The 71,062-nt window shown below is 37.2% G+C and overlaps 5 protein-coding genes across 7 annotated transcripts in view; 3 read left to right on the top strand and 2 right to left on the bottom strand.

Annotated features, from left to right (window-relative positions):
• Positions 1-205: 205 nt before the first annotated feature.
• LOC102233911 (gamma-crystallin M2-like) lies at positions 206-3,249 on the bottom strand. The gene is made up of 3 exons (XM_005800994.3): positions 3,136-3,249; positions 1,378-1,620; positions 206-537 (listed from the first exon to the last, which is right to left on the bottom strand). The coding sequence occupies exons 1-3, from the start codon at positions 3,166-3,168 to the stop codon at positions 259-261; spliced, it is 555 nt and encodes a 184-aa protein (XP_005801051.1). The 5' UTR covers positions 3,169-3,249; the 3' UTR covers positions 206-258.
• Positions 3,250-5,690: 2,441 nt separating this feature from the next.
• inpp5e (inositol polyphosphate-5-phosphatase E) lies at positions 5,691-16,306 on the top strand. Of its 3 annotated transcripts, XM_023344207.1 has the most exons (12): positions 5,713-5,774; positions 7,020-7,048; positions 7,241-8,061; positions 9,427-9,550; positions 9,625-9,722; positions 9,797-9,921; positions 11,906-12,025; positions 12,146-12,253; positions 12,764-12,925; positions 13,653-13,768; positions 13,845-13,981; positions 15,372-16,306. In XM_023344207.1, the coding sequence occupies exons 3-12, from the start codon at positions 7,307-7,309 to the stop codon at positions 15,502-15,504; spliced, it is 1,878 nt and encodes a 625-aa protein (XP_023199975.1). In that variant the 5' UTR covers positions 5,713-5,774; positions 7,020-7,048; positions 7,241-7,306; the 3' UTR covers positions 15,505-16,306. The 3 variants fall into 3 exon arrangements, with proteins under 3 accessions (XP_023199974.1, XP_023199975.1, XP_005801087.1); XM_023344206.1 differs by lacking the exon at positions 7,020-7,048 and having other exon boundaries at positions 5,691-5,774; XM_005801030.3 differs by lacking the exon at positions 5,713-5,774 and having other exon boundaries at positions 6,738-7,048.
• Positions 16,307-20,877: 4,571 nt separating this feature from the next.
• On the top strand, positions 20,878-30,270 carry pmpca (peptidase, mitochondrial processing alpha subunit). Its single transcript, XM_023344242.1, has 13 exons — positions 20,878-20,944; positions 22,001-22,203; positions 22,883-22,962; positions 23,035-23,117; positions 23,771-23,865; positions 23,939-24,039; positions 24,779-25,042; positions 27,128-27,220; positions 27,292-27,410; positions 27,482-27,572; positions 28,792-28,854; positions 28,924-29,068; positions 29,390-30,270. The coding sequence occupies exons 1-13, from the start codon at positions 20,898-20,900 to the stop codon at positions 29,557-29,559; spliced, it is 1,554 nt and encodes a 517-aa protein (XP_023200010.1). The 5' UTR covers positions 20,878-20,897; the 3' UTR covers positions 29,560-30,270.
• Positions 30,271-35,684: 5,414 nt separating this feature from the next.
• LOC102221909 (roundabout homolog 2-like) lies at positions 35,685-51,841 on the top strand. Its single transcript, XM_023343327.1, has 18 exons — positions 35,685-36,004; positions 37,336-37,487; positions 38,192-38,345; positions 38,439-38,631; positions 40,220-40,314; positions 40,390-40,576; positions 40,669-40,766; positions 41,117-41,270; positions 42,107-42,225; positions 42,973-43,134; positions 43,220-43,333; positions 44,261-44,313; positions 44,557-44,653; positions 46,086-46,977; positions 47,791-47,945; positions 49,268-49,352; positions 49,453-49,654; positions 50,819-51,841. The coding sequence occupies exons 1-18, from the start codon at positions 35,860-35,862 to the stop codon at positions 51,305-51,307; spliced, it is 3,546 nt and encodes a 1,181-aa protein (XP_023199095.1). The 5' UTR covers positions 35,685-35,859; the 3' UTR covers positions 51,308-51,841.
• A 4,846-nt stretch (positions 51,842-56,687) lies between these two features.
• LOC102233495 (prostaglandin G/H synthase 1-like) overlaps positions 56,688-71,062 on the bottom strand; it is a 21,661-nt gene continuing 7,286 nt past the window's right edge. The window contains exons 8-11 of the mRNA XM_005800992.2: positions 64,016-64,262; positions 61,239-61,525; positions 58,968-59,115; positions 56,688-57,282 (exon numbers count right to left, since the gene is read on the bottom strand). Of these exons, the coding sequence (XP_005801049.1) occupies positions 56,933-57,282; positions 58,968-59,115; positions 61,239-61,525; positions 64,016-64,262 (1,032 nt within the window). The 3' untranslated portion in view covers positions 56,688-56,932. The remainder of the gene's footprint in view (positions 57,283-58,967; positions 59,116-61,238; positions 61,526-64,015; positions 64,263-71,062) is intronic.

A 71,062-nucleotide genomic window follows, 5' to 3' on the forward strand; every position in this document is an offset into this window, starting at 1 on the left:
TTTTGGGTACTTTAGACATTTAAATTTAATTTATATTTTGAAAGCAGGTGTAATTTTCTTTCCACTTCACTTTTTTTCTAATTTGTGTCACCTAAGTCGATTCTTTTTTAAAAAAATTTGATATTTTAAATGTCTCAAACTTTTCAAGCTTATGCTTTCATCAATAAGTTTGAAAAAAAAAAGGTGTTTGGAAATAAACAGTGGCTTCAACCCAGCAGGAGTTTATTTTTTGACAGCTTTATTGAGTGCAAAGAGAGTTTAGTAGTAGGAGTCGGTGATGCGCCTCATGCTCATCCACCTCATCCCGCTCCCGCCCATGTTGCTGAAGCTCCGGTACTCGCCAGGCCTCATGTACATCATCCTGCCTCTGAAATGGGGCTGCTCGTACATCAGCCAGTGGCCGTCCATCACGTTGCAGGACATGCAGTTGGACATGCGGTAGCGGTCCATGATGCTGTCGCAGTCGTCCATCATCTCGTACATCTGACCCCCGAAGTTCTCCCTCTCGTAGATCCTCATCCTGTAGGATCCTCTGTACTGTGACGCGAGACAAAAACATTTGAGCCGCAGTTAGTTGTGTCTGCTATCTTCTAGTCTTTAAGTCAAATAAACTGAGCCAGTTTTAGATTTTGAACCTAAATGTGAGTTTGTGTAAGATAAACTTATAGCAGTAAGTTGTGTTAACTTTTTATTCATTTGGTAAAACCTCCAAAAGTGGAATAAACCCCAGTTTTTAAAAAACTGAGACAATAAAAAGACAGGTGTGGGAACTGTTTCCCAGAATGCTTAGCGGCTTGTTTCTGTATCCTGAGGACTCTTGTGTTTTATTAAGGCAAATGTGTATATTAATGCAACTGGAGAATAACATCATCTTCACACTAAATGTTTTAGGTCAGAATTCATTGTGACATTTAATAAAATTCATTATCAGAACAGAAATTTTGTTCATGCAATTTGAAACAAGAATTTAAGTTATTCTAAAAATGAACAATACATTTTCATCAATAATAAGGAAATATTTACTTAAAACAAGCCTCTATAGCTTACTGAAAAGTTACTTTTAAGTTAGTTTGTTTTATTTCAAGTGTACTAAGATATTCGCTCTACAAATAATACCAAAAAATACTTAAGATTTTGTCCTTTTGCAGTGTATGAATTATTACTATTTAGAGAATAATGTCGTAAGAGAATAAAATCATAAAATTACAAGAATAAAGTCATAATATTTACAGATTAAAGTAAAACTATAATTTTATTTATCTTTTTACTAGCATTGTCCTAATAGTTTGTGCCACCCTTTCACAGTTTGTGCCCCTGCTTGGGCCCTTTAAAAAAAAAAGTCTAGTCACGCCCCTGGCTGAGTGTGGGATTGGTTACCATGGGGATCATGCGGCAGGACCGGATGCCGTCGCTCATGCCCATCATGCTCATGTAGTCGGCGTACTCGCCCCTCCTCATGAAGTACTGGTTGCCCATGTAGTTGGTGCGGTCGTAGACCATGAAGCAGCCTCTCTCCACCCGGCAGGAGTGACACCTGCTCAGGTAGGACGACATGTCTGGGCAGTCGCTCATGCACTCATAGGAGCGACCCTGGAAGTTCCGGTCCTCGTAGAAGACGACCTGAGACGGGAAGACTTTGGTTAGCTCCGGGGTTGCGTAGGAATTAGCTACATTTACTCAATTACATTTAGTATTTTTACTACGCTGAACTTTTTATTTTTACTTGAGTAATCTTATTTTATAAATATTATAAGTTTGATAATTACTACATTTAATAAATGATATAAATGTGTTAATTTACCAAATTTATTTAATTGTTAAATTTTATAAATTATTTACACACACTCTTTTTTAATATGCATATCTATATGTTACAAAAATTATTCTATTATTATTAGTTTTTATTTGAGTATTAAATCAGGGGCTTAATCTGGGACCTGAGTTTGAATTTCATACCACAATCAAGTAAAAGTGGTATGACATTAAAAAAGTCTGTGAATCCTTATTATGAAGTATTGCTACTTTTATATGAGTAAAATTTCTGGATTCTCTACTTCACTAAATAAAAGACCAACAAGTTTTAACCAAAAATTCACCATAAACAGACACAAACACCTGCAGTGTTTTGTTGAAGTTTCATAAGTTTTTAATTTTTAATTGAAAGATTTTTTTATGCCTGATTTTGTTATTTTTTGTTACTTATGTAAATTATTGTCATTTTCATCCTTAAAATTCCCATTTAACTTTATATTTAGTTTTGTTTTTAAATATAAAATGATTAATACTTTGATTAGTTACTCAAAACTTGAGTGGACCTTTTACCAAATACGTTTTTGCTCTTATTTGAGTTGGATGGCTACTTCTTACTTTTACTTGAAAACAATTTTTGGGTTCTCTGCCCACATCTGGGTAACTCGAGTTGTTTCTTTAAGCCAGAAATCAACATTTGTTGCAGCTCTTTTTGGGCTTCCTCTACGTTTCGGCTGTTGAAATTCATTTTTAATTACTACTGTCATAATTGCATTTTATATGTAAGAATTTCTTGTTCATTGTAGATTGTAAATTTGACATAATTGACGTAATTAAGATATTTCACATAGGCATTTGGTCTAGTCAAAAACATAATGAGAGATATCTTCACTTACTAATACTTATAGTAATAAACCAATATCAGATATCTGGAATGTAAGTGCGGTGAAACTGATTTTATGTTAAATTGGCTTGCCATAGGATACCTAGCTAACAGCAGCGCGTTACATGGTCTTGTACTGCGGTCAACAATGCAGCGTTTTCACTGCAAACGCCAGTGAAAAGATGAGCCAGCAGAGTCAAAGTGGTGCGATCTGTGCTCAGATGGAGGTTTGGATAAAACTAAATATTGCAACGATGAGTTATCTTTCCTCTGAAGCACAAGCAGTTTATAGTTAACGTCTCTACATTAAATTTTGGAACAATATGTAAACCTGGAAAACAGACAAAAAACCCCCGTATTTTTAAAATAGATATATTTTGAAAACATGCATATTTGCAACTCAAGCTTATACAAAGTTGAGCATAGTGATTAATCGCGCTGTTTTTAATTCATTTTTTTATAAGTTTTCCTCAAAACACATAATTAAAGAATGCCAGACTCACCCTGCTCATCATGTTCATTCCAGGAGAGGTCATTTTGGTTGTCAGTCGGCTTTTGCTGCTGCGGGAACTGCTGTTGTTCTTTCTCTTGCACTAAACTGTGCCTTATTTGGCTTAACCCTTTCCTTTTATACTTGACCCAAAGACTGCCCCTTTTTGTTCAAACGCCCTGAGCCAGCAACAATGCCATAGAAAAACACAGAATATGGAAAGAGTCGTCAACATTCCCGGGGGGCCAGCCAGCTCAGAAATCCATTCAGCGGCTGTTTCTCATGAAAAGTGTCGGCGGGTCACAGAAAGGATGGCGGGGTTAACAATCGGCGCTCTCACCTTGACGTTGTCCATTCACCATGACCTACCTCAGCATCAACAGCGTTCTCTTTTTTGTTTCCCCCTGACATAATGAGCTTTGTGCAGTCAGTACTTTTGGCATGTTGCTAAGCGTGTGGAAAGTTATTGTGTTTCCATTAAAAGGTAAAACAATTTGAAAGAAAAGATTGAAAAGTGCTAACACAATACTATTTTTTTTAATTTATTTGCTTCATACTGACAAAAAGTAAAAACTAGAGAAAATATAAGTTAAAACAAATTATCATGCCCAATTGACATGCAATTTTACATTATCTGTTCAAAAAGAGCAGAAGATACAAGATCATCAATTTACAAACATTTAAATATCCAAACATTAGACAAACTTCAATTATTTCCACATTATATGACACTAAAATCTCACATTCTCATCCTTAAATGTGCAATTATTTATACATTTTTAATATCATCAATAACATTTTCGATGACACCCATACCATGTTTTCCAATAAGCTCCTTTTTAAGCAGTTTTTTAAGCTGGTTTATATTTAGTCCATTACACACTGATAAATGTTCTAATTCATTGGTTTTTAAATTATAACTCCCTTCCTTGTCACAAAACATTTATTGTATCATGTTTTTTTTTTTTACTTTAAACGTGAATTGTACAGTTTTAAATGTTACAAGATCTAAGAATTTCAGTCCATTTGATTTAAAAAAATAACAGGTTTGTTCTCAATATCCCATTTTATGTTGTATTCAAATTTATTTATTTTTTTCGTATTACGTACAACGGTTGTAAATTTGTTTTGTATGTATTGCCCCAAACTTCCACACAATATGTCAAATGTGGTACAATGTGTATTATACAAAATAAATAAAAAATTTTTGTAAATTCTATAATGATAGAAAAAAACTAAAATACTAAGCAGCAGACTTTTTATTTGGTTTTAATCTGTTTTAATTTACTCTAAATAATTAATGGAGAATTCTGTACTGTTGATAACTGATAACTGGGATCAATTGAAATATTGGTGTGATTGAATTTAAATTGAGACTACATTTGTTGTCTCTATAAAAATAAACCAAATTGATCATGTGTATGATTTTTTTTTAATTGGTGCATCCCAGAAATAAATTAAGGCTGATTCTACATTGGGTTTAAGGTAGCCATTTTTCAATATTCAAAATTATTTAAATGTTTCCATGTTTCAAGTTTGAGAGAAACATATTATGTTCTGCCGTCTCCAAAGATATTAAGGCAAAAATAACTAAATATGATCTAAAATTAAACCACATGGATCAGAAAGTCTTAACAGAAAATAAAGAAATGACTTGGACAAAATATATAATACTGCTTTTTAAAAACTGATTTTATGTTTTTGGATTTTTGTCTTCCCTGGTTTGACTTGACATTTTTTTTTTATCGAATAAATGCAACAATAACTATAGTTACTTTTACTCAGTTACATTTACTTGAATAATTTCTGTGGGGAAAAATACTTTAGGAGTAGTTTTACTACATCTTACTGCTTACTTTTATTTTGGTAATATTATTATGAAGTGAGTGAAATTTCAGGATACTTTTCCTACTGCACTAAACTTCACTGAATAAAGAAAAAATGTGTTGTGTTAAAGTGAAACTTCTTATTTGTATTATTGTTGTCTTTTATATATTTTTTTATTTTCTTAGCCTGTTGTGACATTTTGATGCCAAAAAGATACAGCAAGGAGCAAATATTATCACCAGAGCATATTGATCTGTAAAAAAAAATATCTGTTGTGAGTTTTAGTTTCATAAGATATTTATATTGAAATAATTTGACATTGAACATGTCAATTTTGTTTTGTTTTGTCTGACTGATAACATAATTTTTAAGTACACTGCTCAAAAAAATAAAGGGAACACTTAAACAGGTGTTTAACACTTAAAGTGTTCCCTTTATTTTTTTGAGCAGTATATTAACTCAGACCTGATCAGATACAAAATAGTTTTTTACTCTTAATTTAGTGATTTCGTGGATGGCAACTTTTCACTTTTACTTGAGTCAAAATATGTTGAAGTAGTGCTACTCTTACCCAAGTACAATTTGTGTGTACTCTGCCCACCTTTGACCGTAAAATATCGGTACTTCATTAAGAAAATTAAAAACGACTATGGAAGTGATTGAACAGTTGTAATATAGCTTTCTGACTGAGGGGGGCGCTGTGACGCATCTCAATCCAGTTTTCTTCTGTCTTCTTGGCAACAAAATCCGTGTTGTTAAACGTTGCTAGGGAAGTCGCAGAGCTAATTTTAAAATTGCTACTCAGATGTTGACAGTTCACTGAAGGTAACACTACATTATCATGATTTCGATTTCTTTGAATAAAGGAACACAAATAAACGGAGACTTTATGTTAATCCGGCTGAAAAAGATTTAACAGGAACGTTATTTAGCTCAGCTAGCTAGAATATATTGTTGCTATTAGTTAGCATTTAGCATTGCTAACCATAGCAGAATTGCTACCCAGTGTCCATAAAATAGTGGAAATGAAACAGCTGCTTTTGTTGTGAAACTTTCTGGTTAGAAAGTAAAACGCGTAAAAGTGGTAAAATATGTTAAAGTTAGAAATAACTTTATTTTTGGCAAAGTAAGTAAGTAACAATGTTCGGTAGCAGCAGTGATTTAACTGATTGAGTCAAACATTTGAGTTTTTAACCGCTAAATGTGTCATTGTTTAGCGATGTCAGCTATAACAACAACATCTGAATTATATTCTGCGCTGGAAGGACAATAAAAAGCGATACTAAACTTAAAGGTTTGGTTTTCAAATCACAAATCAGAGTTCGCTTGTGTGGAAAAGTTACAGATGAAAAATTTATTTGTAACGGGCAAATTTGTTAGACCAAAGTAACAACATATGTTGTTAGGGATGTACAAAACGAAACAGAAGCGCTTGATTTATGTAGAAAACGTTTTTGATGGTGAAATAACAGAATACCGCAAACTTAAATGGAATCTAATGGAATGGAATCTTTCTTCCCCACAGCCGTCAGAGCCATTACTCCCTGCCGCCCCCCTCTCCCACACATATCATAACCTCGCAGTCACACATACATATCCCCCACCCCCACACAGCCATATTGTTCTGCACTTTGCACTGTCACATTATCTGTACTTTGCCATAATTGGACCTGCTGCTACTTCTTTGGTGTGGTTGAGTGCCTTTAGTTAATTTAGTTGTATATATTGTTATTATTATTATTGTGTGTTTGCTTATTTATACTGTATATATTTGACCTTTTGCACGGGAGCTGCAATGGAAATTTCGTTGAATTCTGTTCAATGACAATAAATGCTATCTAATCTAATCTAATCTAAAATCCAGATAGTCCACCAAATTTAGCAATGATACATATAAAAACTTCAGGACACCAGATGTTAAGCTGGAGCGCCCTGATCTAAACCTAACTGACGTAGCAGTGGTTACATGTTCAGGTTTGATTCTTGACATCTAGGATTGCTTTGAAATTTCCCCCAGTTTACCCTAATTTCCTTCCCTCTGTCTGCTGAAAAAACGGCCTTTCTGTTTAGATGCTGCCATGTGGGTCATGGTGGTAGATGTAAGTTTAATTTTCTGCTTTTAATAGTATTCTACATGTAAATATAAAGTTTAATTTCACTTTCCTGTCATCAGACTATCTTCTTCCACGTATCTTCTGTATTTCAACAATACCTTTCCTATTCTCTGCCACCTCAGCTCCTCTAGGCAACTTATTTGACATTTTACTGAGATACTTTCTGTTTATTTGCAGGTCTTCTAATAGCAATGAAAAAGCTTTATCCAGCTCACCACAGCTTGTTTCAGACATGAAGAAAGGATGACTGAGAATGGAGAGGACTGTACTCTCAACCGCCCCTGTGAAGCTCCTGGGAAAGGAGACTATGGTGACGTAGAAAGCAAGATCCCCAAAACTCCTTTAGTTGATGTAAAATCTACCAACAAGAACAATGATGCAGGACAGGCAGACAGGGAGATCCCTGTGTATCTGCCTCGCCCTCCATCAATACCTAAAGTCTCAAAGTTTGACAAAAGTGTGTCTGTGGAGGATAGCATGAGGACCAGGAAACTGAGAAGCAGCCAGGAGAGTCTGAGTGACAGAGCAGAGACGGGTTCCTCCACAGACTCTCTCAAAGATGATCGAATATCTCAGAGAAATGAGCAGAACTCCAACTCCAGACCCCAGCCTGCATTCGCAGTGGGATCTCCGGTCTTCCAGGACAGGAAGAGCCGGCAGCCGCAGCACGAAGCTCAGTCGTACAGGCAGCACAGTGTCTCGGACGACCAACGGGGGAGAGCCGCCAAGGCGCGGCTGTCTCCAGTGCAGCCCACAGGGCCGCTGCCCACTTTGGACAGCAACTTTGCGTCAGCCACTTTACGGGCAGCTAATAGGATTGACAGGGATTGTTTGGATTATGGCATGCTGGTCAAAGAGAAAGGCGGTGAGTGTCTCCACAGGAACCTGAGCGACAGCCGGCTTCTGGAGAACATGGGGTCGGACAGCACCTCGGTAAACTCCATGAAGTCCATCTACAGCGTACTAAGCCCCATCAGACCCCAGGATGTTCGAAACAGGTAAGGTAGACTTAGGACGCCGTGTAAGTGCCGGGCTCAGATTACCATCAGGTTGGCATTAAGGGTTTTTTGTGTAGCTTACTCTTCCTGGTATAACAGGGTCATTAGATGCTGAGGACTTTTAACAAGGTTGATATGGATGCTTAAAATCCTTCAAAATGCTTGAAATTCATATATTTTTTCAAGGTTTGGAAAGGGCTTGATATTCAGACTACACCGTTTGAACATTATTGTTTTAGCATTTAATTTGAGCAGAAACGAAATTTACCTTAAAATAATTTGTTTGGATTGTTTTAGTCTAATGAATGTTTCTTATTCCTAATGATTATTGATCTGTGTATTTTAAATAAAGTTTGGCTTATGTTTTATACGCTAAACAACATTATTGAAATTGGGGGCTTTTTTTTCATTAGTGTTTTGTTTTTGGACCAGTCAGGTGTTCAGGAGAGACACATTTCAAAACATAAGATTTTATTTTATTTTAATGTACTTTGTCCTTAGTGTAGAATGTAGAATACTGTTACAAGACATTACTAATAACAGCTATAAGTGAAGTCATATAATTGTGAATTGAAACTATCTTTTTGAAATTAATTTGCATTGTTTTATCTCCAAAGTGCAGTGCTGGAAAAGTTTGAAAACTTACCTTGAAAAGGCTTGAATTTTATTGTGGAAAAGGTGTATGAATCCTGTTCTAGGGTTACAGATTAGAAATAAAGAGAATATATTGATAATGGCATAATAATGCAAGACCAATAAACTTTAATTTTGTAAATAATACTTACTATTGTAACTGGAAGATATTTTAAACATGCAAAATAAAGCGTGACAAACAGACACAATAATAAAACATAAATAAGAACCACTTACAACCAAAATAAAGTAGATTATAATGTCTCTCTAAACAAAATTTCCCTTCAAAAACATTAATCATTACTGAACTTGTCAATTCAGTTTATCATGCGATCAAACGCTTAATTGCGACAGGCTTAATTAATACATTAACACAAATATCTTCTCGCATCTTTATGTTGTTTTTCAAAAATGTCAAAGAAAAAAAATTGCAAAATACCAAAATTTTGTTTTCCTTTTCTGTTGTGTTTCCCTGCAACTTCAGGTTTTACAAATTTATTATGTGCCAACATCTTGAGCAGGAAGAGTGGTCTTAGAGAATATACCTGTTCAGCCTCATTTTTGACAGGAATGAAGCCAAAAATGGGTCAGACTATGATAGTTTTTCTCTTGTCAGCAACTATTAAAGACAAAGTCCAAGGTTTTCTTTTCAGCAGATTGTTTTTTTTTTTTTTTCCCTCGTTAGATGTCAGCTGTGATGCAGAAACTAATCCTAATTTTTTTTTCTCTCAGGAGTTTCCTGGAGGGGAGCATGCTGGGAAGCGGTGCCTTGCTCGGGGCTGAGGAGCTGGACCGCCACTTCCCCGACAGACAAGTCGGTGTTTACGTCGTCACCTGGAACATGCAGGGAGAGAAGGTAGGAGGAAGCATCAAACACCCTTACAGCATGTCGTTGACCTCCAGGTCATAACCAAACGTCTGACCTTTCAGTTCTTACCAACCAACCTGAACGATCTCCTCCTTCCGACGGACTCTGACTTTGCACAGGATTTATACGTCATTGGGGTTCAGGAAGGCTGCCCTGACAGGTACGTCCAGGTAGAGGGTTTTTACGATTAATGTTGAGTTAATGATCAATTTGTATGCATGTGTTTGCTTGTAGGAGGGAGTGGGAGACCTGTCTTCAGGAAACTCTGGGACCTCACTATGTTATGCTTTACACGGCGTCGCATGGCGTTCTCTATCTTACCGTGTTTATCAGGAGAGACCTCATGTGGTTCTGTTCAGGTCTGTCCTCTATTGTTGCTCTGCTGCTTATCTTTACATGGTGAATCAATCATTTCAATCACTTGAAAATGAAAGTCCACCTGCTGCCTTGAAAATGCAATTAAAGTCAGCAAGAAAATTGTTTTGTTTTTAACTCAGAAATTAAAGTTTATGAAATTGATTTAACAACAGGAGACAAGTTGTCTAAACATTGTTTTTTTTAAGTTCATTGGTCTTGAATTGTGAGTTTTAACTAAATGCTGCAATTTAAACCAAATATTTTTTTCACAGTATGCAAGAACAAAACTGCCCTCACCTAGTTAAAGAGCCACATTTCTATATTATTTTCTCTCACAATATCAAGTTAAAATAGCTGCTTATTTTGCCTTAGAATAATTACATTTGTTGTTTCAAATTGCGTGAACAGAATTTCTGATACGATCATAAATGTTATTAAACATCACAATAAAAACATTTAGTGAACAGGACATTATCCTCAAGCTTTACAAACTGACAGTTTAATTAAAATAAACATAACACACACTGGATACCAAAACATGCCGCTAAGCACTCTGGGAAATAGTTCCCCCTCCTGTCTTTTTCTTCTTTCAGTTTTTTAAGCGCTAACCTAAAAACTGTTGGTTATTCAACTCTTGTAGGTTTGACAAAATTAATAAAAAGTTAACACAACTTACTACTGTCAGTTTATCTTTCACAAACTCAAAATATAGATTCAAAATCTAAAACGCACTAAATTTATTTTACTTTGACTTTGTTTTACAGTTTCAAAGTCTTATCATGATATTTTGTAGTAATGCGATAACGATAAAAAGACGATAAGAATTATTAATTCCCTCTTTTTTAAGCCACTGCATGGCAGTGACTGCATGACAAAGTGCTTCTTTAGGACTTTGGTCACAAAGAAATGTAATTTACATCTCTAAGCTGCACAGGTTAACGGCCTTTAGTCATATTGTCAGATAATCGCATGATAAACAAAATTGACAATTTTGATTATAATAATTAATGTTTTTTGAAGGGAAATTTTGTTTAGAGAGACATCATAAACTATTTTATTTACGGTTTTGGTTGTAAGTGGTTCTTATTTATGTTTTATTATAGTGACATTTATTAATACTGTCAATAAAAAAATCATGCTAGTAATGCATACAAAGTGAAGTTATTATGTATTATAGCCACAAACTTTGTCTTTAGAACCAAATTTAGTTCTAAAAACAAGTTAGTTTGACAGTTTTGGGGAAGTTTAAACATGATAAATGATAAAGAATACAAAAATTCCCACTCATACAAGAAACTATCAGAGTTTTTCTTTTTGCTCCTTTCAAGTTTTTGTTGAAGTCCTTAAATAAAAGTTGCAACATCAATTTGCTATGATATAAGCAAGTTTCTCATTGAACCACTAAAGTTGAATAATTGTTTTAATAATCTTAACTTTAACCCTTAGAATATTCAACATACACCCAGATTTTTCATACTGATCCTCAGATTACAGTTAAAAGTCTCATTTTTTACATTTGTTCAATCTTTGTTGCCCTTGTCGCTCTCCTTTCATTTTTGAGAAAAGCAGCTGCCTGCATTAAGTTGTTTTGTGTGTTTTATTCCTGGGAAAGAATTATGGTGAAACTGGATTCTGGTAGTTTGTTTATCGAATTGAAATATTCTGGTCGCCTTGTCTCAAACACCAACTAATTTGAGAGTGTACGAGTAACAAGATTTCAGGGATTTTTCATTGAACTGTAAGAAGATATTGAGTTTAAAAAAACAAACATAAGTTGAAACAGTTACTTAACTTGCTAAAGTCTTTAAGTATGTAAGTGTTTCGGTTATTTTTCATTATTAAATTTAAATCAGAGTGGCCTTAGAAATTCTTACAGAAAAATACAGAAATTTTATGAACAATTTCAGGATATTATACATGTCTTATTTATTTTTTGTTAACTTTGGTTTTTAGTCACAAGCTTTTCTTATTGTTTTGTTAAAACAGAGGTGGAACATGCCACAGTCACGACTAGAATCATCTCTCAGATCAAGACGAAAGGAGCCGTCGGCATCACCTTTACCTTTTTTGGAACTTCCTTTCTCTTCATAACGTCCCACTTCACATGTGAGTAGGTGTGTCTGCTGATGAAGATGGTAAAGAAGGTGTACTAAGACTCAACTGTTTCGTTGTTTTTTTGTTTCCTCTTTATCTCTGGATGATTCTGTTTCTTGGTTTTTCCTTCAGCTGGAGATACCAAAGTTTACGAGAGAATACTCGATTACAACAAGATCATCGAAGCTTTAGCTCTGCCCAAAAGCCTTCCGGACACCAACCTTTATCGCTCCTCACCAGGTAAGACGTTACAGTGTCTTTAAATGTGAACAAATTAAAACAACAGCTGTGATTATGAATGAGGTCTTTTTACAATGTAAACAAACGTCTTTCTTGAACATTTGAACATTCTTATCTTTATTGAATAAAATATATGACCAAACTTTTTCACTCACAAACAAAAGTTTGCAAATTAATATTACACATTTCCTGCCAGAACTAAAATCTCTGACTGAACCCCTCAAACTTTCTAATTACAAAATATTTTCCCAAAACTTCAGTCTTTTTTATTTAGTCATTTATTTGGTTTTCTGATTGTATGATTTTTTTTCTTATTTTTCCTTGATTCATTTATTTTGTATTTTTATATTTCTTTTCCTTAAAATATGTATCTCCTCTTGCTTAAATTTATCCTTTAATATCTCACATATCTCCCTCTTTATGCATTATATCTCGTCCTTGCTTTGGATGCGCTGTCCTTTAAATCAAAACCTTTTTTATTTCACGTGAAATATTTTTGTTTACTTGCAGCCGATGTCACCACAAGGTTCGATCAGGTCTTCTGGTTTGGGGATTTCAACTTCCGGCTCGGTAAAGACCGGGCGGAAATAGAAGCCATCATGAAGCGAACTGTAGGGGGCGATATGAGCTCTCTGCTGGAGCACGACCAGCTGTCAAACCAAATGAAGGACGGTACGTATGAGGAAGGCTGAAGATGGCCAATATGGCTGCTTGGTGAGAAGACAGAGTATTAAAGCCATGCTAAGAAAATAAAATAATAAAATGACGAGAATAAAGTCCTAAAATTATGAGAATTACGTTATAAAATTACAATGAGAAAGTCATCAAATTCTGTGAATAAAGTCATAAAATTTTGTGAATAAAGTCGTACTATTAAGAGTATTGTCCTAATATTAAAACTTAATTCTTCTAATATGATTCTATTCTCGAAATATTGACTTTATTCTCATATTTTCACAACTTTATTCTTGTATTAATATAACTTTATTCTCAAAGTATTTTAACTTTACTTACATAATATTATGATTTCAACCTCAAAATATCGTGACTTTAATCTCATATTATTGCAACCATATTCTCATTATTTTGACTTTATTCTTGAAATATTCTGGCATTATTCTTGTATTATTACAACTTTCATAATATGACTTTATCCTCACAATAAGACTACAATCTAAAAATATTACAACTTTATACTCCTATTATTTTGACTTTATTCTCATGCCTTCATGAATATCATGACTTTATTCTTTCATGACTTTTATCTCAAAATATTATAACTTTATTCTCGTATTCTTTCGACTTCATCCTACTAGTTTACCTCATAATTTTATTTTGTGTTTTTTTTCTCAGTATGACCCCGGTACTCTGTCGTATTTGGTTGTCTGTCTCTGTGCAGGTTCGATCTTTAAAGGTTTCCAAGAAGCACCGGTTCACTTCTTCCCAACATATAAATTCGACATCGGCTGTGACAACTACGACACCACCTCCAAGCAGAGAACGCCCTCATACACAGTAAGAAGACAGCCTGCTGTTTTCAGCGTCTCGTTGCTCTAGGTCTTTGTGTGGTTTAGCGCGCTTGTTTTCTCAGGACAGAGTCGTGTTCAGGAGCAGGCAGGCCACCGACATACGAGTGCTGAAATACAACAGCTGCTCCAGCATAAAGACCTCTGACCACCGACCCGTCATCGCCGTCTTTCAGGTCAAACTCAGGCCGGGAAGAGACAAGTGAGTCCATTAAAGACTTTTTTCTGTAGGTCACCTAGTCCCAATGTTGTTCACAGCCGCAGCAGTTTTAGAATTTAAATTATTTTTATTTAACCAACATGTTTGCGATCATTTTTTTTCAATCACGTTTAATAAAAATGTTTTCCCTTCTCAATAATGAATGGAATCATAGCAGTCATGTACTTAACATGGCTGACCAGCTTTTAGTATGTTTCCAATAGTTTTTTTTTACCATTTCTCTTTGGTGCTGAGCTCTGAATGTTTGCTGTTGGAAGGCCTTCAGGCCATCACCCTAATCTTTAACATCCTCCACAGATCTTCTATCAGATTCAGGTTAGGAATCTGTTGGGCAGGAAAAATAGTAATGAAACATGTTTACACCTAAAGCTGTCAGGGATATGAATAACTGCAAACTGTATATTTAAATGGGTAATATTTTAATTTGCTCAGCTGATGGGATGAATTTGGATTTGTTGATTTTTAAAGATTGCTTCTCAAGAAACAAATCTGGAAACATTCAAGACCTTCTGGTCTTGAATGAGGATAAAATGGAGCTAAATTACAATACTTGGAAATTTCTGAGTTTCAAATGTTGAATTTTGAAAAGAAAATCCTTGTTTTTTCTAGAAAGTCTTTGAGATTAATCTCAAATTTTCCAAGTTTTGTCTGGCAATATTTTTTCTTTTGGAGCTCAGAAGACTTATTTTTCTAGAAAATTTCAGTTTTTTCTAGAAAATGCCCACCTTTTGAAACTGAAATTTCTTTGTTTTTTGTAGAAAATTTCTGAGATTAATCCCAAAATTTAAGAGATTTTCTAACAAAGTTTTGACTTTGTTCTCGGAAATTTTCGTGTTTTTTTGTAGAAAATTTCAGAGAATCTCAAAACGTTGGAGTTTTTTTTAGCTAATTTATGTATTTTGGAGCTCAGAACAAGGTTTCCCCCAGAAAACTTGCTAAGCCTGGTGGTTGGATGCTCAGCAGTCATTCATCTAGCAGCGGTTGTGTTTTTGAGTTAAAAAAATGACAGGAAATTTTAAAATATCACCTGATAATTATGTGTTATTGGAAGATTAATATTTGAACACCAACTATAGTCTAAAAAATGCAAACATTAAAAAAAATTTAATAAATAAGCAAAGCTAAGTCTGGTGGGGGCACAAGTAAAGCCTGGCGGCCCACCAGGCTTATAATTCACTGGAGGAAACCCTGCAGAAATTTTTTTGACTTTTCAAACTCAGAAGTTTTTTTTTCAAAAAAATTCTGAGATTACGCTAAAAACTTTTGCGTTTTTTGGTGGAAATTTACTGGAAGTAATTTTAATCTAATAACCTGTTAATTAATCATGGTAATTTGATTTTCCCTTTACTGTATTTGCTTGTGTGTTGGTCAGTATTCCTCTCTGTGGAGGACTGTTTGACCGGAGTTTGTACTTGGAGGGCATCAAGCGGAGGATGACGGCCAGAGAGCTGAAGAGGAGGGAGGCCATATCGAGCCAAAGCAGCACCATCTGCGCCATCTCTTAAACGTTCCCATGGACTCTCTGTGCCACGCGTGGAAATGGACCAAAACGAAAACCAGTGTTGTCTTAGCTGCTGGGACGACAGAGTGCGAGGACCATAAGGTCAGACAGATACGAGGTTTGCAGACATCAGCAGTCTGGCCTTTACTTATCTAGCCTTCTTTTCTCAAAACACACAAAGTGAGAGGATTTCTCTTCACACACATGCTTCGACTGACTCGACATCATTCATCCTAATTTGTGTTTCACTAACATCTTTAGCCATAATGTTGCATTTTTATGATTAAAGGATCAAATGCCTTGTGATTTATAGTGCACTGAGCCTAACTATTGTGAAAACGCAGCTGTTTGGCTTTTTTTTTTCTTTTTTTTTGGTCATACGATTTCTACTGAGGTTAGTAAAGTTTAAAGAGCATGAAGAAGAAAAGGAAGGTACAACTTGTTTCCATTTCAGGGAAATCTGATGTTTTTATTTATATGAAGAACTTTAACTTTTCTTCAGGGAACTCACTTCTGTAAAAACTATGTTGAAATGTTTACCATCATTTAGGCCATCCAGTCCTCATCATAAACACTAACTTTATGCCTTACCTCTCATCTAATCCCATAAATACTGTAACTTTGAATGTACTGTATGTAGCACAGCTATGAACCTGCATTCCGAGCTTAAAAAGCATTCTGCTCGTATTTAAAAAAGAAAAAGTGCCTGTGGGTCTTGGTATCATGTCAACATGACCCGTCTTAATTTGCAACTTTTTATGTAAACTAATGTGTAATATCCGGTAATAAATGTGTGACAAATTTAATTTTTTGCTTAATTTTATTAATGGCTGCAAAGTTTTACTGATGTTTGTATTTATTTTTCAGAGTGGAGACATTTATCTTTAAATAAGAGACTAATAAAGTAGAGAAACTTGCTAAATATGAGCCATTTTACAGTAGTGGCCTGTTTATTCAGGGCTGCATGACATTTGATCCAGGATTTTTTGGGGGGAGTTTCAATAGAGATAAGTTTAACCTTCAATGATGTACAGGTAATAAATGCTACATTATCAGTGTGAGGACACTTAGTTGGAACTGCAACAAATGCTTTAATTACAGCTACAAGTCCAAGTTTAAGTTTATTTCTTTCTGTTTATAAAAAACAGAAAGAATGGAAAAACATATTTCAACTCTAAAATATTAGATTATTATCAGCATAACAAACTGTGTCTCATTTTCCTCCAGTTTATAAATTGACCCTATATTTCTCCCTGAATTTTGCTTCATTTAGTTAAAATTCTGTGAATAGAACCTATTTAGCACCTTTTTTACCCAATTATTTACCAAAAAACAGATTAGTAGGCAGTATTTTGCAGAGCGGTGCGCTCCATCCTGAAGCCGAGCGGTGACCTGAGCGGGGCGGAGAAGCGGTTAGAGGACGGGACGCTCCAGGTGTTCGGCGCTGAACACAGCATGCTGGGGGGGGCGTTTCTAAAATCCTGTTTAGAGTTTTACAGACAATAGAAAAAACACACAAAAACAGGCTAAAATTACTAATGTTTTTTCATATTTTATAAAGGTATGATATTCTAATAAAATGATTAGTGCATACATCTGCGATACCTTTTCATGACACATGTTTATTTAAAAATACCAGATATTGACCCAGTACCTCAGAGAGCCGTTCTGGTGCATTCTCAGAAGTGTACTGAGGAGCCATTTTCCTGCATATTTAGCAGATTTCCCAGCTTCCTGATTTGCATCATCTCTTTCTTCAGAAGGCCTTTCCAGGTCCTGGATGTACTCAGACAAAAAGGCCTGGAATTCGTCACACTCAGATCTAGACAGTCTGGTCACCTTTATTCCAATATGTTCATCTCTACATATGTCCTCAAGGGCATTCAGATGTTTGTTGAATTATTCTAATGTCATATTTTTGATCCTATTAAGGTCCTCCAACCTGTCTTTAAAAATAGGGTTCCTTTGCTCACTCATTGTTATTCCGTTCTGTCTGGACAAATACAATAAAAGTTAAATGTTTTCTATTATTTTTGCGTTAGGAAACACCAGAAATCTTACGTTTTAAGTCTGTTGTTCAGAAATGAATCATTTTCTTGGTTCTGTAAGGTTTGACACTGTAGCATTCAGGAATGCAGCTTTATGATAACATTTGTATTTTCTATTTAAATTGTAAATCTAGGGAAAAAAAACTATAAAATGCAAGTAAAAATGTTAGAAACCAGTCATTTTTATATAAAACATTTATACTAGTCATCAATGAAATATCAATTGCTTCTGAGCAAGTGATATTTTCTGAAGATCTGAGATTTAAGACAACGGTACAAATGTTTTATACATTATTTTACAATAACCTCATGGTTATTCCACTAAATATTTCTGAACTCTTTCTGAGTTTAAACATTAGTATTGTTGTTTCTAAATGACTATGAACTTTTTTCTTTGCATTATTTGAGGAAAGCACTGCATCCTGCACAATCCTGCAGACACTCTGTGTATTTCTGCTTATTTGGGTGCAACATGACATGAAAAAACACATTTTCACAAAAACAGCTCAAATTAAGTTGTAAAGATTTAAATAAACTCATTTCTTTTATTATTACAATACATTTACAGTTCACAATTTTGAAAAGGAATATCATAATTGTCTGGGATTTCTACGTTATGCTTTATAGCTGAATATTTGTTAATTAAAACCAAAAGTGTGCAGCAAGAACAGAGACAATAGATGTGAGGTGGAGGAGGAGGCCTGGAGAGATGAAGAAGGGATGTGCGTCGTCATGGAGTTCAGTTAAACACAGAGCCTGCTCCAACATCTGGTGAGTCTCAGCGCTGATTCCTGAAACATAGTAGACTTATCAAAAATCAAAAAAATCTAGTTTATTTGTGCAGCATGTTTCAGCAACATGGCAGATCAAAGTGCTTTACAACGTGAGAACAAACAATAAAAAAATGATAAATACATAGAATATGTTGGTCAATGTTTCATTTATTACGGTTCAACTTTAAAAAGGTCGGGTCTCTACTTTGATTTAAATGAACTCAGTGTTTCAGCTGTTTTGCAGTTTGCTCCAGACTTGTGGTGCATAGAAGCTGAAAGCTGCTTCTCCATGTTTGGTTCTGGTTCTGAGGTCTGGAAGGTGGATGCAACAACAGGAGATCTTTAATGTGTTGTGGTGCTAAACCGGTCAGTGATTAATAAACTAACAGCAGTATTTTAAAGTCTATTCTCTCAATGTAGGGACTTTAGAGCTGGTGTTATGTGCTCTGTTTTCCTGGTTTTAGTCAGAACTCCAGCAGCACAGCAGCGTTCTGGATCAGCTGCGGCTGGAGGATTGATTTTTTTAAGGCAGACCTGAGAAGACACTGTTGCAGTAATCAATGCGGCTAAAGACAAATGCATGGATAATTTTCTCTAGATCTGGCTGAGACATTGGTCCTCTAATCCTGTAGATGTTCTTCAGGTGACAGAAGACCGACTTTGTAACTGTCTTTATGTGGCTTTGACCACATTCACATCTAAATTAAATGAAATTGTTTTCAGAAAGGCTTAATTTCTACTTCTCACCATGTTGGGACCACTCCCGCCAGGCGTGGACATATGCAGGATCAAATTCCCCCTGAGAAGCTGTTTTAGAGTAAAAAAAAAAAAACAACTTTGCTGAGAAGTTTTCTTTTTGTGTGTGCCAGTCCTGCGATGTCTCCATTCCTACCTTCGGAGGTCTCTGTCAGAAGGTGCTTCAGCTCTTTGAGGGCTCGGGTGAGGTTCTCCAAGCGGTGCTGCAGGTGGAGGTTTTCTTCTTTCAGAGTATGGATGGTGTCCTGCAGCTCATACGCTGAGCTGCACCGCGAAAGCAGAAATATCCACCACACCACTGCAGTGACTTGTAAGATGGGCAGCATCTTTGGATCGATTGATAGCTAAACGTCCGCAGGGCGGCTGGCCAACGAGGTACTGATGTAATCCTGCTGGTTCTGTCTGCAGCTTCTTAGTGCTTCAAAGTTGTGTGGAAGTGTTGAAGTTATTCAACAACTGGGCTTTTTTTTTTCCTGTTTCTGAGTCAGAATCGATTCATTCACTAATGGCTAAATAAATGATTCCAACCCACTTTAAATGATCAATTGTTCTGTTTTGGTTCTAAACGACAAAAATAGTGATACAGAGAGCTGAATGTATCAATGATTAAATGGGGCTACGCTGTCATTATCGTGTGAGTTTAAATCATAATGAAGTTATAAAAGATACAGCTTAGAGATAAATAAATAAATAACAATTGAATTGACTATAATCAATTGGATAGCAGCCAGTTAAATTTACTCAATTATATTTACTTGTGCAACTCTTTTGGAAAAAAAAATACTTTTAAGAGTATTTTTGCTATACTGTATTTTTTACTTTTACTTGAGTCATTTTATTGTGAAATATCTCTACTCCTACTTCAGAAAAATTTCTGTAACTACTCAGAATGAATTTTTTTTTTTTTTTTTACCAAAAATGCACCTGACCCAGACACACACCTGCAGTTTTTGTGTAAGTTTTATAAGTTTTACATTGAAATGAACTGATTTGGAAAAAAATAATTATTTTGTCTGATTTTGAGACTTATATTAAATATTGCCATTTTTGTCCTTAACATACCAAAATTTCCACTTAACTCTATATTTTTGCCTGTCTGAAAATGTAATTTCTAAATATTAAACGATTGATCAGTTACTCAGTACTTGAGTACACCTTTTTACAAAATACTTTTTTTACTCTTACTTAATTTCTTGGATGGTTACTTTTTACTTGAGTAAATATATATTGAGTGCCACTCTTAATTGTTTATACTGTTCCCACCTCTCCCTATAATACATCTTATAATAACTTTTAATCCATAGTACCTACTGCGACGGAATGTTGCTAAACATGATTTTGTTGTGTAGAAATTAAGATAAACAGTGAGCAAAGTTTTACTACTGCATTAGAAAAATTGCAAATGAAGGTTAAATCCCCCCCCCCGATTTGTGACTTGATGTCTCTTTAAGTGTCACGTTTTAATGCATAAAGATAACTGAACATCATGAGAGATGGTTTTCAAAATTTGGGCATTAAACTGTCTTCTTCTACTTCTTCTTCTTCTTAAATTTCGCCATACATAAGCTGTTAGCAAACAGCAAAAAAGTGAATTACCGCCATCTTCTGAATTGGAATGTGAACGAAACTATTGACTAAAAAGTGCTGATTTTATGAGAAACTGAAAAAACCCCGCCTTACTTAAAATATTAGAATTTAAGCAAGGTGTCAGAACTGTGTTTCATTAAACAGTTTAAAAAAAAGGAGGCATGTTTGCCCCGGAAGTGGTAGAGGAAATTTCTATTTTGATCCGGGTTGATTTCCGGTCAAAGACGAGCAGGATGGCGACTCACATGTCGAGGTGCAGGACTTGGTGTCGGCTTCAGAGGTAACCGGTCCACACGTTCTCACAGTTGACACGTTATAGGTGAGGCATTTAGGCAAAGAGGTGTAAAAATCACCGCGGTGCACGCGCTTCACTCTCACGTGCAGGTTTTGGCTCCTAAAGATTAGCCTGCAGTTAGCATCGAGCGTTAGCCTTCTCTTACATCAGTTTGTTTGCGTCAGAAAACAGTAGGATCAATACTGTACAGTGATTTCTAAAGCTTATAAGGATATCTATTAGTTTTATGTGATATTTGACTTTATTTATCAACAGCTGCATATTTATGTAATGTTTTGTTCCTGAGTTTGAAGCTGCCCTATGGGTTGGATGTTCTCACTAAATAAATCATTTTATTTTTATTATCTGTGGAGAGATGGACATGTTTTGTTACCGAAACAGCGAAACATCCCAGAAGTGAATGGGAGCAATTGTTAGCCCAGTGCTTTCATACGTTCCTCATTTCCAGTGTTCATTTATAGTCTGGAAAAGGATGAAATTTGAGTTTATCATCTGGAGGAATATATTATCTTTTAAAGCAGCTGCAGTAAAATCTGTCGGTCAAAACAGAGAGTGGCGTTAACAAATGACAGAGGATGACAAGTAGCATTACCAAGGCTTTATAAACATGAATATGGATCGTTCTTTTTATCCCGATTCCTATTTTAGATATATCAACTTCCAAACTGAATTGTTTACATGCGTTTGTAGTAAATGATGTCCAGATTGAACCATTCCTTCTAGATTTCTAATTTGTTTGACTAAACAATGACCAACTCTGAGTGTCTTTACGTCTGTAATACAGATTGGCTTTATATTTGCAACATTTGTAAGACTAGATTCTCTGCTGTCATTAGTGTGTTCCAGCTACTAGATGGAATAATCTCCCAGTTTATTATTTCTTAAGGCGTTTTTGCCCAAGATATTTCCACGCTAAAGCTATTTCCAATTATTAATTATTAACAATTATTCCAATTATTATATTTAAATGCTCATTTTTAAAGACACCAAACTCTCAACCTTCCACTATCTCTGACTCCTTCTACATTATTGTTGTTAAAGGTTTGGAATTGCAGCCTACAGAAAGTACAGCACAGGTGGAGGATATCCCAATGTCTCCCTCTCTACGCCGCTGCCTGGCATCCCAAAGCCAGTGTTCGCATCCGTGGACGGTCAGGAAAAATGCGAGACCAAGATCACAACTCTAGAAAACGGCCTCAAAGTTGCTTCTCAAAACAAGTTTGGTCAATTCTGCACGGTTGGAAGTAAGTTGCATTTTCTAAATCTGAATGTTAAACATAGAGACTTTTATCCTCTCTGTAGCAGTATTTCCGTTAACCAACAAAACAGCGCTTATTAAAAGCTCTGAAAAGAAATTCACTGTAAAATCGACGACTACATTTCCCCCAAAACGCCACTTAAGTAGCTGCCAGGTAAAAGGGTTTGTCGCTCCATTGCCTGAATAAGATGCCTCCTCTGTTTGCTGAATTATGAATATAATCCCATGTAACTGTTTTCATCCATTGCTGCCATGATTTTTAATGATTTATTTTGTGAACAAACTTATTCATATCTGATTGTATTTTAATTGTGAAATTGTGTTTTTTTTGACTGAATTTAGCTGAATTCAGACAGAGATTTGGGCACATATGTATTGCACCACAAATCTGGAACAAACTTCCAGAAAACTGCAAAACAGCTGAAACACCAAGTTACTTTAAATCTAGACTAAAAAGCCATCTGTCAAGAGTTGCATTTATTGTATAAATACACCACCAAATTTGATGTATTTATGATTTTAAAAAATGTTTTTATGATTTAAAGCACTTTGAACTGCCTTGCTAATGAAATGTGCTACACAAACATACTTGATTGATTGATTAATGAAAATGAAGCTAGAGTCTTATTTGATAAAGGTTTTTTTCCTAATATTTTTATTTTTAGTTTTAATAAATTCTGGATCGAGACATGAAGCAAAATATCCAAGTGGAATTGGGCACTTCTTAGAAAAACTCGCCTTTTCTGTAAGTAAGCAAAAATAAAACAAAGCAGAAAAGTTAAATTGTTCTCAGGCTGCTAAATAATGTTTCTTTTAGTCCACAGCTCAGTATGGGAGTAAAGATGAAATCCTTCTCACACTGGAAAAACACGGGGGCATTTGTGACTGCCAAACATCGAGGTATCTACCCAGAGTTCTCTCTCATCATCACAAACTGGAAAGTTTTTGTGTCTCCAGAACCAGAACCAAACACGCAGAAGCTTCTATGCTCCACAAATCTGGAACAAACTCCCAGAAAATTGTAAAACAGCCGAAACTCTTGTGAATTATATGATCCTGGAGAGGTGGAACCCAGTTTGGTTCAGTTCTGCTCATTTTTGTCACTGTTCACAACTAAAACCAGCAACAGGGTGTAAAAGAAAATACCAGAAAGGCAATATGGATAAAATCACTTGGACTTTCAGCTTCCATCCTTATCCACGACCCTGACTGGCTAAAAATATAATTAATTATCTCTCCAAATAAAAAAATTAAATATTTGAAAAAACAGCCAAAACACTGAGTTCCTTTAAATCTAGACTAAAAACCCACCTGTTTTCTGTCTATAGTTTGTTTAGAGTTGCTTTTTTACCACAATCAACAAAACACCAGATAACATTTTGATGTGTAAATGACGACACTTGGATAAATTAAATTTAAAAATGTTTGATTTTTGTGTTTTTATCATGTAAAGCACTTTGAACTGCCTTGTTGCTGAAATGTGCTGTACAAATAAAACTTGATTGATTGATTTGATATTATTTTCACATATTATTTTCAATCTTGTCACTCAGAGACACTACCATGTACGCCGTATCTGCAGAGGTCAAAGGTCTGGACACTGTGGTCAGTCTGCTATCTGACGCCGTTCTTCAGCCTCGCCTGCTTGGTACGTTCGTTTTTATCCACAGAGGAGAACCGTTGCTGTTAAATAAACAGTTAGGTTTTTTGTTTCCGTGCAGACGAAGAGGTCGAGATGATCAGAATGGCTGTTCGCTTTGAGTTGGAAGATTTGAACATGAGGCCGGACCCCGAGCCGCTGCTGACGGAGATGATCCACGCTGTGAGTGACAACTCTGTGACCTTTATTGATCTGTTTCAGCTGGACGGCCACCAGAAGTTTCAACAGAACTGTGGGTTGATCAGGTTAATAATGTTTTAGTGCTTTTTGTTTAATTTGTACTTTAAATTCTAAAAGAAGAGAATAGAAAATGTCTTTTATTGTCACAGCATCAAATTAATTTAGGTAAGGGAGCATGGAAATTCACACACACAAAAAAAACATATAAATTATGATAAAATACTGAGCAATGGGGGCAAATTTACAACCTAGGGAAAAATACTGTACAGCCATTAAAAATAACCCAGATTCAAACAAGAAATGTGCAGCTGAGTAGGATAATTTAGAGAATGTATAAAATATGCATAAAAAATATTTTTTATCTAAACTTCCTACTATTTCATACTTCCTTTCCTCCTAATATCCTTTCTAGGCATCCATTCATCTTTCTATCCTTTTGTCTTTCCTTCCTATTCCACCATCCTTCTTTTCTTCATTACTATTCATTCTTTATTTTTTTTCATTCTTTTTTCCTTGTCACCCATCTATCCACTCTAGCTAGCTTAAGCTGAAAAAGCTAGCTACTTTTGCTAGCTAAACCTGGCTGGCAACAGTGGCTAGCATAGAAGAATGGCTGGCTAACTCTTAATTTGAGTTGGTGAAACCTGCAGGAACCCTGGTAAGGCTCCTGCTGTCTGTCCCATAATAAAGGGAAACTAATTTAACCTTTGTTCGTTTCCAGGCTGCGTATCGCGGAAACACCGTCGGCCTTCCTCGATTCTGTCCTGCAGAGAATGTGGACAAGATAGACAAGGCGGTTCTTCACAGCTATCTGCGTAACTACTACTGCCCGGAGCGCATGGTGCTGGCCGGCGTGGGCATCGAGCACGAGCAGCTAGTCGACTGCGCCCGAAAGCATCTGCTGGACGTGAAGCCCGTGTGGGGAGCGAGTTTAGCCACCAATGTGGATCTCTCTGTAGCGCAGTACACAGGCGGCATCGTAAAGGTAAACATCCGAATGTATAACTTAAAATTGACCTGTTTTGTAATATGAATTTTTTTAAAGCTTTGCTTCTTGTTATGTTATCCCTTCATTTTTAAACAAACCAGGAGTGTTGCTTTGATTCTTTCATGAATGTTTGAGAAATCTTTTACTCTCCATGGAAACCGTTTAGCTGTGCAATAACGCCTTTATTTGTTGCTTCTGTTGTTTTGTTAATTAATTTTGGATATTTAAAATATCTTCCAGTTCCAGAGTCAAATGTCCATTAGAATTGAAGTTTATTGATCTTTGAAAATTTGTTCTTGCATTATTATGCCATTTCCATTATAATACTGGAAAGTGGTCTCAAAACAACATTATTATTGTTTACTGCAATAACATTTGGGACAGTTTCTTTCGGCAAAATTTGTTGTCTTAGCCGGCCCACAGGCCGTTTTTTGGCAATTAGTTAACGGGTTTTTGGTGACTGGAAAATGAGCCCTTTCAAAACCTTCTTGATTGTTAAGTCGCATTCGATGGGGACTGCACTGTTACCTAGCAACCGAAGCAGTTTTACAGCTGTATGCAGTGCACTGTACAATGGCTACTGGAAAAGACGGATGTTTTGTTGTTGACTTGCCAACCAGAAACCACTCACTGGATTCTTGTTGATTGCGCAGGAGGATCCACTTCTGCTTTTCAAATGTGTACGGTGATATAATTACTGATCAGTTATCAGCCATTTTCACATGCGAGTGTAAATTTTGAGTTGGGGGGGGCGTGGCCAGCAGCAGCTTATTTGGATTTAAAGTGACAAGAGGCTCTAAAGCAACTCATGACACTAAAATCTATTTATCTAAGAATGATTTTGTGCAAAAATGTAACGAACATTGTTCGAATATCTAATAGGTCACCAGTGATGGGATAGTTACTTTGAAAAAGTGACTTTAATCGGATTACTGATTACTCCTTGAAAAAGTAACTCAGTTAGATTACTGACTACTTGATTTGGAAAGTAACTAAGTTACATTAAAAGTAACTTTTTTAGTTACTTTCAGCAGCTGCTAACAACAACGCTGTGAAAATTACATTGATCTTTGCCAATACTTAATTGTAAGCTATTTTATAATGGTAACATCAACAATGTGTCTCCACTTATAAGGTTGAACTGAAGGGGAGATTTTTTAATGGTTACAGTACAAAAAAAAAGTTAGTAATTTGTGTGTTTTTGTGTGGTCCAGTATTGTTTGGAAAACTCTAAGAAGGATTTTAACCCCCCCAGCCTCCAGGTTGTGCGTTACGGCCCTGCGTTTGGTGTCAGAGCGCAGCGCTCCTCCTGCGGCTCCACAATTCAGATGGCTGCTGCACAGATTTGTGACACTTATCTTAATATTAATAATTATAATGGCGCTTAGTTACACAACTTTACAGACTCGTTCATTGGTGGCTGTTTTCACGTTTATTGCGCTGTTCATATTAGTCTCGATGTTTCCAATGTTCTGCATAGCTCGACGTAATTGACAGGTAATATATTAACTTGACATTTAAAAAAAACAACACAGCGGGACGGATCATCCGGGAAATGATTGGCAAAGAGAGCCTGACTAAAACTTAACTGGAGGTCAGACACATTCTGGGGTTTATGTCTGCTTATTTCCAAGCCCAAATGAGCAACTTCACGTTCAAAAACGAGCCCAAAAAGCACAGCCTGCGACTCATTAAATTTGCTAGCAAAAAAAACAAAAACTCTCAAAGCCGCTTATAATAATTGGACCTGGCGACAGAAACTCAAAGTAGTTCCTGTTATTTTACCAACAAAATGCGCATCTCCCTCTTCCCTCCATTGTTTACATTTTGGTCGCTGCTGATACTGTTGCATAAAAACGGCGATCACTCAACAAGACACGTAGAGGAAATAAAATTAAATTCCAAAAGAAAATAGTAACGCAAAATGATTTTGATAAGTAACTGTAGTCTGACTACTGGATATGAAATAGCAACGCGTTAGATTACACGTTACTGAAAAAAGTGGTACAGTGTAGGTCACTGTAGGTCACCTTGAATCTCTTGTTTTGTGGTGGATGATGATTTTCCTTTCTAATTTGTCAGATGGAGAAGGACATGTCTGACGTGAGTCTCGGTCCGACGCCGATCCCAGAACTCACCCACATCATGATCGGCTTGGAGAGCTGCTCCTTCCTGGTTGGTGTTCGCAGCACATTCCTGACTCTCAGCCTCCTGGTTTATGGAGATTAAAATAATTCCCTCCACAGGAGGAGGATTTCATCCCGTTCGCTGTGTTGAACATGATGATGGGAGGAGGCGGCTCCTTCTCAGCAGGAGGGCCTGGGAAAGGCATGTTCACTCGTTTGTACCTGAACGTTCTCAACAGGTGAGAACCTCAAACACTCAGGCTAAAATCCTCGGCTTTCTTGTTACATTTAACTTAAATGTCTTCTGCAGGCATCACTGGATGTACAACGCCACTTCCTACCATCACAGCTACGAGGACAGTGGGCTGCTCTGCATCCATGCGAGCGCAGATCCCAGACAGGTTCGTATCGCAGCTTCAGGTTAAAAAAAACAACAAAGACTCCAGTACAGGGTTTGTACGGGTGCTTGAAATCCTTGAATATGAAATAAAAAATAAGTTCATACTGCTACCCACTCCTTTGAATCTGTAAATATACTGTTGGTCTTTTGTTTTAAATGTATTTTCTTTGTGTAACGTTGTTCTTTTGTTACACTACGTTCAATAAAGTCAAACTCGAAATACTTGAAATTTAATTTCAAGGTTTGGAAATGGTTTGATTTCTGTGCTTCATATTCAAACTGCACAGTTTGGTAATAGAGTACTACAATCTAACGTTTGATTAAAAGCTTAAACTTTTATTACTTTATTAAACTCAAATTATTCATAGTTGAAACCAAATGTTTACTTATCTCTAATAAAAACAAACTTTTTTGCTCATTCTCTGAAGTTAAATGAAAACAAACTTTTCTTTTATTAAGTTAGTTTGAATTTTCAAAAATATTTATATTTGCTAAATGCCAGAAAATTTAGTAAATAAACATTTTATTGCCTAAAATTCAACAATAGCAATAGCTTAGTGAACGCTTGATCATTTGTAGCAAAGCTAAAAAATCCTTCTACTGTCAGCAAGTTTCTGTTATCAATACTGCTGGCTTTATTTTTGTAATTAACCGATTAATAATTGATAGATGCAAATCTTTCAGTGTCTCACAATTTTAGGGTAACAATTTGATTCATTATTTTTTTCTCTATTCAAACGGTTTTTCAGATTCTGATTAAATTGTTACTGACAAAAAAGACAAACAGAATATTTATTTAATGTATCAATTTCCATCAGCTTACATTATTGGCTGTTCAAATTACTCAGAATATCATACAAAGAGTTAAATAAACTAAAATCAAATTTGGAGCATTTTGGATTTATTCAGAATAGCCAGAACTAGAAATTGATATTTTCTATACAATCTTTTTTTTCTCTGCACCTCTGATATTTAAATAATAAAAGGTCTTTAATAGGAGATTTTTTTTTAAACCTTAAATGCAAGATGTATATATTTTTGTTCAGTTTTTGCTTAATATCTTCTGAGTGTTGTTCATTTAGAAGTCGACCTTTTTACAGTCTGTCTGACAAATTAATTACTAAATTAGCTGACGGTTATTTTAGTAATCGATTAATCACGATTAATCGTTTAAACCTTCTGGTCAGTAGGGCTAAATGTTGCTGAATGTTGCTCTCCAGGTGCGGGAAATGGTGGAAATTATAACCAGAGAGTTCATCCAGATGGGCGGCAGCGCAGGAGAGGTAGGAATCCTGACAAACTGGCTTCCATTTGACAGTAAGTGAAAAACAAAGCCTTCGCTTTTCATCCAGATGGAGTTGGAGCGAGCCAAGACTCAGCTGAAGTCCATGTTGATGATGAATCTGGAGTCCCGGCCCGTTATCTTTGAAGATGTCGGGCGCCAGGTTCTGTCTACAGGAAAGAGAAAGCTGCCTCACGAGCTCTGTGACCTCATAAGTGAGTTTTTTTTTTTTTTATTTTAGCAAATGCGCACAAATATTCCTTCCCCTGGGTTGGAGTTTATCGTATCATTCATTGTGAAAATGGTTGTAAGGATTTTGATTTTGATTATGTTAAAAAAACAAACATCCACTCTTTGTTCAACAAATACAGAGAAACAATAAAAAAAAAACAATAAGCGAGCTAAGAGACTAATATTTCCATTTCAGGTTGTATATAATACAGTGTTAGTGCCAATTTCAGAATATTGTGATGAAATCCTATGTCCATATCGCCCAGCCTTACTACTTCATAACTGCTATTTAAATTAATTTGCAGGCAGCGTGACAGCCAGCGACATAAAGAGAGTGACCACCAAGATGCTGCGGAGTAAACCTGCAGTGGCGGCTCTGGGAGATCTGACGGAGCTACCGACATACGAACACATCCAGGCGGCGCTGTCCAGTAAAGATGGCCGCCTGCCTCGCATCTACCGCCTCTTTCGATAAGACGCCGCCGCCGCTGCGTAACCCTGACGGGACGATTACTTTATCGTTTCCTCTCAAACAGAACTCGGCACCGCTCAGTCTGGGAGAGGACCGGACGTTTTTAAAGAAACTCTTTCTGCTGCGCTCAGCTGGGGAATCTGTATTTATTGTCCCGGAAGCCACAAATTACCAGGAGTTTGGTTTTAAAGGGACGGTTTTTCCTCCAAAAAACAAAATAATTATGTTGCTTGTTAGTTTATAGATAATTCAGAAGACCCGGTTTCTAAATTGCTACCGTAAAAATTATAATGTTCGTGCCCACGGTGGAAATGATACGTTCTGTTAATGCTGCCTGAAATAATTAACTCAAGATATGCAGGTTTTGACTCCACAGGATTAAATACTTCCCTAGCTGAACATCTTTAAAAGAAGCAAATGTTCTTTCTGTACACTAGATTATGGACAGCTATGACATGCATTTTATCCCATGAAATTACAGTTGTTTGTAATAAAGATTTGGAGAATGAGGTTGTAAGATAAGATGGACTTTAGACAAAATTGGGTAAATTTTAGTTATTGTCCAGCGAACTAATTCAATAGAACCTCAGCTAAGATGTTTCTGTATTGGAGATAAGTAAAGATCTTATCTAACTTCATCTAATTACCATATTTATTAACTTCATCTCCCCATCTATGCACATTTGAAACACCAACATAAAAAAGTTTAATAGAGGTGGGTCTAAGTGTTATTACTGATGTAGCTTTAATAAAATGTTTCAGTCCAGAACATATAAACAATTTTTTTCACATTTCTCAAATGTGAAAAAAAAAGTTAATTATTGGAAAGTCTATTTTTGAAAAATATCCAGAAAATTTTACAGATGCAAACTTTTCTGGCTGGATCTGTAAAAAAATAACTTCCTGATCTGTTTTCTACCCAACAGCCACAAACACCTAAGATGTTATAAATACTAATCGATTTGCATCAATTGATCCATCGCGGAACTCCTATTGTACTTTTCCGTTAATCAAGAAATTAGAAAACAATGAAACACTAGTTGCTGTGGTAACCGCTAAGGAGTAGAGGCTTAGGCAAACAAGAATAAAGATAAGAATTTGAGCCTCAAACAAATAATATGCAAAAATTGTAGCTTATACCATAAATACAGGGTTTTTTTTTTAATGATTTTGGGATCATGGAAATTCATGGAGAATTCTGCATTTTTGTTTTTCCAATAATGCAGGATTGTGAGTTTGACAATACTGCAATAATAAAATACAGACGAGAAGCAATTACTTCAAATCAACTTAAGTTCCATATTTAAAGAAAATAAAAATATGGATGCACAATAATCTACGTTTCCTTTTCAAATGTGCACAAAACTTTAATATTCTGATAATGCATAAAAACATAATTTTGTGGTTGACATATTTCCAGTAAATAAGAAACGCGATTAAAAAGCACACGAGTAAGTTCAGTCATTAAAAATAAGAAGACAGAAACTTTTCAGCAGTATATGAGCTTGTTTGCTCAAATATTGATTTCATAGATTTATATACATGTCCTACACACCTCTAAGAACTTATACAACCCTTATAAAACTACTGATCTAACTACAATTGACTAATCCATACATAAAAAACTACAGTGTACAGTGCAACACTATGTAAGAATCATTAAAGTCAAACTTGTATTCCCACAATTCCCCTTTTGACCTGTGCTAAGAGCCCACCTCGGTTGCTGTTCTGATTGGATCCCAATACATGGTACAGAGAGGCCATCAACCTGCAGTCAGACATGATCTTTGATCTGGAGTTTTAAGCCTTCTTTCTCAGGATTCTACCTACAGAGCTACAATCAGCTCCATTCCCTCTTGGTCAATGTCTTCTTCATTGATGCCTCGAAACAACATCTGGTAGGGAGGTGGAGCTGAGGGGCTACTAGTCCCCTCTTCAATAGCGGCAGTAATGAGACGACAGTGGTACATGGCACAATCTACTTTTAACGACAATAGCTAAAAATGTTGCAGTAGAAACTGACATAATTCCCAAACATGTTGGTGAACCACTTATTCAACCCTCCGTCAATCCCTGAATGCTTGTGCATAGTTTTACTCAAAGGTTTTTAGACCTTCTAATGCTTTGGTTATGGACCCTTCAGGCGTGCCATTATTGGGTATAAAAGTGCAGCACATATCTGCAAACATGGATGATACTCCCCCTTCTTTGGCTAGCAATGTGTCTAAAGCCATCCAGTTTTGCACTGCCTTTAAGGAAGTGGGGGCCAGTTGGTCTTTTAGGCCTTCATCTTGTGTCAGATTGGCAAAATTCAAGACATTATAATGGACACAGCTGATTAGGTCAACGTCTTTGTTGGGAGTAACTGGGAACAGTGAAGATACCAAAGGTATGTTTGTAAACCCTACTGCAATTTTATCCGCTAATTTATATTCATCCAGAGCTCCTCTGGGAACACCTATAGCGTTGATGTAGGTGGAGGAGTTAGATCAAAAATGTTAGCCGAGCGTCTACTAAACACTAGTCTTTTTTTTTTTTGCATGTGAGAGAGCTTGGAAAATGTTCCTGTGCAGTAGGTTAAAGTTTTCTGCCCACAACCATGAGTGGCGAGACGAGTCATAGCACAGAGTCCCTGAACTTCATGGGAAACCCCTACATATAGTCTGTGGCCCTCGCAGTAGTAGTATAGTCCTTCATAGACATTCATTGACTCTACTATTGATGAAAATTTATGTTGATGTTTCCTATAATTTTCTTCACATCTCTGCTATAAACTGCAAACTTTTAACAATATTTCCATTCTTGCTGCTGATGTAATATTTCATCAACCATGTCTGCTGTTCTTCATTAAAATAACCCCCCCAGCATAGATTATAAATTGGCACAATTGTACTTTAATTTCCATTTGATTATGCTGAACAGACCGCCAATTTACATTTGCAAGGACTTCATCTGGCCATAGTAGCACGCTGTCTGCAGCCATGTGAGTGAGAAAACCAGAAGCTACTGATCTGACAGCTCTGCTTATATTTTCTCTGCAACATTTTAGCATCAAAACATCCTAAGTGTGTAATGTTAAAATCTCAACATTTCAGCTTATTCTGTTAGCGTGCATAGTGACTCCAATTGTCAGCCAGTCTGGGAATCTCGTCACTAAAAACCAAAAGTACAATATAAACATTGGCACAACTCTTGAAAAAGAAAGAAAAATAGCCATGAAAGCAGTTCTCTATCTAAGATTGTCTTTTCTGAAGCTTTAGTTATATTAAATTTAAATGATCTCCACATTCCCATCATAGATGGATTGAGAGTGCTGTGACTTTTAACCTCCATTAGCCTACATTTATGTGAAAACACTCCAAGCATCAATTATTGACGGATTAACAAAGATCACTCTACTGATTTCTAATCAATAAGTAGAACCTATGTAATGTTTATTAATGCAATACTGCACTGGAGATGGTTTTTATTTTGACTAAAACAAAAATTAATAAGAAAAAGTTGCTTTAAACTACAAAGCTGTTGAACATTTGAGATCAGTTTTTAGGTTCGCATGATTAAAAAGAATCAAATATCTAAATCAATGCACCCCTAATCAAACGGGTTACATTTTTATACTTTTTCATTTGTGAAGTACATTGCTATTTACAGAATCTGAGAACCAGTGAACGTTTTCCGCATATACTTTTTCCCAATGTTTTCTCTAAATAATGAAATAATCTTGAGAAAACAAAGTTGATTCCTTCCTTCAGAAGCATCCACTAAACCTGAGTTTAACACACACACACACACACCAATCATCAAGAAAATGTGTTTTCTTGAGATTATCTAGTGATCTCAAGAAAACCATTGAGAAAAAGTATATGCTGAAAATGTCCACTTTCAGCTTCCGTATCTATTTTTGCTTTTACAACTTAACATTTTGCATGTTGAGCTTTGGCTTCATTTGACCAGAGCTTTAGTTGTACAGCCATGTCTTTTTAGGTTTGCAGTTGTGTCATAATTTTTCTATTTTCAGATGATGGATTGAACATTTCTCTGCTTAAAGTGCAAAGTTTGGCTCATGTTTTATAATCCAACTCTGTGCTAATCATTTTCATAACTTTTTTCCTGAATTGTCTCCTGTGTTTCTTTCTGGTGCTGTTTGTTTGGTAATGTTTTCAAAGAAACCTCTGTGGTTTTCTCAGCAGAGGTATTTTAATAACAGAGATTAATCATATTAGTATTTAGGGGTATCGGAGTTAAAAAGATTGGTATAAACAAGGTTTAGTTGTTTGTTATTTTCACCTAGTCATAACACAAACATTTGTTGGAGTGATGTGAGAAAATGTGAAAAACATTCAAGGAAACAATTATTCTCTTTAATGACATGCTAAACAGTGTAAATGATCTGCTGTGAGCCTTCGTAGTCAAACAAATAAAAACACCCACAAGCTCTTAGCATTGTGTCAGTACCAGCAGCCACTGGCTCTGCAGGAAACCCACGGAGCAATTCACTCATGCATTTAGCTTTGCAATCTAGAATAACATTAGTTCTGCTCTGACAATGTTTTCTTTCAGGATTCCCGTTTTGTTCCCTGAATATATTTCTGTTAACGGTGGAGAAAAGGTTTGGAGAAATTGGAGCACAAATGTTTCAGACTGATGCTACGCGGAGTGATATGGAGGGACTCTGGCATCAACTGGTTTTGTGTTAGAATAAACAATATGCAGCAGTAGAAACAAACACTGATATTTTTTTTTTGTTGAAAGAATCACAGACGATTGTAAATTTGTTTTTTCATCTTTTGTACATTGATAAAATCGACTTGAAGAACCTGATATTGTGATGCACAGTACCGTCACGTATTCTGCAACATCGCCGCAATCATTCTTACTCTTCCTACCGTTTCTCATTTACTTCTTGTCGGCGGCTCCACCTAGTGGCGTGGAGTGATATAGCACGACATAACAAAACAGCTTTGTTCACTGATTTGCTGAATAATTAGAAAATCTAATGGTTTAATTAAAAAAAAAAAACCATAAAGGTATTTCATCTTTTACATATTTTTTAATATTACAATCACAAACTTATTCTATTTGGCTTTTATGTAACTGACCAGCACAGATATGTGTGACATGGAGGGAAAATTATACTGTATAAATGCACATTTGTGTTTAACCCCATCTACTCTGATATGAACTGAAACAGAAATACAAGTCAGTAAAATACAAAGAGAAGTAAAACAAAACAGTGGCAGGAGGATGTCAGGGAAACTAAGGGAGGGAGACTAATGAACACAAATAGAGCTATGAAAATATCTTCTAAAGGAAAAATGAACACAGATCTAAGAGAATTAACTCCAGATCCACGCAAGGTGGTAGGAGAAAAAAAGTTGTTTTCTAACAGAGTGTATTAATTAAATGTTACAAACTTGAATTTAAATTGAATAATAAACACTGATAAGGTTAAGTACATGTGAATTGAACATTACGTCTCCACCTCTGTTGTGTCCTGATGGACTCTCTCCCTGCTCACCACTCATTGATCCCAGATTCTCAGGAAACAGATCCATGTGAGAACAAGTCATGCATTTTGATGCTCATGTTGCCTCCATACTTCAGAAAGTTGACCTGATTGACCAAAACCAATGTGATTTTTGGATTCAGCACAAACCCCCAGACAATTTTTTTGGCTGCTGACCGTTGTTATGAGTATTTACCACATTGCAAATTTTAAACTGTAGAACTTTTTTGCAACTTCATCAGTGCAGAACCAAAAATTTGTGTCAGGTTCAAACTAAAAAGGATCAGACCTTTCGATGAAAGCGCGACCGATCAGACGGGTAGCTGTCCTCGCAGGGGCCAATAACTGATCTTCACAGTACAAAGCTGCGCAGCCTCTTTTCATGTCACTTTCATTGAGTGGAGGGCCACCGTGTGAGCTCTGTAAAGAGGCTGTGCCCATTCAAGGGACTAAAGAGGACAAAGCTGAGCTCGCCGTGGTGCCACACAGACTCACAACCAAAATAGGAACGAAGCAAAGCGACAAGGGAGGGCTCAAGAGAACAAGAGGCGGGGAGTGAATTATGTTAAATTCATCTGCTGAATACATTTACTGGAAACTGATCAAAAACTAGACCTCTGTTTAGAGACATTTCACTTATTAAAGGAGATAAAGTGACGGATATTACATATAGTTGATGCCTGAAGACATGCGCTGAGTCTCATCGGAATAATACAAACACTATGCATCAGTTTGCATGAAAATATTTAAGAAGATGCGCTTTACCTTTATGTGCACATCACAGACAGACACCATGGATGAAGCTGCATGTTGGTTTCCTTCTTCTTCTGATGGAGCTCTGCAGTAGGATGCAGGTCTGTGTCTCCATCTGTTTGTTATCGCAGATGACTTCCCTGCTCTGCTTGCTCATCCTGTTTGGCTCGGCAGTCACATCTCCTCTGGGTGAGTCCTGCAGGCTTCTCTTTCCCATTATACACCAAATAACTTTAATTACAACAATGCATTGGATTTACGCCCTAACCGTATCCCAGTTTGGATTTGAGGAGTGCACAATGATGTTGTCTTGCTAATCCACAATTAACAAAGAGCAAACAAATTTAACTGAAATATCATCTTTAAAGAATTAAGATGATGTAGGAAAAAAATTTCTCAACTTGGAAAGATTGATATTGGTTCATAAATGACTTTTACCTTTTAATACAGTTTCTTTTAATTTTATGCATGTTTATGTCCAGGACGAAGCATTTAAATAATTCTTCAGCAACACAATGTATGCACTAAGATGCAAAATGCATCATAAATATTGAACTATCCATAGGATTTATAGCAGCTTTAGTTAGCATCATAAAGTTCTTGCACCATATAATATTTATAGTAAAAACTAAATATATGTTATGTAGAAAACAATTTTTAGCTGTGAGAAAATATTTTTGCAGAAGTTTAAAATACTGCTCTGAGAAAGGATTGCTAGTCAGAAAGTGTCGACTCCTTTTGGTTTGTATTTTTAACAAAAGGCATCCACGGTGTCACTGTGCATGAATTTATGCTTTATTGTTACCACTGGATGTTTCTTATTGTAATGAACTGTGGTTATTGTGGTGGAGGATGGATGTGGTGGACCCAGGTATTGGTGAAAATGATGGTTTTAATGAAGAGAAACACAAAATCCAGGCAGCACAGGTGAGCAGTGAGGCTAGGAGCTCAGTCACTGGTAGCAACTGGAAACCAGCACACGAATGAACCAGAGCAGGGTAGACCAGACACAATGATCCGACAACTAGCAGGGCACACAGGTGAGTTTAAATACACAGGGAGATAATCAGGGGGAACAAGGAACAGCTGGAGACAGTCAAGGGAAAGACTCAGTAATATAGAAACATACACAAAAAACAAATCATTACACTTATTGAAATTTTGATGCAATTTACACCCTGCTTTACTTTTCATATATTGATTCACCCAGTAATGTTGACTCCATCAACCTTTAGTTCTATTAATTTGCCAGGAAATTTAATTTATGAACCTTTTTATGAATTGTTTTATCTGAATTCTACCATAAACTTGAGGCATTTATTATCCATAGTCACTTCAAAAACAATATTTTTTTCTATCCTTTTCATCATCCTGATAGTTTTTACACAAAATAAATGGAAAACAGTTATAAATAAGCACATATTCTGTGAGAGATTCCAAACTTCCCCAGTGGTTGCATTTCTGAATGATAACTGGATTTAATATCTGTTAAACGTGTCTATAATATTTCTGGTTTCCAGGTTTGGAGGATGTTTTCTTTAGTCCCCAGGACCAGACAGTGAAAGAAGGAGAGGCTGTTTTCCTGCAGTGTGTGTCTGGAGAAAGTTCGCCTGCAGCAAACGTCTCATGGCTCAAAGACGGACGGATCGTCACAAGAGGCAGACAGTTTCAGGTGAGGCAGGTCGAAACAGAACATTTTAATTGGTTTTTACATCCTAATTGGTCGCTTACAGAGACATTAAGCAGATTTTTTTTCAGAAAAAAATATGTTTTATCTAGATCTTCTACTTCTAAGTTCTGTCTAAACTTTTAACATTTTAATTTATCTGCAGTTTGTTTAAAAACTCCTGATTAACTCTGACTGAACAGTTTGATAAATTTAAAACCTTCTCAATCACCTACAATGATGCTAATGATGCCAATTATCTTTTCTTTCCAGATTTCTAGAACTCACTCAATTAATAAAAACCAAATTCAGTCAACAAGGTCATATTCTAATTTAATCTTGAATCTATTGCTGCTGATAAACTCTCTTCTATTAAGTGAAAAAAAACATTATTTATGTTTTTGTAACTTCGTCCTTGTTCTCTTCTTTTGATGTTTTTCTTTTGCTCAGGATTTTTACGCTGATTTTTTCTTCGTATTTGTATCAGCATAAAAAGCTGAATGCATTTAGATGAATCATTGTCAGAATGTGTTTGCTTTACCTGCTACTTTCTCAATCAATCTTAAATATTTGATGAGACGAATCGCTTATTTTGAAATCTGAAGTTTTTGGTAGCTTGGAAAGAGACGCAGAGAAAAATAACACATTTAGATAAAAAGTGTCATTTTACTGATAATTTAACAAAGCTTTCTGATTTCTTTCCTGTTAAGGGGGAATATGGAGGAGGACAACAGAAGAAAACTTCAGGCACGCTGCACCTTTTCAATGCAACATTGCAGGATGATGGGATATATGTTTGTGTCGCACACAACTCTCTGCTGAACATCAGCAGGAGGAGTAAACCAGCTAAGCTAACTGTGGAAGGTGAGAACAAACTCTTTCAAACTCAAACAGCCACTTCCTGAAAAACGCTTGGTCCACCCACAACATTTATGACTAACTCAGTCTGTGCGGTAGGTGTTCCTCTGGGTCCGAAGCTCGTCCAGGGCCCTGACAACATCACGGTTACCATGGGAACTGAGGTCTCCATGCAGTGCACAGTCCGTGGCTTCCCTGTTCCCATGGTGCACTGGTTCAAAGACGGCTGCCTCCTGTCGAGGTGCTCGGCCACATTCAGCCTCCTGAACAATGGGCAGCTGCTCATACTGAGGTCAGACACTCCACAGGACAGCAGGGAAACATTCGGTGTCTGCTCTCCTGACTCGCTCGTTTTAATGCCGCACAACACGTCGTAAAGCATGTGTCAAACTCGAGGCCAAATCTGGCCCGCCGTAGATTTTTATGTTGCCCTCTAGACTCCAAATTACATCAATAAGTCCCACCAGTTTCTCACAAATCTGCAAAATTCTGATAAAATCAACAGATTGCCACATTTTTTCTAATTTTACTGAAAATGTTTTTCTCAAAATTGGTCAAAAACATTGGGTTAAATTGACTGCTGCCTCAGCCTTACTTGATTATAGTCTGTGACCGTTACAGCGAGGAATAAAATCATACATTAGAGCAAATATCATAAAAAATCCTTACAAATATTTCTAAATTAGCACCACAAAATCTGTAGTTTTGACTAGAAAAAAAACACAAAAACAATCAAAATCCTGGAGTGACATCTATTTATTACTATTTTAACAGTTTATTGGGTTTTATCAATACAATCTGGCACAACTGGTCCTCTAAGAGCTGATTAGTGATATGGCTCAAAATGACACTGAGTTTGAGCTGGTGGAAATGTTGCCCTTTGCTTGTCTCAAATTCTACCATAAAAAACTTTTAAAAAAAAGAACCTGCAGCCCTAACTCCAGTCACTGATGTGAATCTAGTCGCCACAACCCATAGATAATCAGATAAACAGATGGTAATTCACAGGTACGTCAATAATCAAGTACCAGAAATGTGATATACTCTCAATTCCTTACTGATGTTTCACATATAATAGGAAAAAAGACTGATGGCAACATCCTTAGTGATTCTAACTCCACCAAACATACACGTACAAACTCACAAATACTCGTTTTAGTGATTTGCTTAAATGTAGCATTCATTAATGAACGTTGGTTGTTTATTTTATATTTGGTGAGTTGGAACCATGTCTTGATTTATTTTTGTCAAAAAAAGGTTTTTTTATGAATTTAGTTTTTGTTTGATTTGTATTTCATTTCTCATAATCACTGTAGAAAACCTTGGTGTTTTAGACCAATGTTGCCCTGAGGCAACAAACCCAGATCTGGGAGGCGTCAGGGTCCGATTTGATAATGGATATGTAATCAGGGACCACAAGCTCCCAAATAATGCAGGAAAACATTTTTTCCCGCAAAAAATAAAAAGCCATACCATAGAGGGTTAATTTGTTAAAATTATAGAATATATAGGTTGAAATATTAATGCTCTGGATTATAATGTTGGAGAAGCAGCTGACAAAATCTACAGTTTCTTTCATCTGGTCTTAATCTTGATGAAAATTGTATTTGTATTTAAATAAAAGTCCTGCAATTTACAAACCCACAAAGCTCAACATCAGTCTTTATTTTCATAAAGTGAATGATTTTCTTTCAACATTAGTGTTTAGTTTTGAGTTTACAGTTCTTTGATTACATTTTCATGAGTTCTGTTTTTGAAGATCATAGCAAAGTTAGTAAATCTTATTAGTATGAGTACTAAGACAAAAACGGAAGATTTTGAATCTTTGAATTTGCGTTTTTATCTGCTGAAATCAAAAGTTTCATTTGTGTTTGTAATAGAAATGTGACAAAGCAGGACGAAGGCTGGTATCACTGTGAAGCATCAATCCAGGAAGAGACTATCAAGTCACAGTCAGCTTTCCTGCTTCTAGCCGGTACTTTGAATTTTAACAAAATTATCAAAAAGCAATTACTGTCACACATTTGAGCATGCAGTCATGTGTTTTCAGACATGCAATGGAGTTTTGTGCAGCAGCCCTCAAGCCTGACTGTCAGGAGAGGAGAAAACGTGACGCTCACCTGCAGACCTCCATACAGTCGACCAGAAGCTGATGTGTCCTGGTTCAAAGGCAACCAGCTTCTCTCTCCAGCAGTAAACATGACTGTGTTACCCAGTGGAGACCTCTTCTTTCACAGGTCTCTCTTTTAAAACACATATAATTGGATAAATTACTATAATATCTTCCACTCTAGCAAAACTTTCTGCATTTTTCATGCTTTTCCTTCAGCATCCAGGAGCATGATGGTGGCGTTTACTTCTGCAGGGCGTCGAACTCTCACCTCCAAAGATTTCTTACTTCTAGAAGAGCGACTCTGACTGTGCTGGGTGTGGGAAAAACACAAAACTACATTTGCTGCCCCAGAATGCAGGGCAAAAACACACAATCTTAAGTGTTTCTGTTCTAGTTTATAGTGCAAGTATCTTAATACACTTGAAATAAGACTAAACTAACTTACAAGTAACTTTTCAGCAAGTAATTGGGACTTAAAATGACAAGAGGCCCTAAAACAGCTCATTCTGAAAGTAAGTTGTCTTACTTCAAAGTGTACTAATTTATTTGGACTAGAAACTAGACCAAAACACTTGTTAAGATTTTGTGTTTTTCCAGAGTCGCATGAAAAAAATGAGTTTGGCTTTCAGAAAGCTTTATTTCTTCTTTCTCTTTCTTCCTGTAGCTCCTCCTTTAGTGAAATTGTGGCCCACAGTATTGATGGTTCCTGTTGGAGCCCCAGCAGTGCTGGAGTGTGAGGTGTCCGGTCATCCTTTGCCCTCCATCAGCTGGATGAAAAGAGGCCACTCCAAGCAAACCGGAGGGAAAGTTGCACTAGGGTAGGTTGCCATGTTGGTGTGTTGAATAAAACACTTAACAAAAATTTTAAAAAGCGATACTGTTTAAAAATCTCATTCTTTTGTTTTATTCTCGCAAAGAATACAAGTGTCTTGTTTTTCCATGTTTTTAAAGGAAACCTGTTATGCAAAATTCACCTTTTGCACATTTTGTACTTCCTTTTTGGGTCTCTACTGCTTCTAGAAAACACCCACTCATTTCTTGGCAGTAAGTTAATGTTGTTTTACTATCTGAAATATGAGCCATTTCCAAAATGTCCATGGACCTTACTGTAATCTTACAACACAAGTAGAGATCCAGCACATTTGGTCAGCTGGTTTTACCGCTATATGCGCTGTACAATGGCTGCTGGAAAAGAGAAGTGTTTTGTTATTAACTTACCATCTAGAAACCACTCTCTATATTTTTGTTGGTTATGCAGGAGGCTCTACTTCTGCTTTTCAAAGATGTACGGTTGTATAATTGCACATTTTATTTCATCCACTTTCACATGAGTGTAAATGTTGAGTTTGGGGACGTGGCCATCAGCAGGTTATTTTGATTTAAAATGACAAGAGGCCCTAAAACATCTCATGACACTAAAATCTCATTATCTAAGGATGAATCTGCACAAAAGATCTAATGAACATATATTGCATAACCCATAGATCTGTCCCAACCTCTTCAAGGAAGCATAATATTTCACCCTTAAAGTTGTCTTCTACACAGTGTTGATTTGCTTTTTCTCTAACTTTGTATCCAGTGCTTGAGTATTTGAAAAATATAATTTCTTACTTATTAATTGACTTCATTCGTACCGTGTGCCTCTCTCATCCAGACAGAGAAATGCTACTCTCTACATCCAGTCAGCCAGGATCTACGACGAGGCGGTCTACGTGTGTGAAGCCTCCAACGTTTTGGGACGAAGCCACAGCACAGCCCTGCTGAGAGTTGCTGGTAACCCTTACTCTTACTTTGTACTGAATTTATATCTAAAGGTTCTTGGATCCAAAATAAGAAAAGTCTACATTCATGATGATGTTGTGATACAATAAGCTAAAAAACACAACCTTCTCTGGGTATGAAGCACAGTTTCCACAAATCAGTAATCAAATCATTTTCATCTTGTCTTAAAATGCATAAAATATACATTTTGTGTAGTTTTTGCTTAATTACTGCTCTTTTTTGAGTCCTTATATTCCAGGTAACAAATAATCAATCACTAAATTAGTTGATGAGTATTTGAATAATTGATTAATCATGATTAATCCGATTAATCGTTTCAGCCCTAATCATTATATATTCAGGATTTATCTTTTTTTTTCTCCCCTCCAGGGGGTCTTTTTGTGGGCTCTAGTGTCCCTTATATTAAAGTAGGCTGACAGAAAAGGGGGAAGGAGAGGGAGGAAGACATGAGGTAAATGTCGCCGGGTCCGGGATTCAAACCCGCGACGGCCAAGTCGAGGACTGAAGGCCTCCAAACGTGGGTCGCGCTGTCCCTACGCCACCACAGCACGCCCCAGGATTTATCTCTTTGATTAACTGTTCCACTACAGCTCACATTGAAAAAGAAATTATAAATTTGTCAAACATGGACAATAAATAACTAATAACTCAAAATATTCCATGTTTTGTTTGGGCAATTATACTTGCAGCAGTCGCATGTACATAATGGATTCTTTCTTTTTTTCTTCTTATTTCCAGTGAGTCCCATTATTGTGACTTTTGCAAGCAGAGTGAGCAGCACCGCCGGGTCATCAGTGGTTCTGCCCTGCAGAGCAGTTGGGGTTCAGCCCATCACATACAGCTGGACCAGAGCAGAGACTCGCTCTCCCATCAGCCGCACTGAAACCAAGCATGTTGACGGTGAGTCCTGGATGCGAAGTTTCATCTCCACACTCAGCCTAGATGCAACTACATGTCAGCTCTGCTTGATTCATAACTTATGTAGAAAATGGAGCCCTGCACATTTCCAGAGTTCAGCATTCGGATGCAGGAGAGTTCGTCTGTACTGCTGAGAACAGAGCTGGACGCCACCAGAGATGCACAGTCCTCACCGTCACAGGTGTGTTTATTCCTCTTCAGAAGCTGCTTTAAATTACAAATGTGCACAAAGCTATATCGTTATTCCCCTAATGTCGGAAAAAACTAACAATTTCGCAATTGCAGTGTTTCCATTAAATGAGAAACGCAATTAAAATCACGTGAATAAGTCTGTTTACTCGATAAGTCATAAAAATAACATGCAGCGCCTCATCCTCCTACTACTTCCTGTCGTCTTTTCCGTCTTTTCAGCCAGTAGTAGCATCCTGCTGTTGGTCACATGACTCGTGATTTAAAAAAAAGTGTTTCCAATGCAGTTTTATTGAAATACACGGATTTTGATGCAGCTGAAAAACGCCCTCATCCCAGCACAAAAACGTTTTATCTAAAAATGTTTTGTCAAAAAATTCCATGTTTCCATTGAGCAAATTTAATTTCATAATTACAATTCGCACAATTATATGTGAATGAAAAGGCAGCAGTTCATACAGATTAAAAGGGAATTAAAACAGAGAATGATTCAAAGCTTCACTTGAAATCTGGCGATTTAATTACTTTTTAATCTTTCTGGAGGTTTTTTCTTCTCTTGTTTGGATTTAATTATTGATTCTGTAAATATTTCTTATACTAAAACTACAAAGAGTGGAATCGTTTATTTGTAATGAACACTTAAGAATACAACACTTATGAATTATTTCTCTTTGACTTGGTTTTGAATCTCATTAATTGCAGTTGGAGCGTTTATGGACTGTAAGAACTAGTATTATTATTTTTGTGTGTGCCTGTGTGATTTAGATCAAATAAACTATCTAAATGTTTATACTATTAAATGTGCAACTGAAAATTAGATTAACTCTGCAAAAACATGCCAGATAAGTGACCTGAAAAAGATGGATTTCTGCATGAGTTTCTGTTTCTGATTCTCCTTGATGCTGTTTTTGCTGCTAAGCTGAAGATCGTCCTGCTTATAGAGAGAAACAGACAAAGCTGGTTCTGTCTGCTGTGAGTAAAGATGTGAAAACTTTTCCTCAGGCTTGTGTGGAAAATCATTGTGGAGATTGTTTATTTGCTTTTCATGCATCATTTCAGTTCTCAACAAAGCTTCATAAATGGCGACGTTCCCTTATTTATCATTATAACATGCAACATTTGTGGTTGTCATCCATTTGATACCTTTGTGGTTAATGATGTTTCAGGGTCAAATGAATTTGTTCTCATGAAATCCTTTGTTTTGATATTTTTAAGAGCTCTAATGTTAGCAAAGATCATCATGTTTCAGCTGAGCAGAACCTTCAACCAGCTCATCATCCCCATCTGATGGCTCAGCAAAAGATAACAACATGTACGTATTTTCAGAAAAAGTTCTCTGTAGGTAACAGTAACTACTTTTGTTTTTGCGTGATTGTCAGCTTGTGTTGTTTTGTTTTCTGGGTGTGACGTTAATTTTTTTGAATGGTTACGATTCAGCGACAAAACATTCCTTTAAGATTTTAAAGACATCGACTTACATAGGTTTGTTTTCCTTTATTTTATTTTTAACTTCAATTTTCCAAATTCTTTGAACCAAAGTTGTTGCAGAGCATGTCAGACTCACTTGCCTGGTCTCGTTGTGTTTATTAAATTATTTTTGACAGATTTGAGTCGTTTTGGTAAATGGAAGAAAGCAATTAGTAAAATTGTTGCAAATCAAAAACACAAAAGACTAAACCAAACTTCTCCTCCACTGTATTTGGGATTAACAATATTCTTGAAATGATTTAATCTCTCAGTTTAAAGGCTAAACAAAATAAGCCAAAAAAAGTAAATTTGGTTTCCTTTAGACTGTTTGAATAACTTTACTTTTATGACAAGGAATTAAAAGGCTGCAGCTTGATCAGCCTCCAGCCTCCAGTGACACTAAACAATTAAATAAATTAATTTATTTAATTTATTTATTTTTCATAAATATGAAAAATATTTATGAGCATAAAACTGACAACCAAGATCAAACTTTAGTCTCTCTTAGGTGAACAATGTGTGTTGATAGAAAAAACAGCAAATGCATTAAACCATCCACACTGCAAAACACAAAATCTTCAGAGGTATCTTTGGTCTAAGTTTTAGTGCAACTATTATAGTCCACCTTAAGGCAAAACTATCTTAAAAGTAACTTTCCAGCAAGTTAAATAATCTTGTGTTAAGTTTGAGTGATTATTGACTATAGATGCAAAGAGTACAACTTCCACTGGCAGATTTGTTTTAACTTAAAACAGGAAAAATTAGAAAAAATGTCACAAATTATTGACTAAAAACAAACTTACATATTTTTCTGAAAAGTTACTTTTAAGTGAGTTTTGTCAAATTTCAAATGTACTAAGACCAAGTGTACTAAACCAAAAGTAAAGTAAAAGAAATTGTCGGCTGTGGTTGCCAATTTTACTGTATAAATCTGGTAAAATTTGGATTTATATGGATTTTACTGTACAAATACATTAAAATTCGTATTTATATGGTAAAATTCTGCCACAGCTGCTGGTATTTTATCATTGATGTTTGACGTTTTTATAGTGTACCTACATTTTCCATACACTACTCATTAAAGTTTGTAAGAATTGTTTATAAACTTGTAAAACAAAGCTTTGAGAATCTGATATTTCTTATTGTTTTCCAACCAGTACTAAAAACAAAACTTTTCACTGTAGTAAAAACCAACATATGAACATTTCCTTCATGATTAATTATATCTCACATTTCAATAAAAGAGAAACATTAACCATTTTTCTGTACATTTCCAGGTTTCAGCTGCAGCAACACAACCACATCTCCAGCTTTTTCAAGAAAATTCACAGCTGAGTTAAAGGCGCCGCCGTCGAGACCTGATCAGATTTTGGAGGAAGTGATCCATCCAGCCCAGCAGCTTGTTGCTACGCAGATACAGCCTCCAATATTGCCGCCTCCGCCGCATCCAAATTTCCTGTCAGGAGATCTCAACCCCAAACTTCCTCTGGAAAAGGATCAACATTTAACTTCTACTAGTCCACCACTCGGTTCAACGCCGGCAGCTACCAGTCAGGGTTTCAGTCCGACATCGACGTCACCACATCAGTTTCTGCAATCTAAAGAAAATAATGAGTCTCCAGTGAATCTAAAATACAAACTGATGTGGTCGGAAACACCAGTGCCAACACAGATTTCTGTTTCCCAGATTAAAATTAAACCCTCTGATTCAGTGAAGGTTACTTCAGAAAGGGAATCGTATCATTTAAAACCCCATTCTTTCCACCAAAGGAATATCCTCTCCAAAAATGAGACATCGTCACACATTTCTCCAAATAAACCAACTGCTTTGCACTTTTCAGCTTCTCCCCAACAAACAACTCACTGGCCTGCCACACCATTGAGTTTTCTCCCAAAGTTTCATCTTGAAAGCCCCGACATGCAACTTCCACCATCTTTAATCACCAGACCTCCGCCATTACAGTTTGATGATCGACCCACAGCAGCAACCTTAAACCCTGGATCATCTCAGCAGCACCACCCAGTATCAGACCCAGTAAACACCAGTCATGTGTACTGGGTGAATCAGGCGAACTCCACACAGAAAGATCAAGCATCCAACAGCACAAAGCTGACAGACTGGAAAAAGAGGAACACCTCCCAGTCCCCAATGACCAGCAACAATCCCATGTGGGTGAAATAAGCAGTTTTTATTCAATCTTTTGAAAGTTTTCTCTACATTTCATTTTTTATTTAATGTACTCGATATTAAATAAGAATAGTTCATATAACAACTATAAGAAATCTTGAATGAAAAGGAGCAGAAATTCAGACATTAAAATTAACTTTTTCAACTCATATTTCAAAACACAACAAACTCTCAGCTTATTAATTTTGCTCCATCAAAATGATTTCCACATTTCTTTTAGGTAGAGAAAGAGATTTAGATCTGCATAAACCGACACCTTTAATTTAAATTTATCTTTCTATCGTCATTATTCTGAATCTAAATTTGACAAAAATCTCAGTTCTTGTCAAGTCTTGTTTGCTTTCTATTTTTACAAATCTGTTTTAATGTTGCTTGGTAAAAAAAAAAAAGAATATAAATTTTAAGATGATGTACTCTATCAATTATTTAACTGTATAAGTACTGGGTTTGTGTTAACGGCTCTCTTCTGCAAAAGAAGAATCAACTCTATAGAAGTTTTGAATGATAGTTTTCCATTTTTTTGATGCTTTTTTACTCATTTTTATGACCATTCCTTATTTTTCAGGAACGCACTTCAAAATATGCTTAGCATAGCATGTAAAACAGGGATGTAAACGCAGCCAAAGAAAAATATTTAAAACACTTATTGAACGCTTAGAGTACTCTTAATTTAAAACCATTTTCAAAGATTTCCTGTAAGTATAAGCCAAAAATTCCCAGATTAGTTTAAAATGTATCAAATTATTGTAGAGGTTGCTTGTTGTGTGAGAAATCTAATTTGTATTCTCTCCCAGAGGAACACAACAGTCGCCATCATGGCTGCCTGCACTTGAGAAACATGACATCCCCATTGTGGTGGGAGTCGGCATATCCCTGGCTTTTATCTTCATAACCGTCACGTTTTATTCGGTCGTCCAGAAGAACGAACCTTTACCTCCAGGTCGAGCAGGTAGCACGTTATTTTATTTTCTGATTGTCCTAAATGGCTGAAAAATGAAGATTTTTCCACAAAACTAGCAGATCGAGATTAGTGTCCTTACTTTCACAACACATTGAAATCACTGTGTTTACATGTCAAAAGACAAGAAGCATTATTTTAAATGCCATTAGTAGAAACATATTAGCTTAAAATTTATTAGATTGTTTTAGTGATTTGCAGTACATGCACAGATATACTAAAACAATAATCCTTTAAATTCTTTTTTAAATAAAAAGGTTTCAAGACAGATTTATGTCTGGAGATTTAATTTGTCATTCAAAAATTTTCTCTCACTTCCAATTCTGTATTTTGACTCAGCAATAAGATATATCTGACAGCTACATGTAAAAATAAAGTTTGTTTGTTTTTTTACCTAAAAATGGCTTGCTTCACACAACATGTGCTAACAAATTAGCTGTCAATACTTTACAGTAACAGGTTGACAAGCTGAACTCTTGTCTTGATGTGAAACAAGCATTAATGTTGTAAAGGTCATGGAGGGGACAGTATTATGTAAAATATGCCCCAGAAAATGTTAATACTCTTATGAAATAAGAGAATTAACTAAATTAATTTAATTTATTTATCCTAAAACAATCTAAATGTAGGTACATTTCTGCTTCTTCATAGAAAGCTAAATCAGTTTCAAATAAAGACTGCTTACTACTTTTAAACATGCTTTTATATGAGCCAAGAAAAGCTAGCCGACTTGGCATAGTCTGTTTAGCTTTAGGTTAAATAACTTTTTCCACATAAAGGTTTAACAACCTCTTAAACCTAAATAACATCCAGGTGCTTTTAATATTAAATCTATTTCAAAATTAAACCTTTACATCTTTTCTGTTTTTGTTTTACCAAAATCTTATCTAAATCAGTTTCTTAGCCTATTTAATGTAAGCTAACATAAACTAAATCTAAGCTTTTCATTTGTTTAGTTTTTCCTATCAACTAATGAAAACAGCTTTAAAAAGTTACATTGAAGACTAATAAAAAACAAAACATTCTATGTGAAACAGGAAAACCCAATTACCAAACTCACTGTAGTAACTAAATTAGCTAAACTAGCTTTTTTTGATAACTCTAAGGGAAACTTGGTAAAACATTTAATCAGCTAAATAAAGCAACTTTCAACATTTACCTCTTGTTACTGGTAAAGTCATTTATTCATAAAAAACTTGGCTGTTATTTTCCTCGACTATTATTATTTTTTTCATGTTGACAAAATTGTCTAAATTAGCTTATCGTCTAAGCAATCTTAACAACCCCCCCCCCCCCCTTAATTTTAATGTTAGCCACATCCTTGGCAGCTCAAAGGAATCTTGGAGTCCCAAAAAGACACGCTGACCGCCAAGCTGCTGGACACACGTATGAAAACAGGTGAATATAAAACTACAAAACACAAAAACATGCAAAAGGCAGCCCTGAGGATCTTAAACAAACATAACGTAACTTAAACATCAGCTGTCTGTGTGTGCAGAGCTTTTGAGGATGATGACTCTGTCACCGTGATTGAGCAGAGCCCCAACACGTCAGATACTCGGGCCCGACCTCCAGGGCCCAGCCTGGTCATTGTGCAGATGGAGCCAACGTTTGAGGAGATTCAAGATGTCTGCCACCCTGCAGCGGACCACTACTCAGTGACTGTGGAGACTCATCCTGAGCCCATTGTTGACACCAAGGTCTGAAATCACACATATGAAACTAATTTTACTCATTTAAACCTAATTTCCAAGCATTAGGTTTGGAAATTAGAGGGAACTTATTAGGCTTTCTTGAACAGGTTAGATCCACGGGCCGCACAAAACGTGTTCCTCCCAATTTTTACACAAAATCATTCTTAGATTATGAGATTTTAATCTGATCAGTTCTGCCTATTTTGAGCTCCTTTCATAATGAGCTGTTTTAAGGCGTCTTGTCACTTTAAATCAAAATAAGCTGCTGCTGGCCACGCCCCCAGACTCAATGTTCACACTTGCATATGGATATGGCTGCAAACAAATGCGCAATTATACAACCGTATACTTTGAAAAGCAGAAGCAGAGCCTCCTGCACAATCAACAAAAATGCAGAAAGTGGTTTGTGGACGGTAAGTCAGCAACAAAACACTTCTCTTTTCCAGCAGCCATTGTACAGCGCATACAGCGGTACCAGCTGACCAAACATGCTGGAGCTCTACTTGGGTTGCTAGGTAACAGGCTGGGTGTGGTTGGGGTTGCTAGAAAGCGGCACATTGTTGCTTAACAATCAGGAGGTTTTTAAAACAGGTAATTTTCCAGACACCAATAAATATTAACTTAGTGCCAAAAATCGGCTCTGTGTTTTTCTTAAACTGTTTTTAGAAGCAGTTGAGACCCAAATGGAAACATAAACATAAACAAACACATAATAGGTCCCCTTCAACAAAATCATCAATACTTTTTGGGGATTTCTTTTTCTTTCTTTTTTCCCCCATTTTTAAGATATCTATAAGGATCCACTTAACTCCTTTTTCCTATAGAAGAGGATTAGGGCCAATAATTTAAAAAAAGAATCCTGACTTTAAACTCTAAATCTAAATATAATTGTGTGTCTGTCAAAATGAAAATAACCAAACATTCTCAGGTGTACGTTAATTATGTTGTTAGTATATAAAAATAATCACATAACTGTTTCTTTCTTGCCATAGGATTTGTAAGACTTTGCTTTTTAGCCTGTCTCAAAAGTATTTGGTAGATTTTTTTTTTGGTTTTAAGATTAGATTTGCCTGATGGTGCATAAACAATTTAAACAATTCTGATTCTGAGATTAAAGTCAAAATTCTTTTTTTTTTTTTAATGGCCCTGATCTTCTTCCGTATTTTTCAGATTGACTCGTCGCTGGAGGAAGATAAGAGATGCAGTTTGTCGCTGCCCAGCATCCAGCTGCAGTCCACTGAGGACTGGACGAGCATCTCAGGGGACAACCACAGCGCATGCCAGGACGCCTTTCCCCCTCCATCCTCTTTACCCTCTCGCTCCCCGTCCCCGCCCTCCAGACGAGAAGACGCTCTACACTCCTCTCTAACGCTGCGCAGCGCGGAGCCTTGTGCCGCACCCATCCACCACAGCCTCAGCATCTCACACGGCAGCCCTCCTCTGCTCGTCTCTCATCACGTCTCTCTGGGCCTCACCTCTGTTGCTGTTGACGTCCAGGTCTATCCTGCAGCTTCTGCTTCAACAGCAGTAAGCAGCAGCACTCACATCAACTCGGCTTCGAACTCAGCCTCTGTGACGGCGCCGTTGTTTAGTCCTCCGTTGTTCAACAGCCAAGAGAACGACGATCAATCGACGGGCAGGTTGCATCAGAGTAAGTAGCTTCTGACAGACGTTTGACCAAGGAGGAGACTGTGAGCACTTGTATCTTATCATAAACAAACTGTAAATACTTAGCATTAGAGCTATTAATCGTATTAATTGTGATTAACCGATTATTCAAATAATCGCCAACCAATTTAGTAATCGATTAATTGTTAACTGGAGTATACAGGCTCTAAAAAAGGTCATTGGCTGAAAGAACAACATTGTCAGAGTAGTAATTAAACCAAAAACTGTACAAAAATTTTATACATTTTGCATTTAAGATAAAAAAAAAACTCCTCAAGTGACAGTTTTTGCTGCATCTGGTTCAAATTGTGTAAAAAATATCTATTAAGCACCTTTTTCTGTCCAGTTATGAATCGGTTAATCCAAAAAATAAAATATAGCTGCACTATACCGATAAGTCAAGCAGAAAGCGCTGAGCTTTTAACATGTTGATAGAAGTATTTTGTTCGCTGCAGAAACATTGTTTGCTACAAACGATCAAGCTTTCACTAAAAGAATGTTATGTTATTGCATTGTAGGCAATAACATATTTATTTGCATCTTTTAATGTATTTTTTATTTTGTATAAAAAGATTTCTGTCATTAAATTTAAAAAATGTACAATGTGACAATTTTTTTTACCAGATTAATTGATTAATCATCAGAATAGTGATAGAATAATTGATTACTAAAATAATTGTTAGTTACAGCCTTAATTATATTGTATTCAAATAGAAAGTATGTTTATTTTAATTCATGCTGAGAAATTGATTTGCTGGTTTAAAAGTTACATATTGTACATCTTTAGACATGTTTAGTCTTTTTGAGTTTATTTTGCTCTTAACCACAAATGCCCACACACAACTGTTCTGACTTTCTGAAGTATTTTCAAGGTTTCGTTTTGGATTTTGTCTGCATTTTTGCTCATTGTCCACCCAAAAGTAAAAATTGTCAGAAGAATTTACAAAACAATAACACAAAGCACACTCTGATATATTTTAAACATAATGTCAGCATCAATCAGTACAATCCTTAGACTTATTAGATGAAAACTTGATGTTAATTTGAAAGATATTACCTTTCTTATCCTATTTTCCCTATACTCAAACACACATGACTTTTGATTGTTTCTTTTTTTGCCAGTGTTATATGTATGTATTTATATTCTCTACTCTGCTATGGTTATTGCTGAACAAGGGCAAAGTAGTATATTATTCATCCCAGAGATGTTGAGTGCTGTTTAGATGCTGACTGGCAATAAATCATGAGTGGTAAACAAAGAAAAAACAACATAACATTAATGAATCTGAACGATATAATGAAGGAAAATAAAAATGGAGGACGCATGATTGAGTTAAAACATGTTTTTAGTACATAAAACTTTTTGGGTAAAGCAGGTTTCTATTTTTTTTTTAATCTCTGCACCCTGGGGATAAAAATCTTTTTGTCTTTGAATATGTTATTTTTTTTTATTTATTTATTCTTTATCGTATCTGTATATAGTTCAAGTAAAATCCTTTAAATGTTTTGTGTTTAGTAAAACAGCCAAGGAACCCTCTTACTTATGACATCTCATTCTTTAAAACAAGGTATTTGACTGTTACGAGATATTTTTGTTTACCAAAGGAGGGTCTCTGTCAATAAAACCCTGACATTTCATCCTAAGTGTTGGCTGAATGTTTCATATTTAATTGGCGGTTCTAGCAAAGTCAGCATAACTGACGAAATCGAAGGGTATTGCGCCGTTACTTGGCAACCCCAGCCGAACCCAGCCCGTCACCTAGCAACACAAGAAGAATTCCACCACATCCGGCCGCCTGGTTTTACCGCTGGATGCGATGTGTTTTGTTGCTGACTTACAGTTCAGAAACTTCTCCTTTTCAAATATGTGACGTGAGCGTTGAGTTGGGGGCGTGGCCAGCAGCGGCATATTTGGATTTAAAGTGACAAGAGCCGTTAAAACAGCTAAAACATAACTGACTAGACTACAATCTCATTACGATTTTGTGCACAAAATGTAAGTAATGTGTTTTTATAGCCTATAGATTTATTCTAACCTGTTCATGAGGTCACCTTTAAAAAAATAATATTTTTTGTCCATTTCTGAAATTGAAGTAAGTTTGAAAACAACCTAAAAACATCTCTCTCCGATTTTAGCATATGCAAATATTTTAGTAATCATAACTGACCTAAAACAGCTTAAAGTTTAGTTTGTTTTCATATTAGGTCGTTATGTGACTTTATATTCTGACTTTATATGTCTGGTTTCAACTTTTTCATGCAGGTACGGGTTATTCTCAACAACTACATTAACTTTATAAATATAAAATCCAGTATGTAATTGGGCAAGACCTGTAGAACCTGGACAGATCGACATTTCATCGCAGGGCAACACAGAGACATACAGGACAAACAGCAATGCATACACTCACACCTAAGGACAATTTAGAGAAACCAGTTAATCTAACCTAAATAAATAAATGAAGGAATACATTCTGGCCTTGTTTTCCTAATGTACTGAAGAAAGATGAGTGTTAAAAAGAGGAAAGAAATACATAGGAGCAGAAATAATTACATCTTGAATGAAGAGCAGTGTTGTATAGTAACGAAGTAAAAATACTTCACAACTTTACTTAAGTATATTTTGGAGTACTTCATACTTTCCTGGAGTATGAAAATTTTTGATGACTTTCACTTTTACTTCACTATATTTCCGAACTTAATTGCGTACTTTTACTCCGATACATTTTCAATGTGTGGTTTAGTTACTCGTTACAAAAAAGCGAGAGAGAGAAACAAAGTGTTTTGACCCCACCTACTGATTAGCAAGTAGGCTACCGAACAAAGTCGGTAGCCTACTTGCCTGGGCTTGTTCATCACCTCCAATAGGATACACCTGTTTCGCTTCTCCCATTAAACACAAAGCAAGTCTCGCAATCAGCAGCAGACACATGGAGGAGGAGACGGAGACCACAACGACTGCAACTACGTCGGACACGGCTCCACCAGAGGACCAGACGTCCTCTTTTTCCCGGACATGTCCTACTTTTCAGACCTATAAAGATGTCCGGGGGGAATTTAAAAATTGTCCGGGATTTTGGTCAATTGCCTCAAAACACATTACATAGCTTACAGTGCATTGTAGGGCACTGCGCACGGCGCTGCGTGTCACGTAATCCCTGAGCCGAGTCAGTGCGGGCAGCACTCCTCCCCCCCCTCCCGCGCCAAAGTTTTCTGGTTTTTTTTTCCTTTTGCATAATGACCAGTTGTGTGCACCTCCTACTGACTGTAGCATTGACTGATTCACTGATTTGTGAAGTAGAGTAATCGTAACAGATCTTTTTCTTCATGTTGGCCGCATTTTCTGTACTATTTATTTTTCTCATTTTCAGCACTGACCTTACTTGAAGGGAAAACTTAAGGCTTACAAAAACTTTGTATTTTCTGTCCTGGAGGGTTTACTAAGAAGCTGGATCAGTTGTAAAGCAGGTTAAGTTAACCTTGTGCTATAGGTAAAGCACCTAATTTTCTTAACTAAATGATGCCTGCAGGTATATCTATTAGCAGGTTTAATTTTGCCTGCACTTGGTTGGGTACATTATTTTAAGTGTATTTGACAAGTTTACCAAAATATAAAAAATGTCATTCAAACTGCATTTGCTTTGTTTTACTTTTTACTTGTACTTTTCATTACATTACTTGAGTACATCCATTTTTACAGTACTTTCCATACTTAAGTACAAGAAGTTTCAGATACTTTAAGACTTTAACTCAAGTAACATTTCAGTCAGTGACTTCGACTTTTACCAAAGTCGTATTTTGGAGAGGTACTTATACTTTTACTTGACTCTGAGATTTCAGTACTTTATACAACACTGATGAAGAGTACACTAGTAAAAACACACAGTAGTTACCCAGGTGCAGCCTGCAGAGGTCAGTATAATCACATATTATGACGGTAAATTGATATGTGAACAGGTATCTGCTATTATCACAGAGTTTAGGTTGGATAAAAAGTCTGAGTCCGTTTGATCAAAAACTATCAGTTTTAGTTAATAATAACAGTTATAAAAAGGTACATTTTTATACAATTTGCTACCCAAAATACCTGAAACTAACATTATTTAAAATATTGTCACAAAAATGATATCTAAATAACTTCTGATGTACTGAAACTACTTAATTTAATGTTTGATTCCTCTGTTGTTTGACACCAATTTCCATGTCACCCTTAAGCTCTTCCTTCTGCACAGACCTCTGACATGTCTTAAATTGTTGTCACTAATTTTCATATGAAATACAGAAGTAACATTATGGAACAAAACCACAGAAGTCTGTTCTCATGACTGGAGGCGCCACTTTGCTCCCTCAATGACAGAAAGTTTGAGTAACAGATCACTCACTTTTACTGTCACACAAAAGGAAAAAAATGGATGAAAATAAACTTTTGGCACTAGTGGTGCAATGCTGTCACATTCTTATAATACAGTTTGCATATTTGTATATAGTTGTAGTTTGTTAAAAAGAGGAAAGATACACTTTTAGGATATTTCAATGATTTTAGTCACAAACTTTCATCTGAATGTATAATCAATATAGACAAAAAGACTTTTCACTTTACGGCAAACTAGCAGGTATTAATTCAAAATTGTACTTAAATATATACAATTTACATTTAAGATTATATGCACAGTGGCGCAGTTGGTAGCACTGTTGCCTTGCAGCAAGAAGGTCCTGGGTTCGATTCCTGGCTGGCAGTCTTTCTGCATGGAGTTTGCATGTTCTTCCTGTGCATGCGTGGGTTCTCTCCGGGTACTCCGGCTTCCTCCCGCAGTCCAAAAACATGACTGTCAGGTTAATTGGTCTCTCTAAATTCTCCCTAGGTGTGAGTGTGTGTGTGTGTGCATGGTTGTATGTCCTGTGTTGCCCTGCGACAGACTGGCGTCCTGTCCAGGGTGTACCCCACCTCTCGCCCGGAACGTAGCTGGAGATAGGCACCAGCGACCCTCCCGACCCCATTAGGGACAAAGGGTGAACAGAAAATGGATGGATTATAAAAAATCCTTGTCTATAAACATATTCTGCCCAGAACAGCTCAAGTGTCGCAGCTTTAGCTTCACCTTGTTCAAATGCTGTTTGAAAGAAAAAAATCCAACACCTTTTGCTATCCATTTATTAATTAATAATTTTTTTTAAAATAGTCTATTTTAAAATAGACTATTTTTTTTAAAATAGTCAACAATATTTTTTTAAAATATTGTTGACTATTGTTATAGTCAACAATAATGTCTAGTCAAGCAAAAAGGGCTGAGCTTTTAGAAGTATATTTTATCTGCAGATGCAGCCTTTAAATCAGGGATGTCAAACTAATGTTATTACATTTTAGGAGATAAAATGACAAGTTGCCAATGAGGCTGTACTCCTTCCATAGAAAATACAAGCATGAGAACTTGTGAGGAATAACGACTTTAATGGACATCAGTTGAAACTTTCAACAGGCCTTTTAAAAACATGTCAGCTGCATTTTCAGGAGGTAGACCTGCTTAATAACCAGTTTTCCACTGAATTAAAATGAACAAACAAGCTGAATAAACTCCTTTAGTATCAAAATTCTATTTTTCAGTAGACGATTGTTCATTAAAGTTCGGTGGACGGGTTCCTCGGCTTCACCTCCTCCTCGTTTCGCGGGACATGGAAGTCCACGTACGGGCACCACTTGGTGTTCAGACAGACCAGTTTCTTCAGAGTCGACGTTTTGATGATGTTGAAACCCGTCTCGCCTCCGAAGGTGCTGGGCTTCCAGTACTCTGGAGAGTTGATGGGATTCCCAAACAGGCCTTTCAGGGAGAAAGGGGCTCCCATCTCCACCATGCTCTCTCCGAATATGGAGTTGGGGCGAGTTTTCTCCATCATGAGGCCGGGATAAAACTCCAGGGCGTCAATGTCGCCGTAGAGCTCCTCTAAACCTCGAGCTGTTTCTACATCACCTGTTTGCAGAAAAATTTTAAAGTTTAAATGCATTTCCTGACATCTTGGTATACTTCAGTGCTGCGGGTAACCTTATTATATAGGGGGAATATCTGAGTAGGCATAAAAACTACCACATAATTTACATGTACACACTGCAACAATAAGCTTTTCATTATCTTTTTTATTAGATGGTAGCAGATTAAAAAACCACAGGAAGGTGGTGATGCAAACATCAGTCAAGATGGAAAGTTTTGCTGCACCTCAAATAAATCAAAAGACGTTTGAAGGGTTTTTTTTAGGTTGTTGGAGAAAACACAGCTTTGAATGAGCTATAAATATATATATACACATCTTTTTAACAAAATATTACTGTAACATTTAGTAATTTGATCTAATAAATGTAAAAATTATTATTTTTTCACTACTGAAGTTCAGAGAGTCCAGGAACATTTGATTTGTTTAAATTAGTTTTTTGTTGCACAATAAGAATATGGTGAGACACAAAATTCAAAAGGCAAGAGCCATTCAATAAAGCCTGATGTGTATTGATATTAATGAGGGAGGAAACTTCCAGAAGAAAATGGCCTCTTTTCTAAACCTACCAATATATTCAGAGTAGGAAAGCAAACAATTAATCAATTAATGGTTTATTAGACAAAGATTATTTCCTATCGATTAACTAATAACGTCCACATTGATCTTCTTTTAGTGTTGCAGTTTGGCCGCCATCCAGCAGAGGGCGCGAAAGCAAAGTGAGTCCGATACAGAATTCAAGATGGCGGAGTTATACAAGACTGCTGACAGAGAAACGGTCCCGAGTCCTTCGAGGGATAGAAAATGGACTTTATGCGGTTCTGTTTTAAAATATAAACACTCGACAAGCTCCTTTATTTATCACCTAAAAGGCGCTCATTCAACCGAACTGCGTGACGTAGTAGAGGTAACTTTCTCTCAAGCAAAAATTACAGATGTGATGACAGAAAAGCGGAGTGGATAAGGCTGTGGCAAGTCAAGTCTGCTGCCTCATCAACACTCTCTTCTTGGGGGATTAAGTTTTTCAAATATTTTATTATTTTCATATTTGTATTTTTGTATAAAGCAATATATATATATATTATATGTTGAAATTTAATGTGAGAAAACCACAATTTTCTGTTTATTTAATACAACTGACACAATAATTGTACAATGATGTGCTTCTTTTCTTTTCTTTTTAAATTCAGCACATGAAAAATTTGCCTTCCATGTTTTGGAAAGACCGTCGATTTCCAAGAAAACATTTTGTTTTTGAGAAAATGGCCGCTTAGATAGGAACAATCAACCTCAGATTAACTCATTAATCGATAATTTGCACAGCTAATTCAGAACAATAATACAATTTCAAATAGTGGGAACAAGGATCCAAACATCATCCAAAGTGAGCAGGAGAGCAGTTATTATCCAGAGCTCCCTGTTAAAATATGACACCAGACTCTCCATATGATTCAGACTCTCCGTATTAGTAGCTTATTTTATTTAAAAAGTGTAAAAGTATGGCAGTAATTAAATTCTACTGCTTTTCTACACATCTCATGTGCTATTATGCTAATCTACAGGCCTATAATCATGTAGGGCACAAACGTTGCATGCAGCAGATTTCATCAACTTTTTTCACACCTATATGTGCATGAACTTTTGATGAGTTTACATTTCACCAACTTACCAGTTAATTCATAAAAGGAGGAGTACGGCTTCAAGTTGAACCTTTTTCGGTATTGATTGAAAGGTTGAAGACGTGCAGCTCTGGAATCTCTGATCAATATTTCTGGGACTCGGAGCACCGCTTGATGAATGTTGCGACCGCCGCCTATCTGAAAGACACACAGTAAGTCTTTTTCAATCTTTTTTTATTATTATTTATTAAAAATAAGAAAGGAAAGTATGCTCAACTGTTGCTTAATGGGCTGTATCACCCAGTTATTATACTTGCAAAGGGAGATTACCCTGAAAGTAGATAAACACCAGAAATTAGTTAAGGAAGTGTTTTTTTAAAGAGGAACTGAACTTTGATGCTAATTTAGAAAGATAAGCAGCAGTTTTGAGAACACCTTATGTTGCAATTCATATCATGAACTTGAAAAACTCACAGCATACATGAGTGAGTTTTACATTCTTAATTTTTTTTATTCAGCAAGTTTTCAAGATGAGCGACATGTAAACTATTTCTGTGCATGATACAGGATTCTTGCATTTAAAAAGAGGTTTGGCTTTTGTGGGTTGAGAAAAGTCAACCACAGACAAAAAACAGAAAACATTTCTGCACATTAATATGCATCTCTTTGACGAGTCTTAATCAAGTCTTAATTGCTTTAACTCCAGAATTACTTAGAAATGTAGATAACACGTATTTCATTGCTCACTATAGTAGTGAGCCACTACCTGACGTGTTGCATGGCTGTGGCAAGAGAAAGAAACCACAGTTTGAGAAATTGGAGAGAAAAGCAGCAGCTAAAGATAAACTTTGTGAAACTGTGGTTCTGCCACTTGGTACTTCCGTTTCAATAAGCCTTAAGTTTAGATTCAGAAAGAAACTTAACAGATCAACAAACAGAGTGTATTTAAAAAAATCAACTGAACTCTTAAATCATTTGAAGATTGTTAATTCTAGTGGATACAAATCTTTTTGACCAATTATTTCTGACACAATAAAGGAGATAAAGTTACTCATCAGCATGAACCTCATTACCTTTGGGACTTGATGGCTTGTTTAAACAGTTTTCATTCAGCATGGAACGATTATACAGCATACAGATTCAATTAATGTTTACAGAAATAGAATTAGGCAAACTAATTTAAATTTATTTAGGGTTTTTCATACAGGACAAAAGCTTTACAAACATATGTAGAACCTAACTTACACTGGGTTAACAGTTTCAGCTCAAATTGAACTTAAACAGCAGTCTGGCATTATTCTGGCTGCATATTTCAACATTCATCTCAAAGTAGCTCATTTGAGTTGTTTTCATGAAAAAACAAATTCAGTTTAATCATGAAATTAAGAAAAACAACAATAGGACTTTAAAGTGGCGTAATGTGACGTGTGCTAAGATTATTCAAACTGTGTCCAAGTTTCAACGGTTTAGCAGTTAAATGTGGTTAAAAATGTTATATTTTCTCTATATGTCTGGTCTAAAAAGCATTGCTGGAAAACAGAAGCCTGGATTGGTTGAAATATTTTAAAACCTGATAAAACCAAGCCTGAAAATTCAGCTGCAATTACAAAAGTTTACAAAAGTCAAAAATAAATGGTGGTGGTAGGATCATGATCGGGCGTTTGGAACTAGGGGTTCTTTCAATGTGGATGAAATTATCAGGTCAAAAACTTAAAACATATTTAAATATTTTGTGCTTCACAGAGAGTCAAAGTGGACATTGAAATCCGTAAATGATAGAAAAATATGATTTTGAATGGCCTAGTTAAATTCTCCAGCTAAATCTGACAGAACAACACGTTTCCCCACAATGTGAATGATACTGAAAAGGCAGAGTGAACACAATTTATATTATAATTATATATTGTATTAAAAGTAAAAAAGAGGGATGTTGACAGACTCTTATTGAAGCTGAATGAATAAGTTTAAGTGTTTACATTGGAGTTTTTTCCACCTTTTTCTTTTTTCCCTTCTAACATATTCTTTGTTTTTTCATTTGAAATTTGAATATTACCACACCATATGAAGAAACAGTTTTGAAATAACTTCTCTTTATGTCTCAATAACCTTGCATTTCGACATGGCTGTCTAGACTCATACAAGAGGAAACAGTTATCAGTTAGTTTTTTAGACGAAACATGAATTATGCAATTAACTAAATTAGTTTTTTATTTGCTAGTTTGCTTGTCGCATGTTTCACACAGCTGTCTTTCAGTACATATCTGCATGCATGATCATCATGATTCCCACACACAACAAAATGTAAGTTGCTATATTTTTACCTGTCCTGCAGACTGCCGAGAGAAAGCATCCACCAGCTTCTCCACGCCGTAATGCGTCAAGATGGAGGTGTTGTACAAAAACTGGGAGTACGGGATTTCTTCTCCGTCGATGAGGAAGCTGTCCGGCATGAGTGGGTGCCAGTGGTAGAGGTGGGAGAACTCCAGGGCGATGCGGTTAGTGTACTGGAAGCGCACTCCGAAGAGCAGGGAGGGGTCGTACTTCAGCTTCAGGTGGTAGCCGCTCAGGTGCTGCACGTACTCCTCTATTATAATGTTGATGATCTCACCTGGGAATTAAAGGTGACCTATTATGCTTCCTTGAATAGATTACAACAGATCTAAAGGCTACAAAAACATGTTCAGTACATTTTTTTGCACAAAATCTTAGATAATGAGATTTTAGTCAGGTCATCTTGATCTCTGTTCAGTATGAGCTGTTTTAGGGCCTCTTGTCACTTTAAATCCAAATAAGCTGCTACTGACCACGCCTCCAAACTCAACGTTTACACGCACGCGTGAAAATGGCTGCAAACGGAAACGCAATTATGCAAACGTACATCTTTGAAAAGCAGAAGTGGTACCTCCTGCCTAACCAATAACAATGCTGCAAGTTTCAAAGCAATTTTTTTTTTTACCAATGATCTGCTGTAGGTCAGTACTCTGGCAACTTTTCAAAGCAAGAAGTTGTTTTAAGCCATGATGTAATGCATTTCATATTCCTGATAGCTGAATTTAAGAATATTTCAGTAAAATGATCTGACCAGCAGGTGGAGTACGTTCACCACCTGAAAACCACTCAGTGCCCTTAGATCAACTTCCTACTTACCACACATGAACCACACAGAGTGAACCACCAAATCATTTGTTCCATGACAATTTAAATTTAAATGTGTCTAGACAGATGTTAAAACATCATCCATGTTTCGGTTCCACATTGGTGTAACTTAATGTACTGTTGCAGACCACAGTTTTTCACAAGTAGTTAAAAGTTTAAACTGGTGTTGTGGTGCATCTGGTCTATTTTTTATTTTGTAACAAGTAACGTGAGAAAATGACACAGAACAAAAAGAAAATGCCATCAATATTTGAGTATCTTAGTTATGGCTTCATACCAAAACTTTAAATAGGACAAATGTCAGATGCCCTCCCAGATGTCAGTTTCACTTAGATGCAAGGAACTATGAAGCATTTATGGGAAGCTGCCATGTCATGAATTGATTTTAAAATTACCTTTGTGCTTTTAAACAGTTGCTATTGTTGCCATATTGTTAAATAACATGCCATCCAGCACAGTCATTGCTTCAGTTAGACTAAACAAATGAGTTCAATTTGGGAAGTAGCTAATCAAAAGCATGACTCATTCAAAAAACTCTAAAAGTCATTCAGAGTTGTTTGCTAGCTGAAATAATAAAATAGTATTTGAGTTCAGATTTTCCCATGATAAACATACAAATCCTGTTTGTCTGTTTTTGATCGGTTTGTTGACGTGACATCAGGATTATTTTTAATCTGTTCAGTTGTTTAAAATTTAACATCTGATGGAGCATAGCTGTACATCAAAGCCAGTGGTGTCCAAACTTTTTGTCATAGCTGGCAAATTTAAACTGCTGCTGGGTCACAAAATTAAGTTAAAAATGCAAAAATTAGTTTTATTGGGTCCTTTTTGTTTGTTTATTTTTGTTTGTTTTGTTTTACCTGCTCTCTGTTCAGTATGAGCTGTTTGTTGTGGATGTAAACAAATATTTACATCCAGAAACAGTGGAGAGCAAAAAGACAATTATTTTCCTTGCTATCCTTAGCCACATATAACAATTCGATTAACTAAATGAAACTTGAGGATGTAGAGATTATTAATTTAGTGCAGTGCGCCACAGTAAAGGAAAAAAAAATAATGCAGAAAAATCATTGGAGAACAAGTCAAAACCACTTTTATTCTTCTTTCTTCTAGCTTTCTGTGTCGGTTACGCCACGGACAGACCTGTTTCCATAGCAACCGACTTACAACATCTCCACATGTTTATCAGGATTCAAACATTTCCTACACATTCAACAGAACATTCAGTCCGTTACAGTTTTGTATTTTCACACTTGAAGTTTATTTTGTGATTATTAATAAGTGATTGTCTGAACATATCGGTATTTCATTAGCTAATTGAAGCATCTGTTCTGTCAGAGTCGGTGTGTGGATCGCCTTATATTTTTTAACTCAACCGAAACACACAGAAATCCACAGCACCTGTACATGTTAAGTTTGTCAAAGTCAAGCTAGCATAACTTAACTACTTCCCACTCCCTCATTTTTTTCTTAATTAAAACTTCTTTTTCCTGCATTTTTAATCTAGTTGTCATAGTGTTGACAATTAGTAGCAAAGCACTGCATCCCTTTTTCCTTTGTATATTATGTGTACATTTAATATTTAGCGTGTTATGTTGACACTTGGCAGCTAAAAGCAGTGGTGGTCATTGTTAGTGAGCGGCTTTTCTGCTGCAGCAGGGAGATTGGGCCAGGTTTTGCCACACCTGACATTACGTTGAAACATGTCTATTTTGGCAAAAAAAATAAATTCCAACCTTGACTTGTGGTCAGGGGCCAAACAAAATAATTTCAAGGGCCACAAACGGTCCCCAGCCCACACTTTGGACAGCCCTCATCTAAGCAGGTTTTAGATACTTTTCTCTTTCACATCATCCAACTCATTTGCATCATATAAGCAGAATAAACCGGTTGAAAATAATAAACCAGAATAAATATTTTAAAATACGCATGTCATACGCACCAATAATGATAAGTCTGGTGGTCTGGAAAAGCTGCTCGTCATCCCAGGTCGGATGTTCGCCTTTCAGGATGTCACACACCCGGTTGTGCTCCCTCAGCCAGATGGTGGCGTACATGGTGAGGCCTGGGACGAGCCCGAACACTTCCTGTCCGACGGCGAGCCGCTGCTCAGCGGGGAAACCTTCAGGGTACACCATGTCCACTGGGACCTCAGACACCTTGGGAGGGTACATCTCCCCATTGATCAGCTGTGGAGCGTCAATCAGGAGTCATTTCACCAGCAATTTCTTTATCAACTTAGTTTCCAGTTAGACCTCAAACTGTGGCGATTTCATCAGATGAAACAACATCTTCAGGCAGAGAGGTTTTCAGATAAACTGGCCTCTCCTAAACCAAAATCTGAATTTACGATAATAGATTTTCAGCTACCAACAGTGAAGTTATCTTCAATCACTGCTGTCGTTATCTTGACTTATCATTCTAAGAAGTCGACAAGCAACAGGAAATGAGTTTCTTCGCACAGATGTCACAGCATGGGCAGAACTGAAAATTGTGTAAAACTAAAGACGTTATTACAAGGTACAACGTAATTCAATCTGGAGAGACTCAGACGGAGATGAGAAGACAATTAGAAGAGTTTATTGACAAACAGAATTTAAAGTCTTTGGCGCTCGGGCCCCGGCTGGGGATAACGGTTATCGCAGCGTTAGCGATAGGCTTCAGATGAGCATCCCCGATGCTGTTAGGAACGTCATCCCCCGGGGCCCGGCACTGGTGGTGGAGGTTGAAGAAGGGTGCGGGCCTCAGGACCGGGCGAATGGAGGAGAAGGGGTGGTGGTGGGTTGAGCTCGGCTGGAGAGCGAAGGACGCCATGAATGAAGGTCCTTATCAGCTGGGACTTGGTCGGTGATTGGACGTGACGTGGCTTGGTCCGGCGTTGATAGGTCGACGATTGTGGGCAGGTCGCTTCAATTAACGGGTCCCGGTGGGGATAAAAGAGTCTTCCAGTTTGAATTTGCGCCTAGGCTTCATTTCAATCTGGAGAGACTCAGACGGAGATGAGAAGACAATTAGAAGAGTTTATTGACAAACAGAATTTAAAGTCTTTGGCGCTCGGGCCCCGGCTGGGGATAACGGTTATCGCAGCGTTAGCGATAGGCTTCAGATGAGCATCCCCGATGCTGTTAGGAACGTCATCCCCCAAAAAGAGGCCGAGGCCGGGGCCGAGGCCGTGAATATAAGGCAGAAAGTAAAAAGGGGGAAAGAAGTTGCGCTGACTTTGGCTACCGAGTTAATAACGTAAAGGACGTGACATGACAGTTAAAGGAGAGGGAGAGTAGGACGGGAAGTGAAGACCAGCTGGGAATGCTGCAGGGCAAGAGGCGGTAGAATACACAAAACACAGGGCATAGGGACGTGGTGTGAGAGCCGGCTGGGGATACGGCAGGACAAGGGAGGAAGGGATGTTGGGAGGTGACGGCCGGCTGAGGACACAACGGGGCATGGGGTAGCAGAACGCAGGGCATAGGGATGCTGGAGGATGAGCCGGCTGGAAATGCTGCGGGACTAGTGGGATGGACGTGGGCTGGCGATAGTTGGCAGAGGACACGGCAGGGCATGATGATAGGAAAGCCGGCAGGGAATGTGTGGGGTGAGAATGAAGGGATAGAAGCAGGGCTTAGAAGAGGGGATGCTGGTTTAAAAAACGCCAGCATTAACTAAAGAGGGTTGTAGGATGAGGGGAGCAGGGCATAAGACAGGGGATGCTGGTTGAAAAACGCCAGCATTAACTAAAGGAGGGTGTAGGATGAGGGGAACAGGGCATAAGACAGGGGATGCTGGTTGAAAAACGCCAGCATTAACTAAAGAGGGGTGTAGGATGAGGGGAGCAGGGCATAAGACGGGATGCTGGTTGAAAAACGCCAGCATTAACTAAAGGAGGGTGTAGGATGAGGGGAACAGGGCATAAGACAGGGGATGCTGGTTGAAAAACGCCAGCATTAACTAAAGGAGGGTGTAGGATGAGGGGAACAGGGCATAAGACAGGGGATGCTGGTTGAAAAACGCCAGCATTAACTAAAGAGGGGTGTAGGATGAGGGGAGCAGGGCATATGATGGGGGGATGCTGGTTAAAAAACGCCAGCATTAACTAAAGCAGGGTATAGGATAGAGGGAGCAGGGCTTAAGATAAAGGGACGCATTGAATAGAGGAGATGGAGCGGGGAAAAGGATACGGGGCAGCTGGCTAGAAAAAGAAGCCAGCTGGTAGCGGCAGGGCTTAGGAGGTAACGAAGACATGGAAGGGACCAGCAGAGGAAGGAACAGGACAAGGGATGAGGGGCAGCTGGTTAGAAAAAGAAGCAAGCTGGAAGCGCAGCGAGGCATTAGAGGAGAGAGGCAGATGGCTGAAGGACAGCTGGGAATGGTTCGAGGCATAGGGAGAAGTGCCGCTGGGAGAAGAGTGATCACTATGGGTGAGCGGGGACACAGCGGGGCAAGAGAAGGTGGAATGCTGATGGGTGAAGGCCAGTAGAGGTGAAATAATGATACTATGGAGTGATATTACTGATAGAGAATGAAATCCCCCCAAAAAGAGCTGAGGCCAGGGCCGAAGCTCAGAATTAGAGGCAGGAGGAGCTAGGCTAACTAGGGGCTTACGGGCTATGTCTCGAGGAGTAATTAGAAGATGATTGCAGAGATAGAGGTAAGAGACGAGAAGATTGTAGATGAAGGTGAACAAAGGTAAAGTGGATGCTATGAAAAGATATGTAAGCTGGTGGAAGGAAGCTAGCTGTGAGATAGCAAAAGAGGATGGAGAATGAATAGACTAGAGTGAGAAAATAACTGCCTGCTACTGTAGGTGGGATGCTGATGCTAGGATCAGACTCGGAGGGTGACGTTAGAGGAAACGGGCGAAAGACAAGATCATTCTAGAATGAACCTGAAAATAAAAGTGTGAAGGACGATGAGGGGAAGGACATGCATCACGATTGCTGCATAAGAGTGTGCACTTTTGCCTGAGGTTGACCAACCACCACCAGTGGATCGTGCAGTGCTCGTCTGGCACTGAGGGAAGCTGCGAACACGGAGGAGAGATACTCATTACGTGAAAAGAATGCTGAAGATGAACTGGGGATTTTTATATATATATGCCCATATATAAATTATGTAAAAAAAATTTTCGCACTTATTGGAATAAGGAACAACGACTCGCCAGATCTAGATCATCATCCATGTGTTTATCTTCAGTTACATTGGTTACTGCCACGCGACTTTGCGGGTCTTTCCGACAAATCAATCGAACGCTGCAGCTGGTCAGAAATGCTACTGATCGCGTTCTCGCTAAAAACCAGGAAGATGGAGCACGAAACGCCAGTTTTAAGATCCCGACACTGGCTCCCTGTTGCCCAAAGAATTGACTTTGAAATACCGTTGTTAGTTTGCAAATCACTGAACGACTTGGCACCACGAAACAATGAGGATCTGCCGTAAAGCATCAACGTCCCAGGCTCATGAGGTCTTTCGGTTTGAGCCGCTCTACGACCCCGGGACCAGGCCAGAAAGAGAAGGAGCATTCAGCATCTAAACCCCGCGGATTGGAGCAACTCCCGGGAGACCCTAAAACAGCTGAAACACGACTTTGATTAATCTCGACTAAAACCCGCCTGTTTAGAATGTATTGGAAACATGCTCAATTACAAAGTTAATGACGGAACTTAACTTGATATCATATTTTGTTTGTTGCTTCCCTATGCATGACTTTGGTTCTTGAGCTGTTATGATATAAAAGCACTTGCGCTGAAGACACCTTGCTGCTAAAAAGCTTTGTTGAGTGAGATCTTTAAATACTACAGCAGCCACTAGCATCCGGTAAGGGATGAGAGGAGAGATTTCTGGTTCGAAATTTATTAAATAGAGCTGAGAGTGGTCTACGAGAAATACAGAAGATGAGACAAATGAAGCTATTATTTTCACTCGCTATGGAGTTAATTTTTTTTTTTTTTTTGTACCAGCAGATGGCAGCGAGACGACAAATAAACCGCAAAAACGTTATCGTGATGATAACTCTTTAGATTGTCATACCTGAATTTAAGTTGCTCGGATATACGAATCCTGCTTGAACGCGGAGAAAACTTACTTTTATTCGTTGACCCGCTCCCGGTCTCTTGAACAAACAGCTCTGAACGGCCTCCAACAATAACTTCATAACGCTGAACGTGAGCTCTTACAACAACGGCTGATGCAGCTTGAGAGTACAAGGAACCAATCAAGGTAAATGTGAATCGGACGGTTTCCTGAGCTCTTAAAGCGCAGTTATGTTAATCCATTTACGACATGCTATACGATAGGAATTTGATTGATTGATTTGGCTGGCTAGTTGAAAAGTGCCGTGCGACTACTTGACTTGGACCCAGGCGATGATGAGGGGGTTTGGTTCCTTTATAAAAAGACGTGGCTTCAGGGCGGCTTGTAAGTGCTGATGGCCGTGTTAACGAATCCGTAAGGGAAACCGGAGGTGCTTTATGATGATTAGTTCAGAAGCGAGATGGAACGAACGCATCTGAGCCTGGAACCTGAGTGAGCTAGAGGACAAGCTGAGTGAACCAGGAAGTGGCAGGATAATCTGAGAAAAATGGTATGCAGATTTCAGATGAGAGATGAAGCGTAAAAGCACTGGACGGGACATGAGCTTGAAATATGAGAAAATGGGACAGCTTGCTTATTAGCGGAGAACCGCCCTGGCCCAGGATAAAATTTAACGGGTAGGGCGAAATGAATCTACGAGGCTGAACATGTACCACAACATCGGTAGCCTGCAGGCTACTTGTCAACGAGCTTAAGGTATTACTGGAGTCAACTCTTAGCCATCTGTATTACTAGAATCACCTTTTAGCTAACTGAATTACTAGAGTCACCTTTTAGCTAACTGAATTACTAGAGTCACCTTTTAGCTAACTGAATTACTAGAGTCACCTTTTAGCCAACTGAATTACTAGAGTCACCTTTTAGCCAACTGAATTACTAGAGTCACCTTTTAGCTAACTGAATTACTAGAGTCACTTTTTAGCTAACTGAATTACTAGTCACGTTTTGGCCATCTGTAGTACTAGAGTCGCCTTTTAGCTAACTGAAGTGCTAGAGTCGCCTTTTAGCTATCTGTATTATGAGAGTGAACTTTTAGCTATGATTGCCTGTATCAAACGGCCCTATTCGCCTCAGTCGGTTGGTTTGGGGAAACATTTGCACGGTTCTTTGCGTTTGCTGATTGTTGCCGAGGTTCTAACGCGCCTGCGCTCTCCTTCGCTGCCCTCTGGGTAACCCAGCGCGAGCGTCTCAGCACTCATGATGCGTTTAAAGGCGGCTTGGAGAAAAAGGCCACGACATGAAAACATCAGATAAGCAGTTGTAACTGCGAAAAAGAGCGAGAACACATGCATGGGAAGTACGGAAGCCCCCAATGTAACTAACTGATGTAAGAATGATGAAGTTTGGAACGCAGCCTGAAAGGCGCATGCGAGTAGGGCCTGCGAGTTCAGGAAGGGGATAAACTAATAAAGTTCCTACGTTTTGTCGCGTTGTAAAGAGTGAATGAGGCACGTGAAGGCTACATCTTACCCCCGAAGCGCGAGGCGGGCGTGGCGTGGGAAGTCCGATGGGAGGTGCTGACGGGCGGGCTGACAGCGGCCTTGCGGATTTGAGCCAAAGCGGGGAACCAGTGGGAAGGCGGTGCGATGAACGCTGGCGGTGGAAAAGAAGATGATGGACGATGAGCTGGGAGGAAACGGCAGCGTAGATCGAAGCAGCGAGACGTTGCGGCCCGGCCGGGGCGGAGAAAGGCTGCCAGGGGACGTATGCAACGTAGACGGTGGGATTATGTGTCCACTTGCCAGAGACGGATCGTGAAGCGGGTGGCATAGGAGCGAGGGCCGGTAGATCCCAGATCGGCGAGAGAGCGGCGGGAAAAGCTGTCCGGAATGAATGAGGCCTGGACCGGGAGGAACTCTTCTTCCATCTGAGGAGCGTCTGAAGGAAAAGAAGGAGCCGAGCCCGCGGCTAAGCAGCTTTTGTGACTGACATTAGAGGTGGAAGGACGAGCAATAACGACGAAAAGGATCTGGTGAGATAGCTGACTGAGAGCTGAGGCGTGCAGCTGAACAGGTTGAGCTCGGCTGGAGAGCGAAGGACGCCATGAATGAAGGTCCTTATCAGCTGGGACTTGGTCGGTGATTGGACGTGACGTGGCTTGGTCCGGCGTTGATAGGTCGACGATTGTGGGCAGGTCGCTTCAATTAACGGGTCCCGGTGGGGATAAAAGAGTCTTCCAGTTTGAATTTGCGCCTAGGCTTCATTTCAATATTTTTTACTCAAATATACATTAGAATTCAAACTATTTCCTCCAACTATAAATCAGTATTTTCACTGAAGGACATTAGTAGTGTTATGTTCCTCAAAACTTTGAGTTTTTTCAGGCTTATGTCTACATTTTGTGTAATACAGTAGTATATGTATTACATTTTGTACTTATATCACCTCAGTGTTTTGTAATTAATAACTAATTGCTTTCCCTGTTTGGTTTGTAGTCTTCGTCTTAAGTTTAACATTTATATTAGTTCTTACGGGCCACAAAGAGTTTGGTTTTTAAAACACAAATGTTTGGTTTTGTTTTACTTCACCTGTTACATGCTATAGAATATAGAATAGAATAGAATAGAAGTGCTTTATTCATCCCAGCAGGGAAATTACTTAAATACTTAAATTACTTAAATTACTAAATAAGCTAAAAGTGAAATATTTTGAGGAAAGAAATTAAGTAGTCTATTTGCAGAAAATGGATTTGTAAGTCATGCTGGATCTGAAATATGAAAAAGGGTCTCACACTTATTTAGATATATATATATAATTTCTGAAACTCTAGGGTCAATTTTCATATTCTATTCTGAGAAACAAGAACAGGAAATGGGTCGCTATTTATTTTTGGAAAATTCTTGCTGCAATATATGAACTGTCTCTGCTGGTCAGCTGAGTTTGGCCATTCTTCAGTTGCATT

This window comes from Xiphophorus maculatus, chromosome 12 (genome assembly GCF_002775205.1).
Source record: "Xiphophorus maculatus strain JP 163 A chromosome 12, X_maculatus-5.0-male, whole genome shotgun sequence".
In the NCBI taxonomy this organism is placed as follows: Eukaryota; Metazoa; Chordata; class Actinopteri; order Cyprinodontiformes; family Poeciliidae; genus Xiphophorus; species Xiphophorus maculatus.

Bases quoted from the DNA above. Each gene is read 5' to 3' on its own strand.
- LOC102221909 (XM_023343327.1), top strand. From the start codon at position 35,860: ATGAAGCTGCATGTTGGTTTCCTTCTTCTTCTGATGGAGCTCTGCAGT. The intron at 38,632-40,219 runs GTCAGACACTCC...TGTTTGTAATAG, and splicing joins GGGCAGCTGCTCATACTGAG to AAATGTGACAAAGCAGGACG. The intron at 40,315-40,389 runs GTACTTTGAATT...ATGTGTTTTCAG, and splicing joins AGCTTTCCTGCTTCTAGCCG to ACATGCAATGGAGTTTTGTG.
- inpp5e (XM_023344206.1), top strand. From the start codon at position 7,307: ATGACTGAGAATGGAGAGGACTGTACTCTCAACCGCCCCTGTGAAGCT. The intron at 12,254-12,763 runs GTAAGACGTTAC...GTTTACTTGCAG, and splicing joins CCTTTATCGCTCCTCACCAG to CCGATGTCACCACAAGGTTC. The intron at 13,769-13,844 runs GTAAGAAGACAG...TTGTTTTCTCAG, and splicing joins AGAGAACGCCCTCATACACA to GACAGAGTCGTGTTCAGGAG.
- pmpca (XM_023344242.1), top strand. From the start codon at position 20,898: ATGGCGACTCACATGTCGAGGTGCAGGACTTGGTGTCGGCTTCAGAG. The intron at 23,866-23,938 runs GTACGTTCGTTT...GTTTCCGTGCAG, and splicing joins TCTTCAGCCTCGCCTGCTTG to ACGAAGAGGTCGAGATGATC. The intron at 27,411-27,481 runs GTGAGAACCTCA...TGTCTTCTGCAG, and splicing joins TACCTGAACGTTCTCAACAG to GCATCACTGGATGTACAACG.
- LOC102233911 (XM_005800994.3), bottom strand. From the start codon at position 3,168: ATGACCTCTCCTGGAATGAACATGATGAGCAGG. The intron at 1,621-3,135 runs GTGAGTCTGGCA...TTCCCGTCTCAG, and splicing joins GAATGAACATGATGAGCAGG to GTCGTCTTCTACGAGGACCG. The intron at 538-1,377 runs GTAACCAATCCC...CTCGCGTCACAG, and splicing joins CCTGCCGCATGATCCCCATG to TACAGAGGATCCTACAGGAT.